This window comes from Anas acuta, chromosome 30 (assembly GCF_963932015.1).
Source record: "Anas acuta chromosome 30, bAnaAcu1.1, whole genome shotgun sequence".
Classification (NCBI taxonomy): domain Eukaryota; kingdom Metazoa; phylum Chordata; class Aves; order Anseriformes; family Anatidae; genus Anas; species Anas acuta.
This window is the reverse complement of record NC_089008.1, coordinates 1,205,634-1,272,887: the sequence shown is the minus strand read 5'-3', so window position 1 is coordinate 1,272,887 and position 67,254 is coordinate 1,205,634. Positions and strand designations below refer to the sequence as shown.

The following is a 67,254-nucleotide window of genomic DNA, read 5'->3' as shown; positions in this document are numbered from 1 at the left end:
GATTATCTGTTGCTGTAATAAACCATACTTGATTGCATTGTGATAGCTCTCATTAATGTAACTAGGGTGAGGGTGGTTATCCGTGATACTTCAGTGTTCTGAATCTAACCAGACCCCCAGACGGTTAATGCATTTTTGGTGAATGTCTGAACAGACCCCCAGGTGGTTAATACGTTTTTGGTGAATGTCTGAACGGACCCCCAGGCGGTTATTACGTTTTTGGTGAATGTCTGACTGGACCCCCAGGCGGTTATTATGTTTTTGGTGAATGTCCGAATGGACCCCCAGACTGTTAATGCGTTTTTGGTGAATGTCTGACTGGACCCCCAGGCGGTTAATGTGTTTTTGGTGAATGTCCGACTGGTTCAGTACTCTGAATCCAACCGGGCCCGTAACGGTTAATCAGCTACACCCCTTTAACGCGACAGTAAAATTGGCGTAGTCAGCAGGATTGCTATGGATAAACTACTGCAAAAATATAAATGTGCCCCTTCCCAGGCAGGGAAGGAGTTTTCCCAAAAGTTTTGGAAAGATGTGGAGAAAGTGGTAGAGCGCATTGAGCAGTGTCAGGCTTCATGAAAGATTGGTCAAAGAAAGGGTAAAAGTGCGATTTGTGCTGTGTTAGGAGCTTGTTTGTCTTGTGCTCGACAAAAAGCTAAGGAAACTCCTGCTCCCAAACTGATCTCTGATGCGGAACATACAGCTTTGAAATCAGAGAATGAAATATTGAAGTCATCATTGGCCTTTGAAAGGGAGACAGGAAAAACATTAGGAATCAGAGTGGGTAAACTTTTGGATTAAAATGATAAACTTATGTATGAGAATAATCATCTTAAACAATTGCTGGAGAGGGTTAGTCATCTGTTAAATAAAGTACAGCCTTGCGGTCCGGTCAAGCAGATTCATGAAGTGCTGCACAGTGCAGAACCTGAAAGCTGGGACAGTGATTTCTGGTCTGACAGTGATGATGGTGTTGAAGAGATTTCTGATTCTGAACCTTAATTGATTTCCTTGAGACCTTTGGTTAAGACTGAGACTACTGTTGGTGATAATGATGAAATCTGCACTACTGTGCGAACGATTCCGTTGCCACCGGCAGAGTTGGTTAAAATACAGGAGAAGTTCTCAAGGCGGTCAGGGGAATCAGAAGTTGAGTATGTGTGTCGAGTTTCTCTTAAAGAAGGAGATCGAATGATGTTGAGTGAGGAAGAAGTAGGAGGCTTTTGGGGACCTGGAGTATTTTTAACCACCACACCAGGAGCTGACCTGGCTGTAGCAGTACAGAAAGCAGCCTGCATTCAGGCGATATATGAAAGAGATGAATTAAGGAAATCCCCTATGTTAGCTCCTATTGATCCAATTCGGTTAACCCCTCTCATCCGTGGACTCCCTGATTGTCTTAAGATGTTTGTAGCAAACACACAAGATCACATACTAGCTGCTTGTAGGGATGATGATAGTGGTTGTAGGCAAAATCCTAACTCCCCTATTCCCACCTGGAGTGAATTGGTACAAGACATAGATAAGTATGGACACCAAATGGGCTGGATTAATTCATCCAGTATTAAATCCCAAGACCACTCTCGGCGAGTCCACCAAATCCACACTAAAAATCCCAGATATCCCAAATTCAAAGAGAGATTGAAACCTAATAGGGAACAAGGCGAGTTGTGGTGTCAGCAAAAAAACTCTTATCCCCGGGGAGGGCAATGAGCCACCCTGCTCGGCAGGTATTAGCAATTCAATGGCTCTCTAATGAACACTCTGACCCTATCATCGCCATTCCTGTTGAACCCCCCAAAATATTGGTAAATTTTCTTATTGACACTGGGACCCAAATGTCAGTAATTACACATGAGACAGCACAAACCCTGAGCATAACACCTGGTCAATACAGGGTTAAATTCACGGGAATCAATGGTGTGGAAAAACAATGCCCCACTGCAAAAATTTCACTCTGGTTGCCAGAGGAACAAAAATTAACCAGGGTAGAAGTATTAGTTGGTGCTGCATATACTAATATTTTAGGATTTGACATACTGCATGGTTGTATGTGGAAACTCCCTGATGGAACTGTGTGGAGTTTCGCGACACATCAAAGGGATTCAGGCACCATGAGACTGAGCCTGTTACAAACATCCATACCCTTATCCCCTGCTAAAATCATTAATGATCGGCAATATCTGTTGTCAACAGCAGCACTTATGGGGATTGACGGGGTGGTAACAGAATTGGGAAAAAAAGAGACATTATTAAAAGGACCCATTCACCTTACAATTCACCGGTGTGGCCAGTAAAGAAACCAACCAGGCAATGACATTTTACAGTGGAATACAGACATCTGAATGCTAACACTACACCTTTGACTGCCACAGTTCCAAACATGGCAGAGATAGTGAAAGCCCTTTGTGTTTCTAACAGTAGCAATAGTGCTAACTACTCCCAAATATTTCTATGCATGGGAAATCGAAGATTGCTATTTCACCCTCTTTCTAACCCTGCCGGTTGAATACAACCGAGCATATTTTATTTTCTTTTGTGTTCACAGGAACCCTGAGCGAACTGTATAGGGACAGCTGGAAGATGACGAATCAACAGTTTGGATTAATGATGCTATGTTTTACCCTGACCTTGATGCAATTACAGACCTTAAAGGAAACTTAGCTACTGTGGCTGTGCATGGAGCTGAGGTGTTTCACCATGGCATTTAACCATGTATTGTCACAGTATAGCACAGTCACTGGAACATCTCAAAACAGAAAGGACCTAAATCTCTTTACTTTAGTTCTACATGGAAACAAAATATTTTCAAAAGATGAATGGAGTTGGAATGATTCTCTAAGAATGGCTGAACTTTAAGCCATGTCTGGACAAACAATACAAATTGGTTGCCAAATAACTAAAATAACTGAACCACATTTTGATTGCTGGTACAATTTTACTTTCACTAAACCTATAATTGTGTACTGTCTTTGGGGTTACAGAGTGTGGGTAGTTAGGGTCTGGCGGCTGGAAGATGTCGTGCTGTACGGAAAGGTGGAGCCCCTCCCTTGATGGACAGTAGCGTGTGGCCTGTGATGTAAGCAAGCGGAAGTGACGCTATGGGCCTCGGGTATATAACCCCATGTGACTCGACAATAAACGCCATTTGCCATCCACCACATTGGTGTCTGTGAGCCGATGGACTGAGCGGCCTGGGGTTGGTCGCCGTGCCGTTCCTGAACCAGTTCACCACTGCCCCCTTAAGGCAACAAGTGGTGCCGAAACCCGGGAAAGCTCCTGGATTCGGGTGAACGGCGGCTGGAGCGGCGGGACCAGCCCAGCGGGGAGGAAGCTCCCGGACCAACAAGGAAGATGGAAACCCTTGTGAAGGTCGTATCCAAGTTGTGGAAGCTATGGGGTGGCTCGGCTGAGGAAGCCAGGGGTGCCGGTGGGGAACCAGAGCCTGAGGAAATCTGGGAGAGACCACGGACATGTGCGCCCCAGTACGGTGCTGAACTAGAAGACGAAGAATCGGGTGAAGAAGCCTCCGGCGGGAACGGGGATGAAGTGTTAGGTTTTACTAACAAGTGGAAATGCGAGAAAGAGAACGGTTGCGGGGACGACCGGGGAGGAGGTAGAAGCGTGAGAGAGGGGCAGAGAGCCGATCGGAACGGCCATCCAAAAACACGCTCCTGTGGCGCAAACGCCTCGCTGAGAAGGCGGCGGGGAGAGCCACGAGGCAGGGAGCGGCCCGCCCGCAGGGGTGGTGGGCGGGGCCGGAACTCGATGGGAGGGTACCGGAACTCGGAGGTGACCAGTCAGTCAAGCTCTGACTCCGGATCAGATACCGATTCACATTCGGAGGAGGAAATGGGGACAGATAGCAAAAATATCCCCATCTGAAATAAAGCTGCACCGCGAGGCGGAGAAATTCCTCTCATGGATTGGAGGAAAATTAAGATTGCGTGTGCCGTCTGGGCTTTATCGGCCATGCTAGCGTTCCCGGTCTGGGTGACAGACGGGGGGCAGAGGGTTCACTCACAAACAAACCCTAAGGATGTACAAGCGATAGTTAAAGCCATTGTGGATAAAGGCCTTAATTCTGAAATGGTCTCCACCCTCATAGGTGGTGTTTTCAGAGGAGACGACATGCTCCCGTTTGATATAAAACAAACTTGTAGACTGATCTTTGACGGGGGTGGGATGATCATTTTTAAACGAGAATGGGGGGACAACTGCATGAGACAACTGGCCCAAGTAACTGGGACGGATCACACACTGTATGGCTCTAGCCTGCAGTGGCTAATGGGTACGGACCCTACAGTGATCACCCCCCAGGCGCAAGTCCAGGGCCTGAGGGCCCACGAAGGTATGGCAACTCGTGCGGCCAGAGAAGCTCCAAACAGCCGATGCCCCAACTTCAGAACAAAACTAATGAAAACTGAGTTTCTGTTCACAGGAACGGATCATCAGGCACCCCTGTAATCTGTATACCCCGGCGACATGAGAAGCCAATAAGTCAGCAAGCGTCCTGTCTAAGCCTGAGAGTTCCACACTGGCAGAATCCAGACACCAGCGAAGCGGCCTCCGTGGGTGGGGGGCTGCAATGTGTTTGTGTGATCTTATCTTTGGACCTTGTATACTAAATATGCTTGTGTTGTTTGTTAAAGGTTGGTTAGAGAAAGTTAACATTATGTTGGTAGAACACCAACAACTACTTTAAGAGTGTATTTACTCAGGGTTACCAGTTACTTCTTAGTTTTCTCCTGGTTATTGTGCCTCATGTTTTTTAGTTAAGTTATGATGTCTACATCTTAAGATTGTTATATTTTAGCTAATTTGGTTGTGCATAGGGAGGGGGGAAATGTGGGTAGTTAGGGTCTGGCGGCTGGAAGATGTCGTGCTGTACGGAAAGGTGGAGCCCCTCCCTTGATGGACAGTAGCGTGTGGCCTGTGATGTAAGCAAGCGGAAGTGACGCTATGGGCCTCGGGTATATAACCCCATGTGACTCAACAATAAACGCCATTTGCCATCCACCACATTGGTGTCTGTAAGCCGATGGACCGAGCGGCCTGGGGTTGGTCGCCGTGCCGTTCCTGAACCAGGTCGCCACTGCCCCCTGAAGGCAACAACAGAGGCACAGAATTACTATTTGAATTCATGGTCAAAGGATAAGAAGCCTCTGCCCCTGCAGATATTTGAAAACGAATCGACTCAGCCTCCCATTGGTCTAACTCCTTCCATCTTCAACACAGGTCCTTACATAATTAAAAATGTGGGACAACAACAAATTCTCTTTAATCCTAGTTGGTCCCTAAAAAGGGTAGAGCTAGCGCTGCACATTAATATCTCTGAAATTAACTCAAAATGTACCACCTTTCTGAGAACTGCCTACACCGGCTGGTTAGCAAGGTTACATGGACGTTCTCTAAAACAATCTCAGCGCGTGCCACGGGATGCAACTGGGTTATTGTGGTGGTTTTACTCAGGTGGGCAGCCAAGCTCCACCACAACCGCTCTCTCACTCCCCCTCTCCTCAGAAGGAGGGGGAGAAAATACAACACAGAGAACTCGAGGTTTGAGATGAGAAAGGTTTAATTAAAGGGAAAGGGAATGGGCAGGAGAAACAAATGCAAAAGAAACAATCAGTCCGCGCGGAAGCACAGAGAGAGAGAAAAATTATTCTCTACTTCCCATCAGCGAGCGGTGTTCGGCCACGTCCTGGGAAGCAGGGCCTCAAACGCGTAGTGGTTGTTCAGGAGGAACAGCCCCCTCCCCCACGAGAGCCCCCCCTTTTATTGCTGAGTGTGACATCAGGTGTTATGGAATATCCCTTTGGTTGGTTTAGGTCAGCTGCCCCGGCAATATCCCCTCCCCATCACTTGCCCACCCCCAGCCTGCTGGCTCTTGGGGGCTTAGGAGTCCTGATGCTGTGCCAGCACTACGCAGCAATAGACACAACACTGGAGTGATATCAGTGCTGTTCCAGCTACGAGTGCAGAGCACAGCACTGTGCAGGCTGCTGCAGGGAAAAGGTGACTCCAGCTCAGACAGACCCAACACAGTTATTAGGGACAGGATTAGGTATATTAAATAGCATTGATGCTGAGGTCTTAATGAGTAGAGTAACTGCTACTACAGATGACCTAAGGAAATTGAAACAACCAATAAAATCATCTTTATTGGCTTTAGGAACAAATCAATGGCTTCTATCAGATATTTTACCCCATTGGGAACAAATTGAGGAAAATGATCATCAATTAATTATAAATGCCCTTGGAAAAGCCCAAGGCAATACCTCCCTTGCCTTGAGCTGTATCCAAGCGCAGTTATGGATACAACCTGTAGCAGCAGCTATTATTAGAAAGGGAGAAGAAAAAACTTTGCCCACTGAAATTCGAAAATTGATTTGGGATAATGCTTCAGAATTTGAAAAAGAATTTCAAGCTTGGTGGCAATTAGTCAACTTTACCCATTAAAATGATCAAATTGTTGCCTTTATACTTACTATAAGTAATGCCACCATATACAATGTATATCCAATCATTGCATTAGGACTCAATCATAATGGAACTATACTTTATCCTAAAGAGCATAAAGTATGGGCCCATCAAAAGGGTGGAAAGTGGCAAACAATTGATGTAAATGCATGCATTGTGCGTGAACAAAAAGGTTTCATCTGTGAAAGTAACACGCTGGAATCTCAAGACATTTGTCTTGACACTGAGCAAAATATTTGCCACTTTGAGATACATCCTAATGAAACCCTTAAAACTGTACTTGTATATATTGGGAAAGGTTGTGTTTGTATGAGAACTCATTTGTGATTCTATAGTCATAGATGATACCGTGGTAGATACCAGTAATCACTCTAATGTTTGTGTTTGCAATTTTACCAAAATTCTAGGATGTGATTTTAAATACTCAGTTCCTGTCACTTCTTACCAACTTATTGCATCTAATTATATTCTGCTTCATGAACTGCTGCCTACTCCTATTGGAATGAACCTCACCTTGGTGAAGAAATTGCTGGTACATGAGGACCTGAAGCAGCTGATGACTCAAGTCCAAGAAAATGGACAAAAGACTCTGATTACTGTCCATCATGATGCACAAGAAATACATTGAGTGATGGAAAGAGTAAAGAGAAATGAGAGACACCGTTGGTGGGACACTTTGTTTGAATGGTCGCCAGCTGCCAAGGGAATCTTCAACAAGATGCTTCACCCTGTTATTGTTCTGCTAATACTCACTGTATTATGTTTTATACTGACAATTAGTTTGTATGTTAGACTCTGGTTTATGATGAAACATTTAGCAACCCTACACAATGTACATACACTCGATAAACCTCAATCCAAGAATGTATGTGATATCCCCGACATATTTCAACCGTCGTGAAGCTTGAGTGACTATAGTCACGGGGTGGATTATGTGGTGTGAATGCCTGAAGTAACTAGGAAAATAAAACTAACATTCACACTTTTAAGGAAAAGGTACAGCAGTGAAGAGGCTTTCAGTGTAGGGCATAACTGCATTACCTGAGCGTTCCCTAGGCTCCCAACCTTAGATGCTATCACGCTGGGGAAACTTGGTGTGCTAGCTCTAAGGAACACCACGGAGCGTAGAGTGGAGTGGAGACACCACGGCTAGGCTCTGTAATCAGGTGGGGCCTTGATTGTTCTTGTGCACAAAGCTGCACTTTTTGCCACCCTAAGCCAAAGACCTGTCATCTTTTGACAAATGCTGTACCGTAGTGTACTTTTTGCTCATTATAATATCATTATAATACCAAAACACACCTCCATCCCAAAAGCTACCCACCTCCAAGGTACGACCACCCCTCACTGAGCATGCGCTCTGAATTTCTCGGAGCCTATTACTTTAAACAGAGACGGGAAAACTTTACACCAATCATAACTAAGATATGCTTGACTAGAGCCACTCAAGCTCCACCTAAAAGATAGAAAATAATATAAAGTGGCCCAAGAGAGAGGGGATGTTAGGGAAGATACCACCGTCAGGGGAGATACTATCCCGAGGACATACAACATCCTTAGGACCTCCTGACTCCTGGGATCAGTCGACGGGCTGAGCCTCTCTTCCCCCCCATTGGGACGCCTTTGGGTGAGATCTGAATACTTGCTTATAATCTTTTAACGCGTTTATTTCTAGGCTGTGCACCTATAACACCTGTGACACCTGTAATACCTATAACACCTACAACACCTACAACACCTATAACACCTGTAACATCTGTAACGCCTATAACACCTGTGTATTTCATGCATACTAGCTTGCTTTTGCAGATAGTCACTATCGCCGGCAATCCAAAAGAACCTGATTATCTGTTGCTGTAATAAACCATACTTGATTGCATTGTGATAGCTCTCATTAATGTAACTAGGGTGAGGGTGGTTATCCGTGATACTTCAGTGTTCTGAATCTAACCAGACCCCCAGACGGTTAATGCATTTTTGGTGAATGTCTCAACGGACCCCCAGGTGGTTAATACGTTTTTGGTGAATGTCTGAGTGGACCCCCAGACCATTAATGCGTTTTTGGTGAATGTCTGACTGGACCCCCAGACCATTAATGCGTTTTTGGTGAATGTCTGACTGGACCCCCAGGCGGTTAATGTGTTTTTGGTGAATGTCCGACTGGTTCAGTACTCTGAATCCAACCGGGCCCGTAACGGTTAATCAGCTACACCCCTTTAACGTGACAGGGGAGCAGGCTGGGGACAGCATGGAGACCAGGGGGACATCAGAGCTCCATGGGGACAAGGATGTCTCCAGGCTGCCTGGCCTCGCGGGCACCATGGCTGCATCTCTCCAGGAGGAGGGTGATGATGGGGGCAGACAGCAGCAGGAGCAGGCTGAGGGCAGAGTGCAGGATCCAGACCTCCAGGGGCATGGCTGAGACTGGGAGAGACAAGGAACACAGTGTGGCCAAGGCAAGCCTTGGAGGATGGCTGTGCTGGGAAGGGCTGATGAGCAATGTCTCACCTCTGGAAGGGAGCTGGGCCTTGTGTGAGGGGCTGCTGCCTGTGGGAGACATGAACACTCTGTGAGTTTCTGGAGCTCTTTGCTGGGACAATCCCAGCTGCTGAGCAGACCCTGATCTCTTGTATCGCTTCCTGGAGCAAATGGCCAAAATGAACAATCCAGCTTGTGTAAATTTATTTACATATGTTCATAAAGTTTAGAGGGAAAACTTGGAGCAGTATTGACACAGCCCGGGGTCCATCAACATCCCGAGCCCATGTTTTTTATGCATGGGCCCTGCAAAACCTAAAGTCTGCAGCAGAGGTGTTCTGCCCTGTGTCCATCCCTAGCCATTTTTTGGTAGGTTTGTTTTTCCAGGGAGAGGTCTCTGGATCCCTGAGCATTTCAATATCTCTCCTTTTCACATATGGCTCCAGCCATAGTTTTAGTGCCAGAAATATTGTCCCCTTGCTCACATGTACACCTCATGACAATTACTCTACTTGCCCTGCCATAGGCTCATCAATGTACAGGGCAGACCTTGGAGCATCCCTGGCTCAACCCAGCATCCATCCACATCCCCAGCCCTTCTTCTCTGTGCATGAGCCCTGCACAGCCCCATGTCTGCAGCAGAAGTGGTGCTGCAGTGACAAGGGCACCTGGAGGTCCTGGGGGTGCAGGAGGGAATCACTCACCTGGGGGTACAGGAGGTGCTGGAGGGAATCACTCACCTGTGGGTGGTGGACTTGCTGGGGAACTCACCACATTGCCTGGCAGGACAAAAGGACAGGCTTAGTGTCTACAGTGCACACAGATCCTTCCCAGAATGAGCCTCAGCCCCATGGCCACATCCCTCCACCGACAGCCAGCACCATCCCCAGGGAAGGCATAGAAGTGCCCGCAGCTGTTGTGCCAACATGGGCCCCCATGGATCTGCTGTCTAAATTCCCTCGTGAGTGGTTAAGTATAGCTTAGCCAAGGCGTGCCTGCTGATTAAATATGGCACCACCACTCTCATCTGTCTGTGATTCTGGGGGCTAGAGGATCACACAATCACAGAATGGCCAAGGTTGGAAGGAACCTCTGAAAGCCATGGAGTCCAGCCTTCTGCTGAGCAGGATCAGCTAGGACACACTGCACAGAATGGCACCCAGGTGGGTTTGGAATATCTGCAGAGGAGACTGCACAGCGTCTCTGGGCAGCCTGTTCCAGTGCTCTGTCACCCTCCCGGTAAAGAAATGCCCCTTGTATTCAGATGGAAATTTCTGTGCTCCCATTTGGGCCTGTTGCCTCTCACCCTTTCCCTGGGCACAACTGAAAAGAGACCAGCTCTCAACACCCTCCCTCAGATATTTATAGACATGGATGAGGTCTCCCCTCAGTCTCCTCTTTTCCAGGTTAAACAGGCTCAGTTCTCTCAGCACCAGACCTCTGATCATCTTTGCAGCCCTCGTCTGGACTCTCTCCAGTAGTTCTATGCCCCTCTTGTACAGGGAATCCCAGAACTGGACACAAAATGCTTTGTGTTCCATGCAGGGAAACGATTCCTTCCCAGGAGCTCACACACAGAGAACAAATTCCCTCTCCCTTGCCATCACCACCCCACACACACCTCTCTTCAGTCACCCATCCCCACGCTCAACCTCATCTGGGGAGCTGCCGATGTCCTGGGTGGTCACGCCAGCAGCTGCACCTTGGGGCACAGAGGGTTTTGTTTAGAGGGAGTGAGAGCTGGGGCACCCACACACTTGTGCCCATGTCTCTGCTGCTGGGTCCTTGCCATGTCCTCACTGCTGTGTCCTTGCCAGGCAGGCACCTTGTCACCCCTACGTCTCAGTCCAGCACCCCTGTGGTCTTCTCCCTTGGTTCAATACCATGTCCCTTTCAGCTGGTTTGATGTTCCACGCAGAGTTCGCCAAATACCTAAGAACTCCAGTATCTCCCTGTTCTCACCCTAGAGCTCCAGACCCATTTTAAGAGCCAGAAATGTAGACTTCTTCTTCACACATAGGTAACAGAATCACAGAATCACAGAATTTCTAGGTTGGAAGAGACCTCAAGATCATCGAGTCCAACCTCTAACCTCACACTAACAGTCCCCACTAAACCATATCCCTAAGCTCTACATCTAAACGTCTTTTAAAGACTTCCAGGGATGGTGACTCCACCACCTCCCTGGGAAGCCTGTTCCAACACCTAACAACCCTTTCAGTAAAGAAGTTCTTCCTAACATCTAACCTAAAACTCCCCTGGCGCAACTTTATCCCATTCCCCCTCGTCCTGTCACCAGGCACGTGGGAGAACAGGCCAACCCCCACCTCACTACAGCCTCCTTTAAGGTATCTGTAGAGAGCAATAAGGTCGCCCCTGAGCCTCCTCTTCTGCAGGCTGAACAAGCCCAGCTCCTTCAGTCGCTCCTCTTAGGACTTGTTCTCCAGGCCCCTCACCAGCTTCGTCGCCCTTCTTTGGACCCGCTCAAGCACCTCGATGTCCTTCTTGTAGCGAGGGGCCCAAAACTGAACACAGTACTCGAGGTGCGGCCTCACCAGAGCCGATTACAGGGGGACGATCACCTCCCTAGCCCTGCTGAGTAGGCTGAGTAGGCCTGCCAGCAAATGTCAGGGTAGTTGAAATCCTCCATGATAACCAGGGCCTGTGATCAAGAGGCTGTTCTCAGATGTCTGTAGAAGGCCTCGTCAGCTTCCTCATCCTGGTTTAGTGGCTTGTAACTGACAAGCACAACAGCATCCCCCATGCCAGCCTGCCCCTTAATTCTCACCCACAGACTCTCAACTCCCTCCTCATCTGCCCCTGGACAGTACTCAATACAATGGAGTTGCTCTCTGACTTGAAGAGCAGTTCCGCGACCTCACTTTGCTGGCCTGTCTTCCTGAGCAGGACATAGCCATCCACGACCACATTCCAGCCATGTGAGCTGTCCCACCATGTCTCTGTAACTGCCACCAGATCTCAGTCTTCTGACCAAACACAGATTTCTAACTCCTCCTGCTTATTCCCCATGCCACACGCATTGGTGTCCAGGCACTTCAGGGAAGGAGCTGAGCACGCTGATTTCACCCCATGAGGGGTGGGAGGCCTCCTGGTCTTCATGTCTGTGGGGGCACTGTCCCACCAGTACAAGCCCGGCTACAACCCCATCCCCCTGCGGATATACATGTAGCTTGAAGCTCTCCAAATGAGCCCTGCTAATTGCTGTCCCAGAACACTCTGGACCCTGTGAGATAAACCTTTCCCAAGTATTTCTCTCAGGCCTGCTGTCTTATAACACCAGCCATTACCAAATAACCCAAAGTTGGGCCTGTAGCACCAGTCACGGAGCCAAGCATTTATGGACCAGATCCTTCTTTTCTATACAAAGTCACCACCCCAGAATGGATGGAGGGAAGAGAAAGGTACTTGTACTACAGACTCTTTCACCAACCGTCCCAAGGCCTTGAAAGCTTTCTTCATTCCCCTCAGACTAGAGGACGCAGCTTCCTCCACAGCTGTCTGCAATATTGTCGGTAGATTGTAGTATGTGAAGCACAGCAGGCTGATGAGTGTCCTGGTGATATCTCTGATCCAGGCTCTGATAGACCACAGACTTCCCTGGGAATGAAGGGAATGCTCAGTGTCCTCATGGCCAGTCCTCAGTCACTTTGGGTGCTCTCCTTTCAGTGCTCCTTGGACCCTGTCTGTGCCAGGTGAGACACGACCCTTCATCAGGGCTGTGGGGGCAGTGGGATGTGGACAGTGCAGAAGCTGGAGCTGTGTGCTTCATCATACAGGGCATGGCTCAGGTGTGATTCCCCCTTGGGAGTGTTCCCCCTACTCCACAGGAGACCCTGGATGGAGAACTGCCTCAAGAGTTCCCCTGTGTAGTGGTTTACGTGGCAAGGTTTTGGTAGCATGGGGCCATAGGAGTGGTTTCTGTGAGAAAGATCTAGAAGCTTTCCCATATTTGGGAAGGGCCCCATTGTTTTCCAGAGCTGAGCCAATAAGCGATGTTGTTTTACGCCTCTGTGAGAGCATATTTAAGACAGGGAAAAAAAACACTGCGCCACACAGCAGCTGGGAGAGTGAAAGGAGTGAGGAACAGCCTTGCAGGCACCAAGGGCAGTGAGGAGGGATGGGGAGAGGTGCTCCAGAGCCGGAGCAGAAGTCCCCTGCGGCCTGTGGTGAGGACCATGGTGAAGCAGGATGTCCCCCTGCAGCCCATGGAGTACCACGGTGGAGCAGGGTTCCACGCTGCAGCCCGTGGAGGAGACCACGGTGGAGCAGGTGACCCTGCACCAACAGGGGCTGCCACCTGTGGAAGATTCCTGCTGGAGCATATTCCGGGCCAGATCTGTAGCCCATGGAGAGGAGCCCACGCAGGAGCAGGTGACCTGGCAGGAGTTGCTGCCCGTAGGGGACCCAGGTTGGAGCAGTTTTCTCCTGAGGGATGGACCCCATGGTACGGACCCATATCTTGAGCAGTTCTGGAAGAGCTGCTGCCTGTGGGAAGCCCATGCTGGATCAGTTCATCAAGGATTGCATCCCATGGCTGGGACCCACAGAGTGACGGAGGAGCAGCGGGGAAGAAGCGCTGTAGACTGACGATAACCCCTATTCCCCCGTTCCTCTGCACCGCTCGGGGAGAGGAGGTGGAAGTGGGATGATGGGGGGGAAGGTGCTTTTGGTTTCTTTCCTTTGTTTCTCACTTCTCTAGCTTGTTAGTAATGAGCAATAAATCTTACCATCTTCTTATGCTGAGTCTGTTTTGCCCGTTATAATAATTATTGCGTGATTTTTCTCGTCCTTATCTCAGTCCTTGAGCCCTTTTCACATAATTTCTCCCCATTCCTCTTTGAGGAGGGGGAGTGAGAGAGCAGCTGTGGTGGAGCTCGGCTGCCCACTCGAGTGGAACCACGACACCCTGTACCTGCGGTAGCACCGCTGTTGAAACTTGGGGCTCTGCAGTGCCCATGTAAAAAAAATCAAGGGCTGGGGATATCAGTAGGCCCTGGCCTGTGCCACTACTGCTCCAAGCTCTCCCTCACACTTTTACTAACCTCTGTCTGGGAATTTACATGAGCTCGGTTGTTAATGCTCACCATGTACACAAGGAAGCAAGACACGAGCTCAGGGTCTGCTCAGCATCTGGGATTGTCCCAGCAAAGAGCTCCATAAACTCACAGCATGTTCATGTCTCCCACAGGCAGCAGCCCCTCACACAAGGCCCAGCTCCCTTCCAGAGGTGAGACATTGCTCATCAGCCCTTCCCAGCACAGCCGTCCTCCAAGGCTTGCCTTGGCCACACTGTGTTCCTCCTCTCTCCCAGGGTCAGCCATGCCCCTGGAGGTCTGGATCCTGCGCTCTGCCCTCAGCCTGCTCCTGCTGCTGTCTGCCCCCATCATCACCCTCCTCCTGGAGAGATGCAGCCACAGTGCCAACAAGGTCAGGCAGCCAGACGTCCCTGTCCCCATGGATCTCTGATGTCCCCCTGGGCTCCATGCTGTACCCAGCCTGCTCCACATGCTCAGAGCATGACCCCCAACGTGGCCAGGCTCCCAGTGACTTTGGGTTCAAGGCAGCTGGGGTAGCATGCCCAAGGGATGTGCTGCCACTGCTCTGCTTCCCTTGGCTCAGCACCTGCTCTCTGCTTACATCAAGGATTGCTACTGCATGTGCACCATCCTGGCTGCGTTAAACCCCAGCACCCACATGGCTTTGCCCCCTGCCCACAGAATTATATCTCCAACGTTGGAATCTTCCTCTACATACCGGGAGAACACGAGGGGAAGGAGTCACGGCTGCACCCCCAGGCAGCCATGCTCTGCAGCTCCTGAATCACTCCAGCACCTCCCTGTGCCCAAGGTGCCGACCACAACGGGCACATCCCCAAGTGGTTATGGTGCCCTGTGTGGAGGCACCTTGATGGGTATAAATACATTAACACAAAAAGGAGGACTAAGGAGAATCTCCAGCTTTTACTGGATGTGGGGGGAAACTTAGTTACAAGAGATGAGGAAAAGGCAGAGGTGCTCAGTGCCTTCTTTGCCTCAGTCTTTAACGGCAATACCGTTTTTTCTCTGGATACCCAGTACCCTTAGCTGGTGGAAGGGGATGGGGAGCAGGATGTGGCCCTCTCTACCCACAAAGAAATGGTTGGTGACCTGCTACGGCACTTGGATGTGCACCAATCGATGGTGCCGGATGGAATCCACCCAAGGGTACTGAGAGAACTGGCAGAGGAACTGGCCAAGCCCCTATCCATCATTTATCAGCAGTCCTGGCTATCGGGGAAGGTCCCAGCTGACTGGCGGCTAGCAAATGTGACACCCATCTACAAGAAGGGCTGGAGGGCAGACCCGGGGAACTACAGCCCTGTCAGTTTGACCTCAGTACCAGGGAAGCTCATGGAGCAGATTACCTTGAGTCATCTTGCGTCACTTGCAGGGCAAGCAGGTGATCAAGCCCAGTCAGCATGGGTTTATGGAAGGCAGGTCCTGCTTGATGAACCTGATCTCCTTCTATGACAAAGTGATGTGCTGGGTGGATGAGGGAAAGGCTGTGGATATGGTCTATGGTTGACTTCAGCAAGGCTTTTGACATCATTTCCCACATCATTCTCCTCAAGAAACTGGCTGCTCATGGCATGGACTGGCATATGCTTTTGTTGGGTTAGCCGGTTAGTTGGGTTAGTTTCTTTGATAGCTGGGCCCAAAGAGTTGTGGTGAACTGAGTCAAATCCAGTTGGAGGCCGGTCACTAGTGGTATCCCCCAGGGCTCAGTACTGGGGCCAGTTCTCTTTAGTATCTTTATCGATGATCTGGATGAGGGGATCGAGTGCACCCTCAGTAAGTTTGCACATGACACCAAGTTATCTGCTTGAGGGTAGGAAGGCTCTGCAAAAGGATCTGGATAGGCTGCACTGATGGGCTGAGGCCAAGTGCATGAAGTTCAACAAGGCCAAGTGCAGGGTCCTCCACCTGGGGTGCAATAACCCCAAGCAGAGCTACAGGCTGGGAGATGAGTGGTTGGAAAGCTGCCAGGCAGAAAAGGACCTGGAAGTATTGGTTGATAGTCGGCTGAATATGAGCCAGCAGTGTGCTCAGGTGGCCAAGAAGACCAACGGCATCCTGGCTTGTATAAGAAGCAGTGTGGCCAGCAGGGCTAGGGAGGTGATCGTCCCCCTGTACTCGGCTCTGGTGAGGCTGCACCTCGAGTACTGTGTTCAGTTTTGGGCCCCTTGCTACAAGAAGGACATCGAGGTGCTTGAGCGGGTCCAGAGAAGGGCGACGAAGCTGGTGAGGGGCCTGGAGAACAAGTCCTACGAGGAGCGGCTGAAGGAGCTGGGCTTGTTCAGCCTGGAGAAGAGGAGGCTCGGGCGACCTTATCGCTCTTTACAGATAACTTAAAGGAGGCCGTAGTGAGGTGGGGGTTGGCGTGTTCTCCCACGTGCCTGGTGACAGGACGAGGGGGAATGGGCTTAAGTTGCACCAGGGGAGTTTTAGGTTAGATGTTAGGAAGAACTTCTTTACTGAATGGGTTGTTAGACATTGGAACAGGCTGCCCAGAGAGGTGGTGGAATCACCATCCCTGGAAGTCTTTAAAAGACATTTAGATGTAGAGCTTAGGGATATGGTTTAGTGGGGACTGTTAGTGTTAGGTCAGAGGTTGGACTCGATGATCTTGAGGTCTCTTCCAACCTAGAAATTCTGTGATTCTGTGATTCTGTGATTCTGTGATTCTGTGATTCAGTATTGGTCCTGTGGGAGGCTAGTTATAAAGCATTGGTTTCTAATGCACCAGCTGATGTTGCTGCTCTTTATTTGAGAGGGAAGCCAGTGAGCAGAGCTGGGAGAGCTGCAGTACGACTGCCATATGGGGCCATGTGTCCTGTGAGGGAGCTGCTGTTCCCTTTGGCCTCCCACCGAAGAGTTCCCCTACCCACTGGCATTGCCCTGGCTGATGTGTCATGGAAAAGTGCTGCTGTGCGGATGGCTGAGCCCATGCAGATGAGCAGGGGGTGGCCATGCCTGGCACTCTGCACGCCACACCCACCCATCCCTGTGCAGGGTCATCTGTCTCTCAGCCGCAATTTTGCTACCCTCAGCCAAGGACCTGTCATGTTTTGACAAGTGCTGTACCCTAGTGTACTTTTCCTCATTGTAATATCATTAGAATACCAAAACACACCTCCATCCCAAAAGCTACCTGCCTCCAATGTGCGACCACCCCTCACTCAGCATGCACTCTGAATTTCTCGAAGCCTTTTACTTTCACCAAAATGGGAGAACTTTTCTCCAATCATAACTAAGAAATGCTTGACTAGAGTCACTCAAGCTCCACCTACAAGATAGAAAATAATATAAATTGGCCTAAGAGAGAGGGGATGTTGGGGAAGATACCGCTGTCAGGGGAGATACCACCCCAAGGGAATACAGCATCCTGAGGAACTCCTGACTCCTGGGATCAGTTTTCGGGCTGAGCCTCTCTTCCATACTCTCCCCCATTGGGAGGCCTTTGGGTGAGATTTGAACACTTGGTTATACTGTGTGTCTCTGCAGAAACTTTGAAATCTCTATAGAGTCTTTGTGCCTATTAAGGCATTAATTTCCAGGCTGCACACCTGTGTCACCTGTGTCACCTGTGTATTTCATGCATGCTAGATTGCTTTTGCAGACAGTAGCTATGGCTGGCAATCCAAAGAACCTGTGTACCTGTTGCTGTAATAAATCGCACTTGAATGCATTGTTCCTACCCATGATAGTGTGAAATGTGTTCATCCGATTCGTGTCAATATGGAACAATCCTCGGGCCACATGATATGATGAAATGTGACCTTCTGTCTTTCATACACTTGTATAACCACAAGTCTAAGAAAAACAGAGTGGTTAATGCATATAGTTCTTGTATCTTGCAAAGGAATGTTCCAGCAATTTGTGTCAATGGGGGATAAGAGAAGAATGGGATTTCAGAATAACTGCTACCTATTATGACTATTGCATGGGACACTATGCAAGTCTGATATCTGGCCAAGAGATTAAGGAGAAGGGGAAAGCTGAAGGATGACTAAAAGACAAAGCTTGCAGGGGACGCTGCACAAGTCTCTGACATCCGGCCAAGATGGACAAAGGAGAAGGACAAGAAAAAACACCTGGGAGGAAGACTACGAGCCTTCAGCACAAGAGACCCCCAGAGAGTCACTGGAGACTGATACGCATGCACCAATAAGAGGGTTTGGATTCTGGGATCTAATTATAACAACCCTGCATTTTCTAGAAGTGGTAATGAACATGTAGGAGCCTAGGAGCATAAAAAACAGCTGCCTGATGTAACTGGTGCGCGTCTTGGTGGAGCAGAGATTCCTGGTGCACCCAGCGCTGTTTGCTTACCTCTATCCATTTAATAAGTTGTAAATTTTGTAATCCTATTTGGGACTTAGTCATTTATTACGATAGTTCTCATTAAACACAACAACTGGAGTAAGGGTGGTTATACGTTTTTGATGAATCCCTGACCATGGCAGTTCAGTGCTTTGAATCCAACCAGACACCTAATGGTTAATACAGTATTGGTGAATCTGTGATTGTGATAGTTCAGTACCATGAATCCGACCGGATTCATAACGCTTAATCGGCTACACCACTTAAAACGACACCAGACCACCTGGTTCTGCGTGGGCTTCTCTCCACGGACTGCAGCTCGGGTCCGGATCCTGCTCCTGCGGGGTCTCTCCATGAGCCACAGTCACCTGCTCCACCGGGGGATCCTCCACGGGCTGCAGAGTGGAGATCTGCTCCATGTGGGACCCATGGGTGTAGGGAGACAGCCTGCTCCAACAGGGGCCTCTCCACAGGCCGCAGGGGAACTTGTGCTGCATGCCTGGAGCACCTCCTGCCCTCCTGCTACACTGACCTTGGTGCCTGCAGGGCTGGTTCTCATTCTTCCCTCTGCCACCTGTAGTTGTGCAGCAGGTTTTCTTCCCTTCTTAAATATGCTCTCACAGAGGTACAGTCAACATCAATTTTTGGCTTGTCTTTGGCCTGCAGCAGGTCCCTTTGGAGCAGTCTGACACTGGCCTATTTCAAAGAGGAGTCAGCTTCTCACTGAGGACACCTCTGCAGATCCCCGCTACCTGCCCATATAACCCCAATACAGCTGCAGAGTGCAGGCCACAGTTTGCTTCCCCTTGGAGGGGCGTCCAGCACACCTGCAATGGACAGTGCCAGGGGTTCAAACACAGGCCTGCCATTTGCCATGGAGTAACACAGATGTCTGTGGAACAAGGGCAAGCTCCAGAGCACATGCAGTGCATTGATGGCAGCCTCATGTGGGGCAGCAAAGCAGAGGAAGTCTTTGAGAAAGGGATGAAAATCACCCAAATTCTCCTGAAGGCTGGTTTTGCCATTGGCCAGAGTAAAGTCACCAGACCTGCCCACCCGCCCAGGGAATGTGAAACTTGTGTGTAAATGGCAAGGTGGATGTTGCTATACCCCAGTGGGTGAGGTCAGTGAGGTAACAACTGCGTCTCCACCAGCTAAAAGGAAAGAAACACAAGGTTTCCTAGGCCTTGTGGGTTTCTGGAGAAGGCATATTGCATGCTGTGGGGAGCTTCTGAGCCCTTCCTAAGAAATAACCTGACAGAAGAGCACTTTGAAGTGGGAAGAGGTGAAGGTGGTTGTTCAAAAGGCTGCAATGGGAGCCCTTGGGCCTATGTGTACAGGCCCAGCTGTGCCAGTGGTGCTTCACACTGCAGGTGGGGAAAAAGGCCTGGCTGGGATCCTCTGGCAGGAAAGACCAGGAGAAAGCCGAGGCTGTCCTCTGCCTTCTGGAGCCAGGCTGTTGAGGATCAGAAGCCCATGATGCTCCAAGTGCCAAAAGCGAGCCAGGGAGTCATGCCCAAAGGAAAATGGTGGGCCATGGGCCCAGAAACAAAGCTTTCCTTGGGTCTAGCACATCTCAGGTCACTCAGCAACCTCTGGAAAGATTGAGCCATACCATGGAGTCTTAAAGGCTCTAGTGAGGCTATTGGGTGCAGAGGCATGGGAACTCTTGGCTGGATATTTCTGAGAAGCCACTTGCCTGATTAAGAGCAGAGCATCTGGCAAGTGGCGTGGTGCTACCCAAAGAAAGGCCGAATCTCCTGTGGGATGAAAGTCCCTGCAGTGCCTGTTAATGGTAGGCAATGAACTGCATTAATGTCCCTTATGCAGAGTCTCTTTTGCCTGTGCTGGTCACTGGTGAGTGACCTCCCTGCCCTTATCTCAGTGCACAAGTCTTCTTTCCATCAGAGTTTCTCCCCTGTTCCTTTGAGGAAGGGGATTGACAGAGCAGCGTGGGGGAGCTCAGGTGCCTTCAGGACGAAGCCTCTGCCTTTCCTGGTTGTTGTGTGGTTGCATGAGGGTCAAAGTGTGGGTGCCGATGGCTCCCGCAGTGCTGTGCTGGCAGCACTATGGCCCCAGCTGAGACTCCCTGAAAGTTCTTCATAAGCTGATTCACCAACAGGATGAAGGAGAAATCTGCCCACAGCAACTGCCCCAGAGCTCTGGCGTCACTTTGGCCTTGGTGCAGGATTCCCCTGATGCCATCATGTTTTGTACAGATGTTGAAGAAAAGCAGAGTGATGTGTTCAGAAGAGGGCAAAACTGAGTGGGGACAGGGGGCAGGAGGGCTTTGCAGGGGGGAAGCTGCCCTTGAGACACTTGTTAAAACTGTGGTGTCAGAGATGTGTTCAGAAAAGGGTAAAACAGTGAGCAGTGTTGGGATAAAAAGCAGAGGGGCTTTGCAAGGAGGATGCCGTCGCTAAGATAGAAGTAAAAACAGCACCTGCTGTGGTGTGTGAGAGGATAAAAATAAGAGCGGGGTCTCTCAAAATTAAAACAAAACAAAATAAAACAAAAACATTATCTTCCCCAAATGTACCTTCTGTTCAAAGAGAACTAAGAGGAGTCTTCCACACATTTATAGGACAAATCTGCTGTTATCTCAACCCTCGCAGACCCAACTATCCCATGGTAAGAGAACCCCAGACCCTGCTGCCAACAACAGCTGCACAGCCGATTGTTGACTTCTACTCCCAGTGCTTCACCTCCTCACACCCCATGCCCTCGCCATCAGGACGAAAGGCAATGCTGCCTGCAGCCTTGATAAATGCCCCAAATCTCTAATATCACTTTGGACTTGGTGCAGGAATCCCCTGGCAGTACCATTTATACATACATTGAAGACAAGGGGAGTTCACGTGGGCAGCCTGCTGTAAGGAACCTGCTTTGTCAGGGGAATTGGACCCGATGATCTTTTGAGGTCCCTTCCAACCCCTTTAATTCTGTAATTCTGAGAAAGCACTGAGCAGTGTTGGGACACAGAGCAGGATGGCTTTGCAAGGATGTTGCTCATGAGATACAGGAAAAAATGGTGCGTGCTGCGGTGTGTGAGAGGACAAAAATACGAGCAGGAGCCTAACAACCGCAACAGATATAGCACGGGCTGAGGCCAGGCCTTCCCTGATGAGAGCTTCTGCTGTGGGCCAGGTTCAAGCGGCGACAGCAAGCCCACAGCACAGGTCCCAGCTGCACTGCAAGCCTCGGTCCCACTGTCCCCAGCTCACAGCAAACCAGAAACTTGAAGCAGACGCTGCTCCCCAAAAGCAGCACCCCAAAAGATGCTGGGGCAGGCGCCATGGGCAACACTGTCTCCTTCTGGCCCTGCCATCCTGCTGCTGGCACTCTGTGAGTTGGGGCATTGCTGGGTGTGGGGGCTGAGGGCTGGAGGGCTTCTGCTGGGGCCAGGACAGGCCCGTGGTGGGCACAGGGGAGGATGGGGACAGCTTGTGCGGGGCAGGAGTGCAGCACTATGGGGCACAGTTGCTTTGGGGAGGGAGGAGGTCACTGCTGCTCTAAGCAAAGCCCTATCTTCTCCATGCTGCAGGTGCTGTCTTGACCACCCAGGACATCTGCAGCTCTCCAGGATTGCAGGAACATGGAGGTGGGTCCCAAAAATGAACATGTTCTGGGGAAGGAGATGGGAAAAGGGAAGGGGATTATTCCCTCACAATTTCCCCTCTAAGTCCCAGGAGAGCAGACGCTTCCAGCCTTGGCATGCAGTTGGTTTTGCAACCCAGCAATCACTAACGCTTGCCTGGGGAATCCCTGTGCCTTCTCTCCAGGTAACCACCAGACTCCAGTCCTGTACCTGAACGCTTCCAGTGCCCAAGAAGGGGAAACAGTTTTGGTTCAATGTACCATTGATGAGCAGTTTCCTGCTACACGCGTGTTTTTCTGCAAGAATGGGCAGGAGGAGTTCAGCCTGAAAGCCCAGCATGGGAGCGTCAACTACTCTCTGGTCCTGACCATCACCTCGAGAAGTGCTGGGACATACACATGTGGGTATCAGAAGAAGAATGAGAAAAACTGGGTGAAGAACTCTGCTCTCAGTGCTCCCCGGACCCTTTCTGTGCCAGGTGAGACATGGCCCCAGGGCAATGAATAGAGAAGGGATGGGACACTGCTGGTGCTGGTGCTGTGTGCTGCAGCAGGCAGGGCATGGCTCTGGGGTGGATCCCACATGGGAGTGGGGATTTTGATGGACCCTGTGCTGAGCCAGGGATGCTCCAAGGTCTGCCCAAGGAGCCAGGGCTGGGCAGCCTCTTTGTACCAGGTGAGATATGGCCCAAGGTTTGGACAGAAGGGATGGGGATACTGCAGAGGCTGGAGCCGTGTGCTGCAGCAGGTAGGGCATGGCTGTGGTGTAGATCCCCCATGGGAGTGTTCCCTCTCCTGTAAGGCAGCTGCTAGAGAAAGAGCTGCTCTCAGAGGTGCCCCTGTCCCTCCTGTATTGCCTCTGCAGCAGAGATAGGGCTGCATCAGACACTGGAATAGAGAACTAGGGTTGGGGATGTGTATGTACCCTGGGGTGTTCCACTACCGCTCTAGGATGTCCCTCTAACCTTTACAAATCTGTGTCTGGGAACTTACATGCAAAGGCTTGCTCAGGTCAAGGGACTCACAGAGTGTTCATGTCTCCCACAGGAAGCAGCCCCTCACACAACGCCCAGCTCCCTTCCAGAGGTGAGACATTGCTCATCAGCCCTTCCCAGCACAGCCGTCCTCCAAGGCTTGCCTTGGCCACACTGTGTTCCTCCTCTCTCCCAGGGTCAGCCATGCCCCTGGAGGTCTGGATCCTGCGCTCTGCCCTCAGCCTGCTCCTGCTGCTGTCTGCCCCCATCATCACCCTCCTCCTGGAGAGATGTAGCCACGGTGCCCACGAGGCCAGGCAGCCTGGAGACGTCCCTGTCCCCATGGTGCTCTGATGTCCCCATGGGCTCATTGCTGTCCCCAGCCTGCTCCACATGCTCAGAGCATGACCCCCTCACATTTGCCAGACTCCCGCTGCCATTGGGTTCAAGGCAGCTGTGGCAGCATGCCCAGGGGATGTGCTGCCAGTGCTCTGCTTCCCTTGGATCAGACCCTGCTCTCTGCTCACATCAAGGACATCACTGGATCGCGCACCCTCCTGGCTGGGTTCAACCCCAGCACTCACATGGGTTTCCCTCCTGCTCTCAGAATAACATCTTCAATGTGTGATTCACCTGTGGATACCAGAAGAACACAAGGGGAAGGAGTCACGGCTGCACCCCCAGGCAGCCATGCTCTGCATCTCCTGCATCACTCCAGCACCTTCCTGTGCCCAAGGTGGTGCTGGCCGCAATGGGCACATTCCCAAGTGGTTATGATGCCCTGTTTGGAGGCACTTTGGTGGGTATTGGTCCTGTGGGAGGCGAGTTATAAAGGATTGGTTTCTAATGCACCATCTGATGTTGCTGCTCTATATTTGAGAGGGAAGCCAGAGAGCAGAACTGGGAGAGCTCCTCTTTGACTGCTGTGTGGGGTCATGTGTCCTGCGAGGGAGCTGCTGTTCCCTTTGGCCTCCCACCCAAGAGTTCCCCTACCTGCTGACATTGCTCTGGCAGATGTGTCATGGAAAAGTGCTGCTGTGAGGATGGCTGAGCCCATGCAGATGACCAGGGGGTGGCCATGCCTGACCCTCGGCACTCCACACCCACCCATCCATGTGCTGGGTCTTCTTTCTCTCAACGCGCCATCCCCAGGAGATTGCCCTGAGCAGGGACATTGTGCACGGGGGTAAGCAGCTGTGGGGCAGGTGGGGATGGAGTATCAGCATGGGTGGCCCCCACACCCACAGACCATCCCCAGCCTTGCACTATCGGTTTTTAGCCATAGCACACCAATACCTGGAAGGAGCCAAGGTGTCCCCACTGTGCAGCTCCCAGTGCTGACATCTGGGGCCTTGGTGTGCAGTGGGGGACTCTGGGACAAGATGGGTTCAGGCAGGAGAGGAGCTGCTCAGCTGGGAGACACAAGGCTTCAAGGCTGCATGGAGGGAATAGGGGAAAGGAAAATGGTTTGAAAACTCAGCAAGATCTGCTTGGAGGCAGAGGTGGGATTCAGGCTATTTCCTGCAAGGAAATTCCCTCACCTCTCAAACCCTCATCAAAACACTTGTCCCACAGCTTCCTTCAGGCCCATGCATTCATGTTTAACAACACGAACCTTCAGGATACTCTTCCTGGAAGGAAGTATACAGAGTTGTTTGCAAGGAGCTACTTCCTCATTCCCATACAGACTCCAACCCTCCCTGGCGAGTAAATTCCCATTGTAGTGTCAGCTGCAAACTTGCTGAGTGTAACCTCTACCCCAGCATCCTGAGAGTAATGCTGATGTTGAATGTAATTGGGCCTTGTTTGGACCCTTGGGGTACACCACTAATTAGTGTCTTTCAACTAGACTTTGCAGCACTGATCACCTTCCTTGGGGCTGAGCCCTTCCATCAATTTTCAGTCCACCCCAACATTCGCTCACTCAGCCCACACATCAACAGTTTCTCTATGACAATCTTAGGGGAGACACTGTCAGAGGCCTTCCTGAAGTGCAAGCAGGCAAGATGCATGCTCTCCCCTTGTCTACCTGGATGGTCATTTCATCATAGAAGGTTGTTGTGTTGGCCATGAATGGCCTCCCCTTGCTGAATTCCTGCTGGCTACTCCCCCCACTGTTTGGGCTCTTCTCCCACTCACCTTGACCCATCAAGGATGATGGAGAATGGTCTCGCAGTGACATCTGCCGGCTCCTTCAGCACTTGGGGGTGCCTCCTAGCAGGGCCCATGGCCTTCTCTCTGCTCAGTTGGTGAAGCATTGCCCAGACTGATCCTCCTTCACCGAGGGCACACTGTCCTTGCTGCAGCCCGTGTCCCTGCCATCTGCAACATGACGTTCCTGAAGGCTGTTTTTTTAGTGCAAACTGAGCCAAAGAAGGCATTTGGTACTGAGCAGTTGTGGTGGTTTTACTCAGCGGGACAGAGAGCACCACCACTCCAGCTCCTGAAAGGGAAAGGGTGAGAAAATATAATGAGAATGGTTGAAGGCTTGAGGAGATCACTGAAGACAGAGAGATCACTGAAGATTGTCACAGGCAAAACGGACTCAGCATAGGGAGATTAATGAAATTAATTACCTGCTATTAATAACCTAGATAAGTGAGAAGTAAAAAAAGAAACATATATATATATTATGTTCCCCAAAATCCACACTCTTCCACCTCCTCCCTCCAGGTGGTGCAGGGAAAGGAGGAATGGGGGCTGTGGTTTGCCTGTAATGCTTCGTCTATGCTGCTTCTCCACACTCACTCTCTGCCCCTCCTCCAATGAGAGGTCCCTCCCCCTGGATGCCATCCTTCCAACACAATCCTGCAAAGGCTTCCCACAGGCAACAGCTCTTCAAGATCTGCTCCATCATGGTTCCCCAATGACCAGCAGCTGCCCCCAGGCCACCTGCTCCTGCGGGGTCTCTCCATGAGCCACAGCCTCCTCCAGGACACAGTCACCTGCTCCACCGGGGGATCCTCCACAGGCTGCAGCGTGGAGATCTGCTCCATGTGGGACCCATGGGTGCAGGGGGACAGCCTGCTCCAACAGGGGCCTCTCCACAGGCCGCAGGGGAACTTGTGCTGCATGCCTGGAGCACCTCCTGCCCTCCTGCTGCACTGACCTTGGTGCCTGCAGGGCTGGTTCTCACTCCATCCTCTGCCACCTGTAGTTCTGCAGCAGGTTTTCTTCCCTTCTTAAATATGCTCTCACAGATGTACAATCAGCATCGCTTTTTGGCTCAGCTTCGGTCTGTAGCAGGTCCCTTTGGAGCAGTCTGACACTGGCCCTTTTGACATAGGGGGCAGCTTCTGGGCTTCTCACCAAGGCCACCTCTGCGGTCCCTGCTAACAAACCCTGGGAACATAAACCCAATGCAGCTGCAGAGTGCAGGACTCAGTTTGCTTTCATTTGGAGGGGTGTCCAGTACACTTGCAATGGACAGTTCCAGGGGTGCAAACACAGCCCTGCCATTTGCCATGGAGTAATGCAGATGGCTGTGGAACAAGGCAAAGCTCCTGAGCACCTGCAGTGCATTGATGGCAGCCTCACGTGTGGCAGTAAAGCAGAGAAAGTCTTTGAGAAAGGGAAGAAATCCACCCAAATTTTCCTGAATGCTGGTTTTGCCATTGACCAGAGTAAGGACCTGCCCAGGAAATGTTGAACATGGGGGTAAAATGGCAGAATGCCACATCCCAATGAGAAAGATCAATGAGGTAACAAGTGCATCCCCACCTGCTGTCTAGAAAGAAACACAAGGTCTCCTAGGCCTTGTGGGAATCTGGAGAAGGCATATTGCAGCTTGTAGTGAGCTTCCGAGCCCTCCCTATCAAGTAACCTGAAAGAAGAACATTTTCAAGTGGGGTTGTGAACAACACAGTGCTCCAAGTGGAAAACAAGAGTGAATGGGAATCATTCCCAAAGCAAAATCATGGGGTGTAGGGCTAAGACATTCATCATTCCTTGGGTCTAGTGCATCCTCCATCACTCGTCATCTTCTGAAAATATTGAGCAATATCATACCGTGGACTGTTATGGCCTATTTTGAGACCATTGGTAACAGGGGTATGGGAGCACTGGTTCGGACATTTTTCAGTAGGCACTTTCCTGATTAACAGCAGAGTATCTTGCAAGTGGCGTGGTGCTACCCAAAGAAAGGACAAATCTCCTGTGGGATGCAAGTGCCTGCAGTGCCCATTAATAGTAGGCAATGAACTGCATTAATCTCCCTTATGCGGAGTCTCTTTTGCCTGTGCTGGTCACTGGTGCATGAGGGACAGAGAGAGCAGTGGGGGGGAGCTCAGGTGCCTTCAGGACGAAGCCTCTGCCTTTCCTGGTTTTTGTGTGGTCGCATGAAGGTCAAAGCGTGGGTGCAGATGGCTCCCACAGTGCTGTACTGGCAGAAATATCACAGAATCACAGAATCACAGAATCTCTAGGTTGGAAGAGACCTCAAGATCATCGAGTCCAACCTCTGACCTAACACTAACAGTCCCCACTAAACCATATCCCTAAGCTCTACATCTAAACGTCTTTTAAAGACTTCCAGGGCTGGTGATTCCACCACCTCTCTGGGCAGCCTGTTCCAGTTCCTAACAACCGTTTCAGTAAAGAAGTTCTTCCTAACATCTAACCTAAAACTCCCCTGGTGCAACTTAAGCCCATTCCCCCTCGTCCTGTCACCAGGCACGTGGGAGAACACGCCAACCCCCACCTCACTACGGCCTCCTTTAAGTTATCTGTAAAGAGCGATAAGGTCGCCCGAGCCTCCTCTTCTCCAGGCTGAACAAGCCCAGCTCCTTCAGCCGCTCCTCATAGGACTTGTTCTCCAGGCCCCTCACCAGCTTCGTCGCCCTTCTCTGGACCCGCTCAAGCACCTCGATGTCCTTCTTGTAGCGAGGGGCCCAAAACTGAACACAGTACTCGAGGTGCAGCCTCACCAGAGCCGAGTACAGGGGGACGATCACCTCCCTAGCCCTGCTGGCCACACTGCTTCTTATACAAGCCAGGATGCCGTTGGTCTTCTTGGCCACCTGAGCACACTGCTGGCTCATATTCAGCCGACTATCAACCAATACTTCCAGGTCCTTTTCTGCCTGGCAGCTTTCCAACCACTCCTCTCCCAGCCTGTAGTGCTGCTTGGGGTTATTGCGCCCCAGGTGGAGGACCCTGCACTTGGCCTTGTTGAACTTCATGCAGTTGACCTCAGCCCATCGGTGCAGCCTATCCAGATCCTTTTGCAGAGCCTTCCTACCCTCAAGCAGATAACTTGGTGTCATCTGCAAACTTACTGAGGGTGCACTCAATCTCCTCATCCAGATCATTGATGAAGATGTTAAAGAGGACCGGCCCCAGCACCGAGCCCTGGGGGACGCCACTAGTGACTGGCCTCCAACTGGACTTGGCTCCATTTACCACAACTCTTTGGGCCCGGCTATCCAGCCAGTTTCTAACCCAACGAAGCGTGCGCCAGTCCAAGCCAAGAGCAGCCAGTTTCTTGAGGAGAATGCTGTGGGAGACGGTGTCAAAAGCCTTGCTGAAGTCAAGGTAGACCACATCCACAGCCTTTCCCTCATCCACCCAGCGCGTCACTTTGTCGTAGAAGGAGATCAGGTTCGTCAAGCAGGATCTGCCTTCCATAAACCCATGCTGACTGGGCCTGATCGCCTGCTTGCCCTTCAAGTGCCGCATGATGACTCCCAAGAGGATCTGCTAAATATGGCCCCATTTGGGACTCCATGAGTGTTCTTTAGAAGCTGATCCACCTACAGGATGAAGGAGAACACTGTGAGCACCTTCGAGGGCTGATCCAGAGCTCTGGCGTCACTTTGGCCTTGGTGCAGGATTTTCCTGGCACAGCCATTTGTGTGGACATTGAAGAAAAGTACAGTGACATTTTCAGAAGAAGAAAAAGCGGTGAGCAGTGTTGGGGCAAAGAGCAGGAGGACTTTGCAGGGACAACACTGACCCTGAGATACAGGTAAAAACCATACATGCTGCAATGTCTCAGAGGACAGAAATAACAGCGGGGGCTCAACAAAAGCAGCGGATGTAGCAGGGGCTGAGGCAGAACCCCGTTGATGAGAGCCTCTGTCTGTGGGCCAGGCTCAGGCAGCCACAGAAAGTCCACAGGACAGCTCCCAGCTGCACTGCAAGCCTCTGTCCCACCGTCCCCAGCTCACAGCAAAGCAGACACCTGAAGCAGACGCTGCTCCCCAAAAGCAGTGCTCCAAAAGATGCTGGGGAAGGCGCCATGGGCAAGGCTGTCTCCTTCTGGCCCTGCCGTCCTGCTGCTGGCACTCTGTGAGTTGGGGCATTGCTGGGCGTGGGGGCTGAGGGCTGGAAGGCTGCTGCTGGGGCCAGGACAGGGCTTTGGTGGGCACAGGGGAGGATGGGGACAGTGTGTGCGGGGCAGACATGCAGCCTTTTGCTTTGTTGAAGGCAGGGTTGAAGGCAGGCTTTGGGGAAGGCAGGATGGTGATTTCTTCCTCCAGCTACAATAAAGATCTGAGAGTCTGTTTATTTATGTTCTTTACTGGGGTTTGCTAATATTGCCTCATGCTGAACATTACAAGGAGATCTTGAACACAAAAAGCAGCTAGCTTAACTGATTTTGGAATGGGATCAAAGGATGGGGGACCAACTGATTAAACAATGTATTCGTATCGGAAAGTCCAAACTGTGGGGTTTGGGGAGGGGATACATGGTTGTGTCAGGTCTCGCCCCCTCTGAGCAAAACCCTCTGTGCCCCAAGTTGCAGGTGCTGGTGTCATGACTCAGGACCTCTGCAGATCCCCAGGTGAGGATGAATGTGGGGATGCATTACGAAGGGAGCTGTGTGGTGGGTGGACATAGCTCTTCCTAGAGAGAGGGGGTTTCCTCTCTGGGTGTGAACTCCTGGGAAGGAATCTCTTCCCTGTGGACAACACAAAGCTTTTTGTTGTCCCACTGCCATTACCAATTAAAAGAGGGGAATCTCAGCCCTTTCTCTCCAGGTGACCTCCCAGCTCCTGCCCTCATGTTGAACACCTTCAGTGCCCAGGAGGGACAAATGGTTTTGGTTCAGTGTGCCATTGATGGGCGTTCTCCCGTTACAAGAATTGTCTTCTGCAAGGATGGGGTGGAAACGTCCAGCCTGAAGGCCATTCAGGGGCAGCTGACCTACAACATGATCATGAATGTCTCACGGGGAAGTGCAGGCAAGTACACGTGTGGGTACCAGCTCAAGGATCAGAGCAACCAAGTGAAGAACTCTGCCCTCAGTGTCCCCCAGGACTTGGAAATCACAGGTAAGATGTGAAACCAGAGCAGGGGAATGTGCACCATGAAACGTAAGAGTGATGGTTGCTGTATATAATCCACAGGTACACCTCAGCCATCCAATTTTTAATCCCTCACAAAAGCTTTTAGACACTGGATCCATGGGGGTCCATGCTGGCAGAGCAGACACAGGCACTTTCACTCCTCCCCTGGGAATGGTGCTGGCTGTTGGTGGGTGGATGTGCCCATGGGGCTGTGTGTCCCCTGCCCCACACAGACGTGCGCAGGGCTGTTGCAGGACACGAGATGAAAATGTGCCTAGTATGGGAAGGAGCTGGCAGTGATGCAGATGCTCATAGCCCCAAGGGAATGAATCCCTCCTGCATCCCCAAAGACAATAACATGGGGCTCAGGTCTGCCAGGCTGCAGTCCCCAGGGCATGGGGTCATGCTGGAACTTCATCAGGCAGAGGTTTGCCAGCAGCACGGGCACGTGCTGCTCCCTGCCTCTCCCCATCACACCCCGCAATGCCCTCACACCCTCTCTCCCCCAGCTCCACATGCCTGGATCCCGCACACCCTCCCCACAGGCACGGTGCTGGCAGTGACGGCAGTCGGCCTCGTCCTCCTGTCTGCAGGCAGCTGGTTTGCCATCAGGAAAGGTGAGGGAGTGGGGGAAGGCAGGGGGGGAAGGCTGAGGCTGTGGGGGTCCTGCTGCAAGGCTGGTGCAGTGGGAAGGGGTGGGGGGGGAACCTGGGGGTGCACATCTGGGGCAGACGGTGCCTGGGGGCGATGACTGTGGGCAGCCCAGCTGGGGAGGATGCTGAGGGAGCTGGGGAGCTTCAGCCTTCGTCCCCCAGCCCCGAGATGGGAGCCAGAGCTGGGCAGCACCTTGGCCTGTGCACCTCAGCCCCTGTTCTTCTTGCAGGTGCCTGCAGAGGGAGATGCCCAAGGTGAGCACCAAGGGCTTCTGGCTGTGGGGTTTGCAGGAGGGAATTGGGGGCATGGCAGGGCCCTGGGGTGCTGCATGGCTAGGGCCGGATTTGTCCTTTTTTGTGACTGCGTTCCCTGTGCTGCAGGTATGGGAGAAGTGGCTTGCAGTGGGGTGGACTTCAGCTGAATCCTGGAAGGATTATAGCATCATCCATGGGAATGGCCCAAATGGCCCTGTGCTTCTTTGTGGCAGTGGTGCTGCAGACCTTCAGGACACTTTTTCTCTCTGCTCTCTAGGCCTCTGTGTGGTGCTGGCAGTGCTCAAGACTCTTCTGCTGACCCCAGCCATTTCTGTAAGTGCCAGTCCCTTCTTCACCCTTCTCCTCTAGGCACTATGTGAAGTGCTGATGCCTTTGCCATGGCAAGCCGTAACCATGGGGGCAACGGTGGTGGGGAATGGGGAAGCCCTACCTGCTGTGTGTGGCTGGACACTAACTCAGGTTCTCCCTCCAGATGCCAACGTGGATGAGATGGGCAGAGTGAAGGTGAGTTCAGCCCAAGCACAGCCTTCCAGGCTGAGCGTGCACATGATGGCTGCAAGAGGGCAGGCTGTTGGAGAGCAAATGCAAGCCAAAAGTGCTTCTGATGGCAGGAGCCTGGGAGCTTCATGTGGCTGTGCTCTTTCTGAATCCCCATCCTTCCATGCTCCCAGCATTTCCCCATGGTGTGCACCATGAGAGCAAGGCCACTCCTTGTTCTCCCTTGTGTTTTGCAGCTCTCTCAATCCAACTGCTCTCAACACCCACTGCATGCCAAAAGCTGAGCAAGGGAGAGGCGATGCTGCTGGTTCTCTGAGAGAGGCAGAGAGCACTGGGGAAAGCCTTGCTGATCTGCGAGCTGTGAATAAAGCCATCCCAAACAGGAAGGTGCTGGTGTAGTTCTTCTCGGCAAGGTCTGTCTGCAAGGCTCTTTACATCCCTTCAGATTGACACAAAGTCAGAGATGTTTATTTGTCATTTCAGGAAAACCACATCTGCAGTGCACACACCAATTGGCACACATGTGAGAACATCTGTGGTGGTTTTACTTGGGTGGGCGGCTGATCTCCATCACAACTACTCTCTCCCTACTCCTTCTGAAGAGGAATGGGGAGACAAAACGATGAAAAGGGCTCAAGGGTTGAGTTTAGTTTGAGGATATGGCACAGTAATTATCGTGGAGGGCAGAACAAGCTCAGCATAGGGAGATAGTACGATTTATTACCTATTATTAGCAAGCTAGAGAAGTGAGAAACAAAGGAAAGAAACTAAAAGAACCTTCCCCCCCTCCACCCTCTTCCACCTCCTCCCCCCCGTGTGGTGCAGGGGGATGGGGGGAATGGGGGTTATGGTCAGTCTACAGCACTTCTTTCTGCCACTCCTCTGTCATTCTTGTCCCCTGTGCTGTGGGGTCTCTCCCACGGGATGCAGTCCTTGGTGAATTGATCCAGCATGGGCTGCCCACAGGCAGCAGCTCTTCCAGAACTGCTCAAGATATGGATCCATATCACGGGGTCCATCCCTCAGGAGAAAACTGCTCCAACCTGGCTCCCCCACGGGCAGCAGCTCCTGCCAGGTCACCTGCTCCTGCGTGGGCTCCTCTCCACAGGCTACAGGTCCAACCTGGAATCTGTTCCGGCAAGGGTCTTCCACAGGCGGCAGCCTCTGTCGGTGCAGGGCCACCTGCTCCACCGTGGTCTCCTCCATGGGCTGCAGTGTGAAACCCTGCTCCACCGTGGTACTCCATGGGCTGCAGGGGGACATCCTGCTTCACCATGGTCCTCACCACAGGCCACAGGGGACTTCTGCTCCAGCGCCTGGGGCACCTCTCCCCGTCCCTCCTCACTGATGTTGGTGCCTGCAAGGCTGTTCCTCACTCCTTTCACTCTTCCAGCTGCTGTGTGGCGCAGTGTTTTTTTTCCCCTGTCTTAAACATGCCCTCACAGAGGTGCAAAACAACTCACATTGACCTTGGTCATCAGCTGCTTGTAGTCAGCTCTCAGTGCCCAGCCACATTTCCTCTCCCATCATCCTGATCTGGGACATGCATTAAGCAGTGATGGAGCAGAGATGCTGAGGCTTTGGTGTGTTTCCAGCTTTCTGTGGCATCTCTTCTCTTTGCACAGCCAGCACACCTTGCAAACTGCTCCGTGCAGGCGTGAGAAAACAAGGTCATGCTGCAACTCGAGCACAGTGCACGTAGGGTGGGGATATATCTATAGCCTGTCACCCAACCACAACATCCTCCCTTGGCTGCTGTCTGTGGTTTCAGAGCAAGCTAAAAGATATTTTCCCCAGCAGTGCAAGGAAACAGAGCCACATCCTTCATTGCTGCGCTGTGCTTTGGGCTGCTCTTGTAAAAAAGAAATCCTTGTGATGGAAAATATAAGAAGAGAGAAAAGTGTTGGCAGGAGGAGGGGAACTGCAGCGTGAGGCTGGAGCAGGTGTGGAAGGACCCCCCAAGCAAATGGGCTTTGTCCCTGGGAGTACTGGGATGCTGCCATGTCCCTTGTGCAGCCAGCAGCCACGCTCTGCATGCAAGGAAGAAGCAGGACGTGAGGTGCTGGAGAGAAACCTGGCCTTGATGAACAGGCAGGGATTTTGTATGTTCCAGTGGGAAAGGAAGTGGTGGGATTGCATGGGGGCTTGCAGAGGATTTTCATGGGGAGAGGGGCGTGTGGCTTCCCCCAAGGGAGGAGGTAGTACTCACACTGAATGTTGCCATTGTTGATGTCTTCTGCTTGTGGGCTGTCAACGTGCTGCTGCCTGGAGAGGAATGGAATGGCTCTGGGATGTGCATGTGCTGAGGAGGGGTCATGAGGCTTATGCCATTTGGTGTTGCTTTCCACATCTGGCATTGAACTGGAGTGCAACCCACAGTAAGCCCCATCCTTCCTGCCTTCTGCACAGGAAATTCCCCAGAAAAAGGAGCACCCCAGGACCCCGCCATGCACCCAACTCCCTCCTGAAAACCCCACAGCCAGCAGCCCTTAGTGCTCACCTTGGGCATCTCGCTCTGCAGACACCTGCAAGAAGAACAGGGGCTGGGGTGCACAGGCCAAGGTGCTGCCCAGCCCTGGCTCCCATCTCAGGGCTGGGGGATGAAGGCTGAAGCTCCCCAGCTCCCTCAGCAGCCTCCCCAGCTGGGCTGCCCACAGCCATCGCCCCCAGGCACTGTCTGCCCCAGCTGGGCACCCCCAGGTTCCCACCAGTGCCTTTCCCAACTTAGTGTCACAAACCAGCACCACTGTTGTCTCCCCTCTGTTTACCAGATCACTCTTTTACTCACATATAGGCTGGAGCCTATCTCATGATTTCCCTGGCCACAGGCTCATCACTGTAAAGGGCAGACCTTGGAGCAACCATATCTCAACCTAGAGTACATCAGCATCGCTGCCCTTGCACTCTGTCCCTCCGCCCAGCACATCCCCAAGTCTGCAGTAGAGGTGGACCCTTGAGAGCAGCTTTCTCTCGAGGGGCTCCCTTGGAGGAGAGGGAACACCACCGTGGGGGAACCACCCCAGAGCCATGCCCTGCCTACTGCAGCACACAGCTCCATCCTCAGTGGTGTCCCCATCCCTTCTGTCCCCACCGACCTGGGCCTGTGTATCACCTGGCATAGAAAGGGTCCAGAGAGCACTGAGTGCAGAGCTCCTCACCCAGTTGCTCTCGTTGCTCTGCTGGTACCCACACATGTACGTCCCAGCCCTTCTCGAGGTGATATTCACTACTAGAGGGTAGATGACCCTGCCCTGCTGAGCTTTCAGGCTGTGCTCCTCCAGCCCATTCTTGCAGAAGACAATGCACGTAGCAGGAAACTGAGCAGTAATGGTACAATGAAATAAAAATATTTCTCCCTCCTGGGCACTGGAAGTGTTGAGGTACAGGACTGGAGTCTGGTAGTTCCCTGGAGTGAAGGAACGCAAAGGGATTCCCCGGGAAGCGTTAGTGATTGCCTAGTGGCAAAACCAACTGCATGCCAAGGCAGGAAGAGTCTGCAGTCCTAGGGTTTACAGGGAGAATTTTGAGGGAATAATCCCATTCACTCTTCCTTTCTCCTTCCCCAGGACACTTTCAATTTTGGGAACCACGTCCATGTTCCCTCAGTCCTGAGAGGTCATTCCAGCACCTGCAGCATGGGGCAGAGAGAGCTTTGTTTAAAGTGGCAGCGACCTCCTGCCTTTCCCAAAACAACTGTGCCCCACAGTGCTGCACACCTGCCCCACACACTCTGTCCCCATCCTCCCCTGTGGTCAACACTGGCCTGTCCTATTCCTTTTCCTATTTCTCGATTTGGCTCATTGTTTTGCAGTTCTCCATCAGGTTAGCAAACATCTGCAGCCTCTCCCAAATCCATTTCTCTCTCTTCTACACCCATGTGGGAAGAAAGAAAAGAGAACAGGAAATCATCCTCTACCTCCCATCAACGAGCAATGTTGGACCATGTGTGGAGAAGCAAGACCTTGATATGTGTAGCAGTTTGGGAGGATAGATATATTTATAAGGAGAGACGCCCTTTCCACCTATTATTGCTGAGTGTGACATCCTGTGTTATGGAAAACCCCTTTGGTCGGTTTAAGGCATGTAATATATGGCTCAGTCTTCAAAATAGGATTATAATCAAAGTTTACAATTTATTAAAGGAATAGAGGTAAGCAAACAGCACTGGGTGCGCCGGGAGTCTCTGCTCCACCAAGACGCACACCAGTTACATCAAGCAGCTGATTGTTATGCTCCTAGGCTGATACATATTCATTACTACTTCTAAAAAAAAACGGGTTATTATAATTAGTTTCCGGAATCCAAACCCTCCTTCTGGAGCATGCATATCAGTCTCTGGTGGTCCCCCTGGGGTCTCTGGGGGTCTTTCATGCTGAAGGCTCGTAGTCTTCCTCTCATTTTTTTTTTTCTTGTCCTTCCCCTTTATACTCCTTGGCAGCAGGTCAAAAGCTTACACAGGGTCCCCTGCAAGTTTTGTCTTCTAGCTGTCCTTCAGCTTCTTTCTTCTCCTTAATCTCCTGGCCAGATATCAGGGGCTTGCATAGTGTCCCATTCAGAAGCCATAACAGTTACTAGTTGTTAGCAGTTGTTCTGAAACCCCCAGACATCAGAGACTTCAAAGAAAGAACATACAAATACAAATAGCTCTCTATGGACACTTCACTAATTGTTAAAACATTCCTCACAGGCTATTCACAGGGACACTCCAGTCACATCTATAGCAGTGCTAAATCAATCACAAAGAAGGCAAAAAAGCTGTAACTGTTAGGAATAAGAGGTCAGAATCAGTAACAAAAGCAAATAGGCTCATGGATTTGAGGAATATTTCTGAAGATTTGATAAATTGACTATAATGAGGGGGAGACTGGGACACGGGAAGGAAAGGGAAGAAACCACATCTGTGGAAGAATTAAATTGCCAGTGCAGGACCCAGAGACAGACAGAACTGCTCTCTATTGACACGAATTGTTAAAACATTCCTTTGCAAGGTACAAGAACTATATATATTAACCATTCTGTTTTTCTTAGACTTGTGGTTATACAAGGGTATGTAAGACAGAAGGTCACATTCATCATACCATGCAGCCCTAGCACTGTTCCATACTGACACGAATCAGATGAACATATCTCATAGGCAGCTGCCCTGGTGATGTCCCCTCCCCACCTCTTGCCCACCTCCAGACCTACAGGGCCACTACAGGGATAGTTATCTCCATCCCAGTCAGACCCAGCACCCCTTAATAAACCCTAGTTACATCAACCCATCAATTTCCTACCTTTTGTCCTCTTCATTATCTACCCTGATCCCATTGAGGTTTGACTGGGCAAGTAGCTTTGTTCTACTTGCCTACCCACTGGATGTAAACCTTAATTGCTCTTTTTGGCACACTACCTGGGGCCGCAAGGGTGGAGATAACCACAGATTTGGGCAGTAAATTTATGGTAGCGTCCTATTTGTTTATTTTTTTTTTTAACAAGTACTTTTTGGTTTGCTGCTGTATTTTCACTAGGTGATCATACAAGGTCCCTTCCAATCCAAAACATTCTGCAATTCTGTGATTCTGTGATTCTATGTGTCCAGAGCACTGCCAGAGAAGCCCCCCTCCCTTCCCTCAGTAGTCTCTTTCCAGGGTTCCACAGTGCCTCGGGGCCACTAACCAGACGACAGCCTTTCCCACTCTTTTGCCAGTAGGGATCATTTCAGTCACCAGTGCAGACAGCAGTTGGCATCCCCCTGTCCCTCCAGAAATACAAAGGGGTTCTGCCCCCAATAACCTGATGGCAGTAGGGTCCTCTGTGTATCACTGTCTACCAGAACCTCATACTCTCATGGTTCTCATGTACAAGGCCTTTGCATTCACACTGTCCAGTCAATGCCATTGACCATTTTCTCCACCTGGCTGGTGGCAGGGCCCTTCCAGTCATGCTCAGAGTGGCCATTACTTCATCCTAGCAAATGCAAACAGGAGAGAGGTCTGGCAATGACTTCTGCCAGTTCCCTCAGCATCCTGGGGTGCATTCCATTGTGAGAGTATTGCCATGGGGGTTGACAAGCCCCATAGTTACTGACAACATGGGACTCTTAATGATGATCCCGTAAGGAATACAATGAGTTTAGAAGAAACATAGATAGGAGATTCAGGAGACTCCTTGCTGTCTCAAACTACTTGTTCTCCAACTGTTAAGACATGGAAGTTGCTAAGTGTTTGCTGTTGCCGGACAAAGTTGTTAACCGATGAACCCATCTTGTTTATCAGCAGTCCTCCATTGCCTCTAGTGTTACTTTTATCTTCAATGTATTTGTACAAGCCCTTTCATTTCTCCCTGATCCCTCTTGCAAGGTTTAATTCTAGGGAGGCCTTAGCTTTCCTAGTTCCCTTCCTACATCCTCTGACAACAGCCTTATATTCCTCCCAAGTGGCCTCCCAAGTGTAGACTCTCCTCTTCCACTTGAGTTTGCCCAGCAGTTCCCTCTTTAGCAGGTCTCCAGGCTCTCTTTCCTGACTTCAAACCTGATGAGATGCTCGGATCTTGAGCTGGGAAGAAGCAGTCCTTGAACACTAACCAACTGTCTTGGGACCCTTTTCTTTCAGGTACCTTGCCCCATGGGATTTCTCTTAGCAATTGTGTGAAAAGGCCAAAGTTGTCCCTACTGAAGTCCAGGGTTGTGATTCTTCTTGGTATTCTCCTCCTGCCCCATGAGATCCTGAATTGCACCATCTCATGGTCGCTGCAACCAAGGCTGCCCTCAAATTTCAGCCTTGAGAAGAGAAGACTGAGAGGAGACCTTATCAATGTATACAAATACCTTAAGTGTGGGAGACAGTGGGATTTGGCCAACCTCTTCTCAGTTGTTTGTGGGCATAGGAGAAGGGGCAATGGTAAAAAAAAATGGAGCACTGGAAGTTCCACACCAATATGTGAAAGAACTTCTTCACTGTGAGGGTGACAGAGCACTGGAACATGCTGCCCAGGGAGCTTGCGGACTCTCCTCTGGAGATATTCAAGTCTCATCTAGACGGCTACCTGGGCAACCTGCTCTAGGCAAACTGCTTTGGCAGGGGGCTTGAACCCACTGATCTCTTGAGGTCCCTTTAACCTCTAGAGTTCTGTGATTCTGTGGTTCTCTGTGTCAACCAACCCCTCCTTCTTAGTGATGACAAGATCTGGCACCATTTGTATCAGGAAGTTGTCATCAGTCCTGGATGAACCAGTACTGGAGGAACTTCCTGGACTGTGCTCCCACAGTGCTGTAGTGGCAGCACTATGGTGCAGCTGAGACTCCCTGAGACCTCTTCATGTTCTATCAATTCTGTTTTCGCTTGTTAAAACTGTAGTGTCTGAGAGGACAGAAATAAAATGGGGGCTAAAGAAAAGCAGTGGAGGTAGCAATGTCTGTGGCAGGGACCTCACAAATGTGAGAGATCAGCATCTGACCAGCATCCTGAGAGTAATGAGAGTAATGAAGTTGTTGAATGGAATTTGACGTAATTTGGATCCCTGGAGTACACTACTAGTGAGCAGCCTTCAGGTAGTGTGGTGCAATTGCCTAAAGTAACTAGGAAAATAAAACTAACATTCACATTTTAAAGAAAATGTACAGCATTGTAGAGGCTTTCAGGGTAGGGTGTAGCTGCATTACCTAAGCATTCCCTAGGCTTCCAACCTTAGATGCTATCACACTGGGGGAACCTGGTGTGCTAGCTCTAAGGAACAGTACGGAGCATAGAGTGGAGTGGAGGCACTGCTCCACTGTGGAGACACAGCTAGGCTCTGTGACCAGGTGGGGACTCGATTGTTCTTGTGCACACCAAGACTGATAAGCCGCACTAAGACTGTAGAGGCCAAGTTTGTGTCCTTTACCTTGCAACCAAGTCCCAAAAATTCAAACTGCAGTAATGCAAAAAAGGACTAATATTGACTTGTGCTGTAGCTTGTCTTCTATACTGTGGGTATGTCTAACTTTAAAAAACTGAACCAGAAGAGAGAAAACCCTCACAAAATTAGTGTCAATAACTAGAACATCTTTCCCTTTCAGATCAACTAAAAGATGACTTGGGTAAGTGGCTTAAAATTATATTTTATTGCAATATGTACTGCTACTTTAGGTAGAATAAAGTCAACCCTGGGACTGAATCAGAGTCATAACAATACAAGCATAATGCAGAAATAATATAGGCTGAAAAGTATCTAACTGCCCTACAGAACCATAAAGTGCTATTGTCTCTTTCCTTTCTGCAGACTTCTGGGAAGCCCAGAGCCATGCAGGTAAGCTGACAGGAAAAAGGGTGTGAGCTGCACATAGGTCAGGGCAATCCCAAACAGGAGTACAGACTGGGAGAAGAACACATTGAGAGCAGCCCTGTGGAGAAGGATTAGGGGATTCTAGTGGACTAACATCTGAACATGAGCCAGCAGTGCACACTTGTTGCCCAGAAGGCAAAATGCACCCTGGGCTGCAACAAAAGAGGAGTGACCAGCAGGTCAAGAGAGGTGATTGTCCCCCTCTACTCTGCACTTGTGAGGCCCCACATGGGCCTGTACTCTGTCCAGGTTTGTGTCCCCCAGCACAAGAAGGATGTAGACCTGTTTGAGTCCAGAGGAGAGCCACAAAGATGATCAGAAGGCTGGAGCACATCTCCTCTGAAGAAAGGCTGAGAGAGCTGGAGATGTTCAGCCCAGAGAAAAGAAGGCTCTGGGGTGACCTCATAGAGACCTTTCAATACTTAAGGCAGTCTTAGAAAAAGAGATGGAGAAGGACTCTTTACTGAGGTAGATAATGATAGGACAAGGGGAAAGAGTCTCAAACTAAAAGAGAATAGATTTAGATTAGCCATTAGGAGGAAATTCTTCAATGCAAGGGTAGTAAGGCACTGCAACAGGTTGCCAAGAGTTTTGGATGCCCCATCCCTTGAGGTGTTCAAGGCCAGGCTGAAAGGGGACTTGGCCAACCTGATCTAGTGGGTGTCACCCCTGAATATGTCAGGGGAGCTGGAGTTAGATGATCTTTAAGGTCCCTTTGAACCCGAGCCATTCTATGAATCTGATTCTACGATTCTATGAAAATGAGGTTTCCATCTGTCCAAGTTACCCTGAAATGAAAATGCCATGACTTTAGAGACTGGTAAGTTGAGATGGAGTCACTGGGACGTGTGTGGTGTAAATGCCTGAAGTAACTAGGAAAATAAAACTAGCATTCACATTTTTAAGGAAAAGGTACAGCATTGAAGAGGCTTTCAGGGTAGGGCATAACTGCATTATCTGAGCGTTCCCTAGGCTCCCAACCTTAGATGCTATCGCGCTGGGGAAACTTGGTGTGGTAGCCCTAAGGAACACCACGGAGCGTAGAGTGGAGTGGAGACACCACAGTTAGGCTCTGTAATCAGGTGGGGCCTCGATTGTTTTTGTGCACAAAGCTGCAGTTTTTGCCACCCTGAGCCAAAGACTTGTCATGTTTTGACAAATGCTGTACCCTAGTGTACTTTTTGCTCATTATACTATCATTATTATACCAAAACACACCTCCATCCCAAAAGCTACCTCCCTCCAAGGTGAAACCACCCCTCACCGAGCATGCGCTCTGAATTTCTCGGAGCCTATTATTTTAAATGGAGACGGGAAAACTTTACACCAATCATAACTAAGATATCATAGAATCATAGAATCATAAAATATCCTGAGTTGGAAGGGACCCTTAAGGATCATCAAGTCCAACTCTTGACACCGCACAGGTCTACCCAAAAGTTCAGACCATGTGACTAAGTGTACAGTCCAATCTCTTCTTAAATTCAGACAGGCTCGGTGCAGTTACCACTTCCCTGGGGAGCCTGTTCCAGTGTGCAACCACCCTCTCTGTGAAGAACCCCCTCCTGATGTCAAGCCTAAATTTCCCCTGCCTCAGCTTAACCCCATTCCCGCGGGTCCTGTCGCTGGTGTTAATGGAGAAAAGGTCTCCTGCCTCTCGACACCCCCTTATGAGGAAGTTGTAGACTGCGATGAATTCTCCCCTCAGCCTCCTCTTCTCCAGGCTGAACAGGCCCAGTGCCCTCAGCCGTTCCTCGTACGTCTTCCCCTCCAGGCCTTTCACCATCTTCGTAGCCCTCCTCTGGACACTCTCCAACAGTTTCATGTCCTTTTTATACTGTGGTGCCCAGAACTGCACACAGTACTCGAGGTGAGGCCGCACCAGCGCAGAGTAGAGCGGGACAATCACCTCCCTTGACCTACTAGCGATGCCGTGCTTGATGCACCCCAGGACACGGTTGGCCCTCCTGGCTGCCAGGGCACACTGTCGGCTCATATTCAACTTGTTGTCTACCATGACCCCCAGATCCCTCTCTTCTAGGCTGCTCTCCAGCGTCTCATCGCCCAGTCTGTACGTGCAGCCAGGGTTTCCCCGTCCCAGGTGCAGGACCCGGCACTTGCTCTTATTGAACTTCATGCGGTTGGTGATCGCCCAGCTCTCCAACCTATCCAGATCCCTCTGCAAGGCCTTTCCACCCTCAACAGAGTCCACAACTCCTCCAAGTTTGGTGTCATCAGCAAACTTGCTCAAAATACCTTCTATTCCTACATCCAGATCGTTTATAAAAATATTGAAAAGTACCGGCCCTAAAATGGAGCCTTGAGGGACCCCACTGGTGACCGCCCGCCAGCCTGACGCAGCCCCATTCACCATAACCCTTTGGGCCCTGCCCGTTAGCCAATTGCTCACCCATCGTATGATGTTTTTATTTAGCTGTATGCTGGACATTTTGTCCAGTAGGATCCTATGGGAAACCGTGTCAAAAGCCTTGCTGAAGTCCAAAAAAATCACATCAGCTGGTTTCCCTTGGTCCACCATACAGGTGATCTTATCATAAAAGGAAATCAGGTTAGTTAGGCAGGACCTACCCTTCACAAACCCATGCTGGCTGGGACCAATGACTGCTTTGTCCCCCAGGTGCGCCTCAATACGTTCGAGAACCATCTTCTCCATGATTTTACCAGGCACTGACGTGAGACTGACAGGCCTGTAATTGCTAGGGTCTTCTTTCTGACCCTTCTTGAAAATCGGCACAACATTTGCCAGCTTCCAGTCTACCGGGACCTCTCCAGATTCCCAGGATCGTTGAAAAATAATTGAGAGAGGTTCCGCGATGATGTCCGCCAGCTCTTCCAGCACCCGGGGATGAATCCCATCCGGACCCATGGACTTGTAGGGATCCAGGTGGAGTAGCAAATCCCGCACATGTTCAGGGTCGGTTGGGAGTTTGTCATCCCCACCGTCCCGGTCCTCCAGCTCAGGGCACCCTGGGTCCCGAAGCCCATCATCGGCATTGAAGACAGAGGCAAAGAAGGCGTTAAGCGTCTCTGCTTTGCCTATGTCATTGTCTGTGAGGAGACCTTCCCTATCAAGGAGCGGCCCTATGTATTCTTTAGTTCTCCTTTTTCCATTCACATATCTAAAAAAAACCTTTTTATTTTCTCTCACAGACACAGCCAGCTTCAACTCTAAGTATGCTTTAGCCACACGAATTTTCTCCCTACAAACACGAACAGCATCCCTGTATTCTTTCCATGACACCTGGCCCTCCTTCCAGTAGCGAAACACTCTCTGTTTCCGCCTTATCTCCATTAGAATGTTCCTGGTCAGCCACGCCGGCCTCCTGCCCCGCCTGCCTGACTTGCGATATTTAGGAATTGCCTGATCTTGTGCTTCTGGGAGGCATCGCTTAAAGAATGACCAGCACTGGTGAACATCGAGGCCTTCAAGAGCAGTTTCCCAGGGGACCTTGCTGACTAGTTCCCTGAGCAGCCTGAAGTCCGCTTTCCCCATATCTAGGGATGAGGTTTTGGTGGCACTTCTCCTTCTGTCACCGTAAATTTTGAACTCAACCACTTCATGGTCGCTATGACCAAGGTGGCCACCAATCACCACATCTCCCACCACACCCTCTCTGTTTTCTAGCAACAGGTCTAGGAGGGCACCTTTCCTAGTTGGCTCCGTTAGCACCTGCACCAAGAAGTTATCATCTAAGTGCTTCATGAACCTCCTGGACTTGCTCGTGTCAGCCGTGTGGCACTCCCAGTTAACGTCTGGCAAGTGAAAGTCCCCCATAAGGACAAGGGGAGTTAATCTCGAGGCCTCTCTTAGTTCTGTAAAGAATAATTTATCGGCGCTATCGTCCTGGCCAGGTGGTCTGTAATGGACTCCCACAACGACATCCCCTTTATTCGTTCGTCCCTTGATCCTTACCCAGAGGCTCTCAACTTTGCCATCGCTGACCTGGAGTTCCACACAGTCCAGCCCCTGCTTCACATACATCGCCACCCCACCACCTCGCCTACCCTGCCTGTCCCTCCTGAAGAGCCTGTAACCATCTATCGCAACACCCCAGTCACAGGACTCATCCCACCAGGTTTTGCTTACGCCGATGATGTCATAGTTGCGGGACTGGGCCAGGACTTCTAGCTCATCCATTTTATTCCTCATACTGCGTGCGTTCGTGTAGAAGCATTTCAGGTGCGTCCCCTTACACTCAGCACCATGTGGATCTAACCGAAGGACCTCCCTGGCACACAGCCCCTCTGATTCTAGCGTATCATCCCTTAGGTCTTCACCAGCGTACCTGGTTTTAGCCCCTTCCCCCTTCGACTCTAGTTTAAAGCCCTATCTATCAGCCCTGCCAACTCCTGACCAAAGATCCTTACCCCTCTCCGAGAGAGGCGCATCCCATCCGGTGCCATCAGGCCCGGTGTAGCATAGACCTTCCCGTGATCAAAGAACCCAAAGATCTGCCGGTCACACCAGTCTTGCAGCCACGAGTTTATGTGAACAGCACACCTTTCAGTTTCGATCCCCCCTATCAGAAGGACAGAGGCAAACACAACCTGCGCCCCTGATCCTCTAAGTAGTCGCCCAAAATCCCTAAAGTCTCTTTTGATCGCCTTCAGACTTCTTGTTGCTACTTCATCGCTACCAGCCTGAAAGACCAGTAGCGGGTAGTAGTCAGTGGGCCGTACCAGGTGCTTGACTTTCTTGGCAAAGTCTCTCACCCGAGCCCCAGGGAGGCAACTGACTTCTCTGCGGGTTGGGTCTGGTCGGCATATCAAGCTCCACCTAGAAGACAGAAAATAATATAAATTGGCCCAAGAGAGAGGGGATGTTAGGGAAGATACCATCATCAGGGGAGATACCATACAACATACAACATCCTTAGGACCTCCTGACTCCTGGGATCAGTCGACGGGCTGAGCCTCTGTTCCCCTCCCCATTGGGACACCTTTGGGTGAGATCTGAATACTTGCTTATAATCTTTTAACACGTTTATTTCTAGGCTGCGTACCTGTAACACCTGTAACACCTGTAACATCTATAACACCTGTAACACCTACAACACCTGTGACACCTGTAACATCTGTAACACCTACAACACCTATAACACCTGTAACATCTGTAACACCTATAACACCTGTGTATTTCATGCATACTAGCTTGCTTTTGCAGATATCACTATCACCGGCAATCCAAAAGAACCTGATTATCTGTTGCTGTAGTAAACCATACTTGATTGCATTGTGATAGCTCTCATTAATGCAACTAGGGTGAGGGTGGTTATCCGTGATAGTTCAGTGTTCTGAATCTAATCAGACCCCCAGACAGTTAATGCGTTTTTGGTGAATGTCTGACTGGACCCCCAGACGGTTAACGTGTTTTTGGTGAATGTCCGACTGGTTCAGTACTCTGAACCTGACTGGGCCTGTAACGGTTAATCAGCTACACCCCTTTAACGCGACAGACATGTCATCACCTGTGTCGGATAAAAGGAAATGAGGCTAGGATGGGGTAGTTGGGAAGACTGAGAAAAGGAGTTGCTGAAAACTGTCAAAGGAGAGGGCTGTGTGTAGACACCATTCCAGAGAGGATGGAGGGTTACATGGAAAAGAGAAAGCAAGAAATTTATTGTAAAGTAATGTAAAGAAATTTATTGCAAATTTATTGCGTCTGGACTTACACCCCAAGAGAGTACATGGCTATGACGGCTCTGAAGGTACCTGTTGGTTCCTCAGTGGCTGTTGCATGCCCTGTTTAGGGGAATGTTTGAATTCTTTGTTGAATCACACCCTTGAATCAGACCCTCAAAGGCTTCAACCCATAGTCCCCTACAGAGACAGGTCCCTGAGTTGCTCCGCTCACTGGATTCTTCTTGTTTTCTCCTCCAGTTTTCATTGCTGTGAATCCTGACTGCCGGGTCCTAGAGCTCCCAGTGCTGGGGACTCCAAAAGTTGAGGACACCTCATCTGAGCCTGTTGGCCTGAACGGTTCCTCCACAGTGTCTGTGCTTGTGGGAAAGGAAGGGTTTGCATCTGGGAAACACTACTGGGAGGTGGAGGTGAACCAGCAGCAGAATTGGGTGCTGCGGGTGGTGAGAGAGAAAGAGAGGCAAGAAGAAGAAGGGACAAATGCTGGTGAGGACTTCTGGGCTCTGCACAGATCCCAGGGAGAGTTATTCTCTAGCAAGAAAAACAGCAAGATTGAGAAGAAGAGTATGAGTTGCTCAGTGATTGGTGTGCTTCTGGACTTGGAGGAAGCACAAGTCAAATTTTATGAAGCAGGGCAGAAGAATATCGTAGTGAAAATCCCTCTAAGCCTTGGAAAGGAACATGCAGAAATGTTTTACCCATTTCTGTCCAAAGAGAAAGGGACAGTCAAACCTGTTTGCCATCAGCAAAAAATTCCCGTTGCATTAAACGCTGTATAAATTGTACTCTCACATGTAATGGATTGGGGAAAGACAATTCAGTTGAAGGTATAACAGAAAATTTGAGAACTGATATTTCAGTAATGTAAAATTACTGAAGTAAGTGTAACAGTAATTGAAAGAGAAGAAACTTGTGTTTAAAACAGGAAGAAAAATCAAGAAAAAAAAAAAAAAAAACACAAACAAACGGGTAGTATAAACAAGATTGGGATCAGATTCAGAAAACTCTGGGTAGCTATTTGAGCTCCCTTTACAGGACATGACAGTCTTATGAGTACAGCAACAGGTTCAGTTGATTGAAGAAAATTTAGGTGGTGCTATACAGTCTATCTTTTCTAGAGTTTGCTCTATAAGGATTTGCATCTTTTCTTTTTTTTTTTTAAAATTTTTATTTTTGTCATAACTGTCAGCTGGAAGCATCTCAAACAGCACCTACCTCTAGGCAACATGACTTGTTCTCCCTGTTCTGCATTTAAGTTCAAGGTCATCTGTAAACTTAGGCAAGTTAAATTTTACCATCTTTATAACAAAAAAATAAATAAATGTTCCTTGGAGAAAAGTACCTTTTTGAAAACTCTTATTTTAAATGTTAAGCTCATTAGAAGATCTATGATAAGATACATCATTAAAAGATAGATATTTTCCAAAGATCTGCTAGAATTTGGCAGGGTATTGAGCATACCTTCCTTTGAGAAGCTTGACATGAACCTCCAGCGTGTGCTTGCAGCTCAGAAAGCCAACCAAATCCTGGACTGCATCAAGAGGAGTGGCCAGCATGTCGAGGGAGCTGACTGTGCCCCTCTCCTCTACCCTTGTAAGGCCCCACTTGGATTCCTGCATCCAGGTCTGAAGCTCCCAGACCAAAAAGGATTTGGACCTGTTAGAGGAGGGCCATAAAGATGATGAGAAGGTTGGGGCACATCTCTGAAGAAAGTCTGAGAGAACTGGAGATATTCAGCCTGGAGAAGAGAAGGCTCTGGGGAGACCTCATTGCAGCCTTTCAGTACTTAAAGGAGTCACATTAAAAAGGTGGAGAGAAACTTTTTGATGCAGCAGATAGTGATAGGATAAGGGGGAATGGTTTTAAAACTCTCGCCGAGGCAGTCAGCTCTGGGGCAGACGCGTTCTGCAGTGGAGTGGGGGATCGTTGTATGCAAGGTGTTTTCTGGTTCAAGGCCACACGAGGCAGCCGAGGAAGCCACCAGGACCCAGAAGCCTTCGCAAGGGCAACAGACTAGGCTTGGGCAGAGCCAGCAGCACCCCCCTCTGTCATACAAAGACAGTCCCTAGGGAATGCAAGTGACCGGGAGCGCGGCGAACAGGGTGGACAAAGAGAATGTGGAGTGGCAGTCAAGGCATGGTGAGGCAGTTTCCGTGGGCAGGGTGAGCAGGGAGGGTGGAATATCCCCCCCATTCAGGAGATGGGTTCACCTATCAGCTGCCAACCAGATGGCAAACACAGCCATGGTCTCCACCAGGCAGAAAGTGCTCACCAAAAAGACTTGAACCCAGGATGAAGAGACAGATGAGGCTTTTCTGTAAACATCTGGCGAAAGTCATGCAATCGCAAGCACTTCTTCTCATTGGGAATTCAATGTCCTGTTTTACTAGAGATCCCAGACCTCAATAAATGCGGTGCTTGCTTTTTGCCTTGAGGTTCTTTGCCTGAGGGTGGCTCTTCTTCCTTTGAGGTGCCTGCTTATGTTTAGCACAAAAGATAATTTCTTATTTTCTGCAGCAAGTGCACACCCCCAGATCATGAGCCTTGACTCCCAGCCTTGACGAGCACAATGCAGACCTACGTGCAAATGCTGACAATAAAGGCATTCTGAAGCAATCTCCTAGGGAAATTATTTGGATTTTCACTTGCCCCCGTTCTTTCAGCTACCCTTCCCAGCCTGCTGTGCCCCACGGAGGTACTGAAGACACACAGGAAGGATATCATAGGAGTGCCAGATAGTTTTGATCAGAGCCCAAATATAATACTTTTTTTTTTTTTTTTTCTGTTTCAAGTGCAAAACCATTATGTTTCAACTAGTAATGACCAGGGTCTTTCCTCTGTCCCCAGTGCAGAACTGATCTCAACAACATCATGGCCAAGGAGAACAATGCAAACAATAAATCTTTTGAGTAAGTGTGGTTTAAGCTAAAGCTGAAAAAAAAAAAAGATATTTTAATCCTAACCCCAACTTTATAATCTGTAATACTATTGAGATCATGATAAGGACACCACAGCCTTGACTAAGCCACCCACATACAAACTTTTAGTGACATTAGAGAAACCCCAGACTGCCATACAATGCAACCCAGAAGGGTATGGGTCTCCTCCACATGAGATCTGCCCCACCGAAGTGTTTATTTCTGGTACTCTGGAGCTTCTCAGATGACAGTAGCCCCCAAGAAGTGGTGAATGCCCCATCCCTGGAAGTGTTTAAGGCCAGTTTGGATGGGGCATTGAACAACTTTGTCAAGGGCAACATGGAATGGCTCAGCCCACAGTGGGGACAGAATCACAGAATTTCTAGGTTGGAAGAGACCTCAAGATCATCGAGTCCAACCTCTGACCTAACACTAACAGTCCCCACTAAACCATATCCCTAAGCTCTACATCTAAACGTCTTTTGAAGACTTCCAGGGATGGTGACTCCACCACCTCCCTGGGCAGCCCGTTCCAGTGCCTAACAACCCTTTCAGTAAAGAAATTCTTCCTAACATCTAACCTAAAACTCCCCTGGCGTAACTTTAGCCCATTCCCCCTCGTCCTGTCACCAGGCACATGGGAGAACAGGCCAACCCCCACCTCGCTACAGCCTCCTTTAATGTACTTATACAGAGCAATAAGGTCACCCCTGAGCCTCCTCTTCTCTAGGCTGAACAAGCCCAGCTCCTTCAGCCGCTCCTCATAGGACTTGCTCTCCAGACCCCTCACCAGCTTCATCGCCCTTCTTTGGACCCGCTCAAGCACCTCCATGTCCTTCTTGTAGCGAGGGGCCCAAAACTGAACACAGTACTCGAGGTGCGGCCTCACCAGAGCCGAGTACAGGGGGACGATCACCTCCCTAGCCCTGCTGGTCACACTGTTTCTGATACGAGCCAGGATGCCGTTGGCCTTCTTGGCCACCTGAGCACACTGCTGGCTCATATTCAGCCGACTGTCCACCATCACTCCCAGGTCCTTCTCTGCCTGGCAGCTCTCCAACCATTCCTCTCCCAGCCTGTAGTTCTGCTTGGGGTTATTGCGTCCCAGGTGCAGGACCCGGCACTTGGCCTTGTTGAACTTCATGCAGTTGACCTCAGCCCATCGGTGCAGCCTATAAAGATCCTCCTGCAGAGCCTTCCTACCCTCGAGCAGATCGACACATGCGCATAGCTTGGTGTCATCTGCAAACTTACTGAGGGTGCACTCAATGCCGTCATCCAGATCATTGATGAATATGTTAAAGAGGACCGGCCCCAGCACCGAGCCCTGGGGGACGCCACTAGTGACTGGCCTCCAACTGGACTTGGCTCCATTTACCACAACTCTTTGGGCCACCGTGGCTCCTTCCAGATCCTTGCAGGTGTTGCTGTGGGATGGCGAAAACCCCTTTGTGCAAGGATGGGCTGTGGGTGTGGGGACCAGCCATGCTGAGACCCCATCCCCATGAACAAGCCAGCTCATGTAAATTCCCAGACATAGGTTTCTAAAGGAGAGAGGTACAGCTTGGAGCAGTAGTGTCACAGCCCAGGGTCCATCCATATCCCCAGACTTTGTTCTCTGTGCATAGGCCCTGCAGAGCCCCTTTTCTGCAGCAGAGGTGATACTATAGAGATAGGAGAACCCCATAAGTGCAGCACAGGAGGAGCACTGAACCAAAATTACTTATTCATCTTGTACCCTGATGGTGTTCAACACAAGAGCACGAGCCAGGAGGCCACCTAAAGAGATGGAGCAGGGATTCCTCTCTTTGAAGCAGGAGGGGCAGCAGAGCTGCAAAATGCTTTGTGTGCCTCACAGGAAAGAGATTCCTTTTGGGGTGTTCACACTCAGGGAACAAAACTCCTCTCTCTTCCCATCTTCAGCACACACACCTCTCCCTTTTGCCACCCGTTCCCATGGTCACACTCACCTGGAGATCTGCAGAGGTCCTGTGTGGTCATGCCGGTGCCTGCACCATGGGGCACAGAAGGTTTTGCTTAAGGGGGACGAGACCTGGTGCACCCACATGCCCTCACCCATGCCTCTGCTGCTGGGTAATTGCTAGGCAAGCCACCTTCCCACCACTGTGTCTTGAACAGCACCAAAGAGGTCTCTTCCCTGGGGCCATTCCAAGCCCCTTTTTGTTGTATTGCTGTTCCAGGTAGAGGTCCCTGGATCACAAAGCACTCCAACACCTCCCTGTCCTCACACTATGGCTCCAAACCCCTTTTAAGAGCCATGAATGTCGTCCATGGGATAGATCACATACAAAGAAAGAGAAAAAAAAATAGAAAAAAAAACAAAAAAAAAACACATTGTCTTCCCAAATAGTACCTTCTGTTCAAAGAGAATGAAGAGGAGTCTTCCACAAATTTACAGGACAAATCTGCTGTTATCTCAACCCTCGCAGACCCAACTATCCCACAGTAAGAGAACCCCAGACCCTGCTGCCAACAACAGCTCCACAGCCAATTGTTGACTTCTACTCCCAGTGCTTCACCTCCTCACACCCCATGCCCTCGCCATCAGGACGAAGGGCAATGCTGCCTGCAGCCTTGATAAGTGCCCCAAATCTCTAATATCACTTTGGACTTGGTGCAGGAATCCCCTGGCAGCATCGTTTGTACAGACATTGAAGACAAGGGGAGTGATGTGGTCAGTGGGCAGCCTGCTGTAAGGAACCTGCTTTGGCAGGGGGATTGGACCCAATGATCTTTCGAGGTCCCTTCCAACCCTTTCAATTCTGTGATTTAGTGATTCTGAGAAAGCACTGAGCAGTGTTGGGACACAGAGCAGGATGGCTTTGCAAGGATGTTGCTCATGAGATACAGGTAAAAACCAAGCATGCTGCGGTGTCTGAGAGGATAAAAATAAGAGCGGGGGCTCAACAAACACAACAGATATAGCAGGGACTGAGGCCAGGCCCGCTCTGTTGAGAGCTTCTGACTGTGGGCCAGGCTCAGGCGGCCACAGAAAGCCCACAGGACAGCTCCCAGCTGCACTGCAAGTCTCGGTCCCACTGTCCCCAGCTCACAGCAAACCAGAAACTTGAAGCAGACGGTGCTCCCCAAAGAAAGTGTCCCAAAAGATGCTGGGGCAGGTGTCATGGGCAAGGCTGTCTCTTTCTGGCCCTGCCGTCCTGCTGCTGGCACTCTGTGAGTTGGGGCATTGTTCGGTGGGGGGGGAGGCTGAGGTCTGGACGGCTGCTGCTGGGGCCAGAACAGGCCTGTGGTGGGCACAGGGGAGGATGAGGACAGCTTGTGCGGGGCAGGTGTGCAGCACTGCGGGGCAGAGATGTTTTGGGGAGGGAGGAGGTCACTGCTGCTCTAAGCAAAGCCCTATCTTCCCCATGCTGCAGGTGCTGGAGTGACCACCCAGGACATCTGCAGCTCTCCAGGACTGAAGGAGCATGGAGGTGGGTCCCGAAAATGAACATGTCCTGGGAAAGGAGATGGGAAGAGAAAGGGGATTATTCCCTCGCAATTCCCCCTGTAAACCCCAGGAGAGCAGACCCTGTAAACCCCAGGAGAGCAGACTCTTCTAGCCTTGGCAAGCAGTTGGTTTTGCAACCCAGCAATCACTAACGCTTGCCTGGGGAATCCCTCTGCATTCTCTCCAGGTAACCACCAGACTCCAGTCCTGTACCTGAACGCTTCCAGTGCCCAAGAAGGGGAAACAGTTTTGGTTCAATGTACCATTGATGAGCAGTTTCCTGCTACACGTGTGTTTTTCTGCAAGAATGGGCAGGAGGAGTTCAGCCTGAAAGCCCAGCATGGGAACATCAACTACTCTCTGGTCCTGACCATCACCTCGAGAAGTGCTGGGACATACACATGTGGGTATCAGAAGAAGAATGAGAAAAACTGGGTGAAGAACTCTGCTCTCAGTGCTCCCCGGACCCTTTCTGTGCCAGGTGAGACATGGCCCCAGGGCAATGAATAGAGAAGGGATGGGACACTGCTGGTGCTGGTGCTGTGTGCTGCAGCAGGCAGGGCATGGCTCTGGGGTGGATCCCACATGGGAGTGGGGATTTTGATGGACCCTGTGCTGAGCCAGGGATGCTCCAAGGTCTGCCCTGTAAATTGATGAGACTGTGGCAGGGGAATTAGGACAATTGTCATGAGCAGGGCTATTACTTACATGTGAGCAGGTGTATGGGATAGTGACAGAGGGGAGACCTCAATGGCATAAGTGGAAGACACAGAGATGGGAATGTCCCTGTCCAGCAAGCACCAACAGCAGGGAAACAGGCATGGGCATGGTGCTGTGTCAGGTCTTGGTGCCACTAAGCAAAGCCTGCTTTTCCACAAGGTTCAAGTGCTGGTGAGACCACCCAGGACATCCACAGCTCCCCAGGTGAGGATGAGCATGCAGGTATGCCGGCTGCATGGGCATGTCCTGCTCCCTGCCTCTCCCCATCACAACTTGCTGGCCTCACACCCTCTGTCCCCCAGCTCCACATGCCCAGATCCCGCACACCCTCCCCATAGGCATGGTGCTGGCAGTGGCAGCCGTTGGCCTCGTCCTTCTGGCTGCAGGCAGCTGGTTTGTCATCAAGAAAGGTGAGGAAGTGGGGGAAAAAGGGGGAAAAAGAGGGAAAAAGGGGGAAAATGCTGAGGTTGTGGGGGTCCTGCTGCGGGGCTGGTGCAGTGGGAAAGGTGGTGGGGGGAACCTGGGGGTTCACAGCTGGGGCAGATGGTGCCTGGGGGTGATTGCTGTGGGCAGCCCAGCTGGGGAGGCTGCTGAGGGAGCTGGGGAGCTTCAGCCTTCATCCCCCAGCCCCGAGATGGGAGCCAGTGCTGGGCAGCACCTTGGCCTGTGCACCTCAGCCCCTGTTCTTCTTGCAGGTGCGTGCAGAGGGAGATGCCCAAGGTGAGCACCAAGGGCTGCTGGCTGTGGGGTTTGCAGGAGGGAGTTGGGGGCATGGAGACGTCCTGGGGTGCTCCTTGGCCAGGGGCAGCATTGTCTCTGTGTGTGGCTCTATTCCCTGTGCTGGAGCAGGGAGGACGGGGTTTGTCAAGGCATGGATTTCAGCACCACCCAAAAGTGTCTCTCACAGTGCCTCTTGTCCACAAATGTACACTCCAGAATGATTCCATTCCTCTCCAGGCAGCAGCACATTGACAGCCCACAGATGGAAGACACCAGCAACGGAGAAGTCCAGTGTGTGTACTACCTCCTCCCTTGGGGAAAGCCACATGTCCCTTTGACCATGGTCATCCCTGCTTGTGCAATCCCCTGTGCAATCCTACCCCTTCATTTCCCACTGGGACATGCAAAATCCCTGCCCATTCATCAAGGCCAGGTATCCTCATGTCCTGCTTCTTCCTTGCATGCAGAGCGTGGCTGCTACCTGCACAAGGGACATGGCAGCATCCCAGTGCTCACAGGGACAAAGCCCCTTTGCCTGGAGGGCTCCTTCCACACCTGCTCCAGCCCCAGGCTGCATTTCCCCTGCTCCAGCTGCTGCTTTGTCCTTTCTTCAGTTTCCCTTCAGAGGCATTTCTGCTTGAAGAACAGCACTGAAATATGTGGCTCCTTCTCCTGGTGGGGAAAACATTTTCCTCTAGTAGAAAGGACAGAACAGCAATGAAAAATGTGGGTCTGTTTCCTTGCGTTTGTGGGGAAAACATTTTATAGTTTGCTCTGAAACCACAGGCAGCAGCCAAGGGAGGATGTTGTGGTTGGGTAACAGGCTATAAATATATACCCACCCTATTTGCACCTCCCTCGAGATGCAGCACAACCTTGTTTTCCCACGCCTGCACAGAGCAGCTTGCAAGGTGTGCTGGCTGTGCAAAGAGAGGAGATTCCACAGAAAGCTGGAAATACACCAAAACTTCAGCATCTCTGCTCCACTGCTGCTTAATGCTCATCCAAAATAAGAGTGATGGGAGGGGAAATGTGGCCGGGCATCGAGAGCTGACCACAGGCAGCTGCTGCCCAAGGTCAGTGTGAGTTTCAGCCCTCCACCAACAGGCAGAAAGAGCTCATGGTGTGTTTTTTTTTGCCCCCACAGACTCCACCATCGCCCACGTTCGACGGAACAGGGTGAGTCGTGGCACAGCTGTGGACAGCTCCTTTTTGCACTTCTGGATCCTAGTGCCCGCACATTGTGCAGGGCTCACAGCAGCTGAAGTAACAGGATTTCTTTTCTCCCTAAAGCCTCCTCCCATGCAGCAGATGAGCGACACCACAACGTATGCCACGGTGACCCGCACCCAGACCCGATAGCGCTGCCACAGGGGAAGGGCACAGGAGCCTTGCCCACAGCTGCCTTTGCTCTCTTGCAGAGGGCTTGTGCAGCCAAAACGTGGGGTTCGGGGCTGCACTTTTTTTTTTTTTTTTTTTTTTTTTTTTGTCACAGGGAAGGGCTGTGAGTGTCTAGCCAAGATGATGTAGGACTCACACTTCCATCTACAATACATTAATACTTCTAAAATATATGACCTATACCAAATCTTACTGTGAGTGTATTGATTTTTTTCTCAACAAAAGAAAACCTCTCACTGTGCTCAGTGGATGATGTGTACACCTAAGTTGCATTATAATGTCATGGGGATGTTATTCCAGCCACCCATGGAGATGCCCATTTTTGACCTACATGGACAGATATCACTGCAGGGATGTCCTCGCATGTGTGGGTCAATAGTGTGTGCTCTGCAGATGTGGTTTTACTTTGATGACAAATACACATCTCTTACTTTGTGTTCCTGATGGCAACTCCATCTCATGCAGCCACACATGGAATGGGATGGAGCAGACAGATAGACATCGAGACAGAAAGGGGCAGTAGTGTTAATATGAAGGGATGTGAAGAGTCTTGCAGACAGACCTTGCCGAGAAGAACTACACCAGCTCCTTCCTGTTTGGGATGGCTTTATTCACAGCTGGCAGGTCGGCCGGGCTTTCCCCAGTGCTCTCTGCCTCTCTCGGAGAACCAGCTGCATCGCCTCAAGCCAGAACAAGGAGTAGCTTTGCTCTCACAGTGCCCACCATGGGAAAGTGCTGGGAGCATGGAAGGAGGGGGATTCAGAAAGAGCACAGCCACATGAAGCTCCCAGGCTCCTGCCATCGGATGCACTTCTGGCTTGCATTTGCTCTCCAACAGCCTGCCCTCTCTCAACCATCAAGTGCACGCTCAACGTGGAAGGCTGAGCTGGGGCTGAACTCACCTTCACTCTGCCCATCTCATCCACGTTGGAACCTGGAGGGAGAACTTGAGTTAGTGCCCAGCCACACACAGCAGGTAGGGCTTCCCCATTCCCCACCACTGTTGCCCCATGGTCACGGCTTGCCATGGTAAAGGCATCCGCACTTCACACAGTGCCTAGAGGAGAAGGGTGAAGAAGGGACTGGCACTTACAGAAATGGCTGGGGTCAGCAGAAGAGTCTTGAGCACTACCAGCACCATGCAGAGGCATATTAAGAGCAAAACGAAAAGGTGCTGAAGGTCCTTAGCAACACTTCCACAACCCCCCTATTTCTGGAGTGTGTCTGTGTTGAGAAGAAGGGGAGGGCCCCACCATGCCCACAAATTGAAGTCAAGTCCAGTTGGAGGCCAGTCACTAGTGGCACTCCCCAGGGCTCCGTGCTGGGGCCGGTTCTCTTTAATATCTTCATCGATGATCTGGACGAGGGCACTGAGTGCACCCTCAGTGAGTTTGCAGATGACACCAAGTTAGGTGCGTGTGTCGATCTGCTTGAGGGTAGGAAAGCTCTGCAGGAGGATCTGGATAGGCTGCACCGATGGACTGAGGTCAACTGCATGAAGTTCAACAAGGCCAAGTGCCGGGTTCTACATCGGGGTGCAATAACCCCAAGCAGAGCTACAGGCTGGGAGATGAGTGGTTGGAGAGCTGCCTGGCAGAGAAGGACCTGGGAGTGATGGTGGACAGTCGGCTGAATATGAGCCAGCAGTGTGCTCAGGTGGCCAAGAAGGCCAACGGCATCCTGGCTTGCATAAGAAACATTGTGGCCAGCAGTGCGAGGGAGGTGATCGTCCTCCTGTACTCAGCTCTGGTGAGGCCGCACCTTGAGTACTGTGTTCAGTTTTGGGCCCCTTGCTACAAGAAGGACATGGAGGTGCTTGAGCGGGTCCAGAGAAGGGCGACGAAGCTGGTGAGGGGTCTGGAGAACAAGTCCTGTGAGGAGCGGCTGAGGGAGCTGGGCTTGTTCAGCCTGGAGAAGAGGAGGCTCAGGGGTGACCTTATTGTTCTTTACAGATACCTTAAAGGAGGCTGTAGAGAGATGGGGGTTGGTCTGTTCTCCCACATGCCTGGTGACAGGATGAGGGGGAATGGGCTTAAGTTGCACCAGTGGACTTTTAGGTTAGATGTTAGGAAGAACTTCTTTACCGAAAGGGTTGTTAGACACTGGAACAGGCTGCCCAGGGAAGTGGTGGAGTCACCATCCCTGGAAGTCTTTAAAAGACGTTTAGATGTAGAGCTTAGGGATATGGTTTAGTGGGGACTGTTAGCATTAGGTCAGAGGTTGGACTCGATGATCTTGAGGTCTCTTCCAATCTAGAAATTCCGTGATTCTGTGATTCTGTGATAATAGGCAAATGCCTTCAATCAAGGTGTTGGACCCATTTTCAGGGTCAATTCAGTCTTGTGTTACCGTTCAGCCTGTCAGGGTGATCCAGCTCCTGGAAAACGAATCACAATTTTATATAGGTTTAAAAAAAAAGAGGTTCTTATGTTATTTTCTCAGGACAACCTGACCTTAGTGTGGGAGAATTCTGGTCTAGGCCCTCTCACTCAGCATTCAATACCCATAGGGGTTGCCTCCCTTGGTAGACCATAAACACCGCAGTGGAGGGTCCCCGGTCTTGCCTTCTCCCTTTCCTCCCTTCAGGCTTGTCCCCTTTATTTGGCATCCTTAACTCATGCAGAGCCCCATTGCCAGAATATTAGTTCTTCCTTAGCTTGAGTTTCAGTTCCCCAGGAGTGTGTTCAACCCTCCAAGTTTCGGTAGTTACTGGTCCTTTTATTCTGGATGCGTGGGTCCAACCCCTTTCTGCGGTTCTCACAGCTGTTTCAGTAGTAAGTAAAACAAGGTACAGTCCCTCACATCAGGGGTTCAGTGATTCTTCCCTCCAGGTTTATTTATTGAGACCTTTTCTCCTGGTTGTATCTTATGAATAGCAAATCCTAAAGGTGGTGTTTGAGCCATCATTCCAATTTCTCTTAGCTCTTGTAATCTCCTTCCAATAGTAATTAGATATTTCTGGATGCTACGATCCTCAACTACATTGTTCCCTAGAGTCATCCCTTGAGAATAAGGCATATCATGTAACATTTCATATGGTGATAATCCAGTCTCACTGTATGGTTTAGTTCTTATGTTTGAAAGTGCTAATGGTAAGCATTTCGTTCAGGGCATTTGTGTCTCGCTCATTAATTTAGCCAATTGTTGTTTTATTGTTTGATTAATTCTTTCTACTTTCCCTGAGCTTTGTGGGTGCCATGGAGTATGGTATTCCCACTGAATACCTAATGATTGACATAATAATTTTATTATTTTAGAAGTAAAGTGTGTGCCCTGGTCAGAATAAATGTACTGGATTATCCCATATCTAGGTATAAGGCGTTCTAATAGAATTTTTATCACCATTTGTGCTGTAGCTTGTACTACGGGATAAGCTTCTACCCATTGTGTTAAATGATCTACTATTACCAATAGATATTTTATCCTCTCTACTTTGGGCAATTCAGTGAAACCAACTTGTACTTTCTCAAAAGCCCTATAAGCTGTTTTGTTTTGTTTCTCCCTCCCGTGGCTGCTTGTTGAAACACTTTCTTATTTATCTTCTGACAAGTTAAGCAACGGTTATGTAATTTGCTTTGCTATTTAAAAAAAAAAAAAAAAAACAAAAAACAAAAAACAAACAAACAAACAAACAATGCAACCAAATTGTTTTAGTAAATGATCACTTAACACCTTTGTACCCCAATGTGTTTGTACATGCAAACGTCCCAATATTTGCTTCTCATAAGCTTTTGGCAATATCTCTTGCCTGTCTGGCAGTGTCCATTTTCCTTGTTCTATCTTAGCCCCTATTTTCTCCAGTTTCGTTTGTTTGTTTTGTTTTGTTTTCCATTGCATTTCATAGTCGGTCCAAAAATTCTGTAGGGGTTTCTTTTGGATTTTGTTGGAACAGATTCTCCATTCCCAATTTAACCAGATTTTGGTATTTACCATTCATTATTTCTGGGGTGACTATAGTCTCAGCATGGGGTCGGTCAGGGGAATGCAATCATCAACAGTTCCCTGGGCAATCTGAGCTCTCTCATAAACTCAGTTTTTTTTAAGGGTTAACTGTTTTTCTGTTTCCGTGACAACTCTTGGACCATCATGGTGCCTCTGCCCCAAAGGGCTCACACTGGTGATTTTGAGATCACAGCCTTCTGTTGAGGCAGAACTATTAACATTCTTACATCCTCTTCCACTGCTCATTCAACTTCAAACAGCTCTGTGAAATACTACGTGCCACACCTTTAACACCTTTAACAACTCTTTTAACCCTTCCTTTATTTTTCTCCAGCCTGTACTTTTCTCATGCCAACACCAAAGGCTAAGTCAGGGACCAACTTAATTCCACTCCTTTTCCCTCTAAGATGCTGAAATAACATATCAGTATAATACATTTAATCCTATTTTCTTTCTCCCCTCAAAAACAACATTAATTGCAAGATAGTGTTATAGTCGATTGATCCATAAAGTGGCCATTCACTTTATATAGTGGCCACCACTGATTGCAATCCTTAGTGAAAGTCCTCTTGCTTTCTGTGCCCCCAGTTCTAACAATATCCTTCGAATGTGCCAATATACACCCAAGGAGGCTTTATTTAAAATGTCTTTGTTTTGGATATTACCCATTTCCTTGATTTCCCATTCCCTTTTATTTGTTTATTTATTTATTTATTTATTTATTACTATTCCTCACTAGTTACTGTCCTTTGTTTCAATTTCCACGCAAACCATTTTACTGCAGGTTTTTACTATCTTTTCCTAATCTTCCCAAATGTCCCAATTGTCTGGGATTAAACTCTTCTTCCCACATACAAACTTCACTATTTCAAATTATTAATGAGCCCCGTTTCAATCATGGAACTTCAGGAAAACAACTGAAGCACGCAGCCTTCAGTCTTCTAGACAAACATTACCACCTTTTCCACAAAAATTTACATTTCAACAGGACCGAATTTCAAGCCCAATGTCAATTTTTCTCATGCACTTTGTTAGTAAGCCCATACAAGGAATCACTCCTGTGTATCCGTCAATATGGGGGTTTAAAAGGTATTGATGCCTAAATAAACTCACTCTCCCCCTTTTTACCAAATTCCCAGGGCTCAAGCCCGAACCACCAAAGAAATGACTCTCTCCATTCTACCACTTTGATAATCAGTCAGCCCCCTCCCCCCCCACTACTTGGGAAACTGACCACACACCGCAGCAAATACACCAACACTTCTCAACTGTTAGTTACTTAGATAATGCTCCTGCCTTTTTCTTGTCACACTCAAAGCATTTAAGAGCAAAAATAGGATCACAAGATACACCGCCAGGCCCATATATTAGGCACCACCACTCAAAACTTGGATAAAACAGCACTTCTTTTCGGTCTGTCATGCACTTCGTTCATCTCAGCCCAGTCCCTTCGCAGAGAATACGGAACCGCGGATCGGAACTCAGCACTCGCTTTGCAGAGACGCTGCATCTCACTCATACAGCACAATCATGCAATCACACAGAGAGGCCTCTAGCACATCTCATTCATACCACAAGAATATAATTTAGAATGATAACCAACCAAACAAGTATTGTCTCTGACTGTGTTCTTCATGGTGTGACTCCACTTTGTTTCAAATCCTTACACTTACACAAACACTTTCAACACAAAATACCTGGACATTTAAGAATAACACATACAATTATTAACACTCCAGTTAACATCCCTCCAGCAGCTGAAAACATACCGTTTGTCTGCAGCTTCAGGAGATCTTTGTTTGCTCCTGCAGTGAGCGGCTGAGAGTGGAGTATCCTCTGAGCCAAACACTCAGGGTGCACCTAGGGGTGTCCGCTCCGCAGCCAATCCCGCAGCTGAGCAGAGTGTCTCCTGCCTGGCTCACCAAAATGACTCACAGAAAGCTGACTCCACAATCAGTAAGACTGTAAAGTTAGTATGTTTACTCAGTTCTGGGCGGCACAAGGGCGGCTAGTAGTCCCACCAAAGTCGTTCACGCCTAACGTTGCTTTGGTTATAACTAGTAAAGAGTTACATATACATGAAGTTTCCCAACAGTCCTATACATATATATATATACATACATATATATACATACTCTTGGGAGGCGGTTCTGAAGGGCAGAGGGGTCCAGGAAGGCTGGGCACTCTTCAAGAGGGAAATCTTAATGGCGCAGGAGCGGTCTGTCCCCACGTGCCCAAAGATGAGCCAGTGGGGAAGAAGACCAGCCTGGCTCAACAGAGAATTGTGGCTTGAGCTTAGGAGAAAAAAGAGGGTTTATAATCTTTGGAAAAGTGGGCAGGCCACTAGGGAGGACTATAAGGATGTTGCGAGGCTGTGCAGGGACAAAATTAGAAAGGCCAAAGCTCATCTGGAGCTCAATCTGGCTACTGCCGTTAAAGATAACAAAAAAGGTTTTTATAAATACATCATCACAAAAAGGAGGACTAGGGAGAATCTCCATCCTTTACTGGATGCGGGGGGAAACTTAGTTACAAGAGATGAGGAAAAGGCGGAGGTGCTCAATGCCTGCTTTGCCTCAGTCTTTAGTGGCAATACCGGTTGTTCTCTGGATACTCAGTACCCTGAGCCAGTGGAAGGGGACGGGGAGCAGGATATGGCCCTCTCTATCCAGAAAGAAATGGTTGGTGACCTGGTACGGCACTTGGATGTGCACAAATCGATGGGGCCGGATGGGATCCACCCAAGGGTACTGAGAGAACTGGCAGAGGTGCTGGCCAAACAACTATCCATCATTTATCAGCAGTCCTGGCTATCGAGTAGGTCCCAGCTGACTGGCGGCTAGCGAATGTGACACCCATCTACAAGAAGGGCCGGAGGGCAGATCCGGGAACTACAGGCCTGTCAGTTTGACCTCAGTACCAGGGAAGCTCATGGAGCAGATCCTCTTGAGAGTCATCATGCGGCACTTGCAGGGCAAGCAGGCGATCAGGCCCAGTCAGCATGGGTTTATGGAAGGCAGATCCTGCTTGAGGAACCTGATCTCCTTCTATGACAAAGTGACGCGCTGGGTGGACAAGGGAAAGGCTGTGGATGTGGTCTACCTTGACTTCAGCAAGGCATTTGATACCGTCTCCCACAGCATTCTCCTCAAGAAACTGGCTGCTCTTGACTTGGACCGGCGCACGCTTCATTGGGTTCGAAACTGGCTGGATAGCCGGGCCCAAAGAGTCGTGATAAATGGAGTTAAGTCCAGTTGGAGGCCAGTCACTAGTGGTGTCCCCCAGGGCTCGGTGCTGGGGCCGGTCCTCTTTAATATCTTCATCAATGATCTGGACGAGGGCATTGAGTGCACCCTCAGTAAGTTTGCAGATGACACCAAGCTATGCGCATGTGTCAATCTGCTCGAGGGTAGGAAAGCTACCCAACCGAACGGTATACTCCTTAAACACCTACGGCTCCGTCGTTTTCGTTCAGATCTTCGCGCACAGAATTACGGGCAAAATACAGTGCTGCAGCCAGCAAGAAAGCTCATAAAAAAAAATCAAATTCTTTGCTTACCTTTATTCAGGTTCAGGATGGCATTAGTCCCAATCTGACTCAAACAGGAGCCACCAAATGGTGGAGCACCTCTCCTAGATCAAATCAGAATTCAGGAACCAAAGCCATCCTGGACGAGCCCCCATTTGTAGTAAATGGCTCAGTCTTCAAAATAGGACTATAATCAAAGTTTACAATTTATTAAAGGAATAGAGGTAAGCAAACAACGCTGGGTGCACCGGGAGTCTCTGCTCCACCAAGACGCACACCAGCTACATCAAGCAGCTGATTGTTATGCTCCTAGGCTAATACATATTCATTACTACTTCTGAAAAAAACAGGGTTATTATAATTAGTTTCCGGAATCCAAACCCTCCTACTGGAGCATGCGTATCAGTCTCTGGTGGTCCCTCTGGGGGTCTTTTGTGCTGAAGGCTCATAGTCTTCCTCCCTCTAGTCCTTCTCCTTTGTCCAAGTTGGCCGGATGTCAGAGACTTGTACAACATCCCTTGCAAGATTTGTCTTTTAGTTGTTTTTCAGCTCTCCCCGCCTCCTTAATCTCCTGGCCAGATATCAGAGACTTGCATAGAGTCCCATGCAATAGTCATAATAGTTAACAGTTACCCCCCCAGATAACAAAGACTCCAAGGAGAAGTCTACAAATACATTTCCCTTCAAGCTCTCTGTTGACACAAATTACTAAAACATTCCTTTGCAAGACACAAGAACTATATACATTAACCACTCTGTTTTTCGTAGACTTGTGGTTATACAAGGGTATGAAAGACAGAAGGTCACATTTCATCATACCATTCGGCCCTAGCATTGTTCCATACTGACACGAATCAGATGAACATATCTCACAGATAAAAAAAAAATGTTTTTATAAATACATCAACACAAAAAGGAGGACTAAGGAGAATCTCCAGCCTTTACTGGATGCGAGGAGAAACTTAGTCACAAGAGATGAGGAATAAGAAGAGGTGCTTAATACCTTCTTTACCTCAGTCTTTAGTGGCAAGAACAGTTGTTCTCTGGATACCCAGTATCATGAGCTGGTGGAAGGGGATGGCGAGCGGAATGTGGCACTCATAATCCATGAGGAAATGGTTGGTGACCTGCTACAGCATTTGGATGTACGCAAGTTGATGGGGCCAGATGGGATCCACCCAAGGGTACTGAGAGAGCTGGCGGAGGAGCTGGCCAGGTCTCTTACCGTCATTTATCAATAGTCCTGGCTATCAGAGTAGGTCCCAGTTGACCAGTGGCTAGCAAACATGACGCCTGTCTACAAGAAGGGCTGGAGGGTAGGCCCGGTGAACTATAGGCCTGTCAGTTTGACCTCAGTGCTAGGGAAGCTCATGGCGCAGACTATCTTGAGTGTCATCATGCAGCACTTACAGTGCAACCAGGCAATCAGTCCCAGTCAGCATGGGTTTCTGAAAGTCAGGTCCTGCTTGACGAACCTGATACGAGGCTGTAGCGAGGTGGGGGTTGGCCTGTTCTCCCATGTGCCTGGTGACAGGACGAGGGGGAATGGGCTAAAGTTACGCCAGGGGAGTTTTAGGTTAGATGTTAGGAAGAATTTCTTTACTGAAAGGGTTGTGAGGCATTGGAACGGGCTGCCCAGGGAGGTGGTGGAGTCACCATCCCTGGAAGTCTTCAAAAGACGTTTAGATGTAGAGCTTAGGGATATGGTTTAGTGGGGACTGTTAGTTTTAGGTCAGAGGTTGGACTCGATGATCTTGAGGTCTCTTCCAACCTAGAAAATTCTGTGATTCTGTGATTCTGTGATCTCCTTCTATGACAAAGTGACACGCTTAGTGGATGAGGGCAAAGCTGTGGATGTGGGGCTCAGTACTGGGGCCAGCCCTCTTTATCTTTATTGATGATCTGTATGAGGGGATCGAGTGCACCCTCAGTAAGTTTGCAGATAACACCAAGTTAGGTGTGTGTGTCAGTGTGCTCGAGGTTAGGAAGGCTCTGCAGGAAGATCTGGATAGGCTGGTCTGACGGCCTGAGGCCAAGTGTACGAAGTTCAACAAGACCAAGTGCCGGGGTTCTGCACCTGGGGCACAATAACCCCAAACAGAGCTACAGACTTGGAGAGGAATGGTTGTAAACATGCCTGGTGGAAAAGGACCTGGAAGTATTGGTTGATAGTCGGCTGAATATGAGCCAGCAGTGTGCTCAAGTGGCCAATAAGGCCAACAGCATGCTGGCTTGTATAAGAAGCAGTGTGGCCAGCAGGTCTAGGGAAGTGATTGTCCCCCTGTACTCAGCTCTGGTGAAGCCGCACCTCGAGTACTGTGTTCAGTTTTGGGCCCCTCGCTACAAGAAGGACATGGAAGTACTTGAGAGAGTCTAGAGAAGAGCAACGAAGCTGGTGAGGGTCCTGGAGAACAAATCTTACAAGGAGAGGCTGAGGGAGCTGGGTTTGTTCAGCCTGGAGAAAAGGAGGCTCAGGGGCAACCTTATTGCTCTCTATAGGTAACATAAAGGAGGCTGTAGTGAGGTGGGGATTGGTCTATTCTCCCACGTGCCCGGTGACAGGATGAGGGGGAATGGGCTAAAGTTGTGCCAGGGGAGGTTTAGGTTGGATGTTAGGAAAAACTTCTTTACTGAAAGGGTTTTTAGGTATTGGAATGGGCTGCCCAGGGAAGTGGTTCACTCCCCATCGCTGTAGGTCTTTAAAAGACGTTTAGATGTTGAGCTTTGAAATATGGTTTAGAGAAGGACTTGTTAGTGTTAGGTCAGAGGTTGGATTAGGTGATCTTGAAGGTCTCTTCCAACCTAGACAATTCTGTGATTCTGTGATTTCATTCAATTTCTCCTCACCCAATTCTCCATCCTGTCTAGGTCTCAATGGATGGAAGCACAGCCTTCTGGTGTGTCAGCCACTCCTCCCAGTTTAGTGTCATCAGCAAACTTGCTGACAGTGCACTCCATTCCCTCATCCAAGTCATTGATGAATATATTGGCTAGGACTAGTCCCAGTACGGACCCTTGAGGGACTCCACCAGATACAGGCCTCCAACTCGCCTCCACCCCATTGACCACAACCCCCTGGCTTCTTGCCTTCAGACAGATCACAGTCCACCTCACTACCAGATCACCCTTCACACACTTCACACACTTTACGTTAGCTGCGAGGATGCTGTGTGTGGGAGATGGTGTCAAAGGCTTTACTGAAATCAAGATAGACCATATCCACTGCTTTAATATCATCTATCCCCCCGCCTATATCCTCATAAAAGGCTCTCAGTTTGGTCAAGCATGACTTCCCCTTGGTGAAGCCATGTTGACTGCCCCTAATGACACTTTTATCCTTGATATGCCTGGAGACAATGTCAAGGCTAAGTTGTTCCATCAGCTTTGCAGGGATGGAGGTGAGGTTGACTGATCTATAGCTACCTCGGTCATCCTTCTTTCCCTTTGTGAAGACTGGACTAATATTTGCTTTCCTCCAGTCCTCAGGCACCTTTCCTGATGCCCATGACTTACCAAAGATGATGGAGAATGGCCTAGCAATGACTTTCACCAACTCCCTCAGCTCCTGGATTGAGCATCTTGAGCATCCCATCATGGTCAGTGGATTTATGGACGTCTAGAGATGTTTATTTTTCTTCTAAACAAAACAACATCTGCAGCACACACACCAGTTGGCAGACACATGTGAGCACATCCCTGCAGTGATACCGGTCCCTATAGGTCCAAATGTCCATCAGTGTGGGTGCATGGAAGAGCAGCCCTGTGACTTTATCATGCAGTTTAGGAATACATAGTTTCCAGTGAGCACAGGGAGACGGTTTAATATGAGGAAAAACCATTGATACACTCACGATATTACTTGGTACACCTGATATATTTTAGAGGTATTAATTTATTGCAAACAGAGATATGAGTCCTTCAGCCTCTTGGCTAGAAACACACAGACCTTCCCTGTGACAACAAACCCCAAAGAAGCCCAAAGTGCAGCCCTCAGCCCTATGATACGGCTGCACAAGAACTCTGCAAGAGAGTAAAGGTAACCGTGGCAAGGTCCCCGTGCTCTTGCCCTGTGGCAGCGCTATCGGGTCTGGGTGCGGGGTCACTGTGGCATATGTCGTGGTGTTTCTCCTTTGCTGTATGGGACGAGGCTTTAGGGAGAAAAGAAACCCTGTTACTTCAGCTGCTGACTCTGAGCCCTGCACAATGAGCGTGCACTAGGCTGCAGGAGTGCAGAAAGGAGCTGTGCACAGCTGTGCCATAACTCACCCTGTTCCATCGAACATGGGTGATGGTGGAGTCTGTGGGGAAAAAACACTCAATGAGCCCTTGTTGATTGGAGGAGGGTGAACTCCATGAGTTTTGGGCATCAGCTGCCTGGGGTTAACACTCAATGCCTGACCACATTTCCCCTCCCATCACCCTGATCTAGGACGTGCATTAAGCAGCAGTGGAGCAAAGATGCTGAGGTTTTGGTGTCTTTCCAACATTCTGTGGCATCTCCTCTCTCTGCACAGCCAGCACACCTTGCAAACTGTTCTGTGCAGGCATGGGTAAACAAGGTCAAGTTGCAATTCAAGCACAGTGCATGTAGGATGGGGATATATCTGTAGCCTGTTGCCCAGTGGGAAATGAAGTGCTGGGATTCCACCTGAGACAGGTGTATGGCTTCCCCCGAGGGAGGAGATAGTACTCACATGTGACTTCACCGTTGTCTGTGGTTTCCATCTGTGAGCTGTCAATGTGCTGCTGCCTGGAGAGGAATGGAATGGTTGTTGGGTGTGTGTTTGTGGTGAGTTTGCCACATCAGAAACGCACTTGGGTCATGCTTTCCGATATCATGTGGTAAACTGGAGTGCAGCAAATAGCAAGCCCCATCCTCCCCGTTTCCAGCACAGGGAATGCAGCCACAGACACACGGAGAATGCTGCCCCTGGCTAAGAAGCACCCCAGGGCCCC

At 49.9% G+C, this 67,254-nt stretch overlaps 1 protein-coding gene and 2 long non-coding RNA genes across 4 annotated transcripts; all 3 read left to right on the top strand.

Moving 5' to 3' along the window:
• Positions 1-22,130: 22,130 nt before the first annotated feature.
• On the top strand, positions 22,131-23,908 carry LOC137846106 (uncharacterized). The gene is made up of 3 exons (XR_011090383.1): positions 22,131-22,420; positions 22,989-23,027; positions 23,112-23,908. It is a non-coding gene; the product is annotated as an uncharacterized lncRNA (long non-coding RNA).
• A 15,214-nt stretch (positions 23,909-39,122) lies between these two features.
• Positions 39,123-47,712, top strand: LOC137846101 (uncharacterized). Its single transcript, XR_011090380.1, has 3 exons — positions 39,123-39,690; positions 39,873-39,899; positions 45,837-47,712. It is a non-coding gene; the product is annotated as an uncharacterized lncRNA (long non-coding RNA).
• A 3,806-nt stretch (positions 47,713-51,518) lies between these two features.
• On the top strand, positions 51,519-54,993 carry LOC137846121 (uncharacterized). Of its 2 annotated transcripts, none has more exons than XM_068663838.1 (9): positions 51,519-51,709; positions 51,913-51,969; positions 52,174-52,467; positions 52,866-52,910; positions 53,045-53,116; positions 53,402-53,426; positions 53,664-53,719; positions 54,574-54,605; positions 54,720-54,993. In XM_068663838.1, the coding sequence occupies exons 1-9, from the start codon at positions 51,643-51,645 to the stop codon at positions 54,786-54,788; spliced, it is 717 nt and encodes a 238-aa protein (XP_068519939.1). In that variant the 5' UTR covers positions 51,519-51,642; the 3' UTR covers positions 54,789-54,993. The 2 variants fall into 2 exon arrangements, with proteins under 2 accessions (XP_068519939.1, XP_068519938.1); XM_068663837.1 differs by having other exon boundaries at positions 51,520-51,709; positions 53,009-53,116.
• Positions 54,994-67,254: the final 12,261 nt, after the last annotated feature.

Bases quoted from the DNA above. Each gene is read 5' to 3' on its own strand.
- LOC137846121 (XM_068663837.1), top strand. From the start codon at position 51,643: ATGCTGGGGCAGGTGTCATGGGCAAGGCTGTCTCTTTCTGGCCCTGCC. The intron at 53,117-53,401 runs GTGAGGAAGTGG...TTCTTCTTGCAG, and splicing joins CTGGTTTGTCATCAAGAAAG to GTGCGTGCAGAGGGAGATGC. The intron at 53,427-53,663 runs GTGAGCACCAAG...ATTCCTCTCCAG, and splicing joins TGCAGAGGGAGATGCCCAAG to GCAGCAGCACATTGACAGCC.